General features: G+C 40.1%; 2 protein-coding genes across 6 annotated transcripts; both read left to right on the forward strand.

Moving 5' to 3' along the window:
• Positions 1 to 3,047: 3,047 nt before the first annotated feature.
• Positions 3,048 to 45,283, forward strand: itga7 (integrin, alpha 7). Of its 5 annotated transcripts, XR_005638988.1 has the most exons (26): positions 3,048 to 3,598; positions 23,193 to 23,320; positions 24,823 to 24,902; positions 25,184 to 25,439; positions 27,947 to 28,078; positions 32,629 to 32,836; positions 33,457 to 33,653; positions 33,907 to 33,995; positions 34,115 to 34,242; positions 34,376 to 34,471; positions 34,654 to 34,715; positions 34,998 to 35,167; positions 35,493 to 35,642; positions 35,882 to 35,997; positions 36,235 to 36,421; positions 36,517 to 36,591; positions 36,809 to 36,888; positions 37,025 to 37,102; positions 37,602 to 37,704; positions 37,891 to 38,106; positions 38,867 to 38,983; positions 39,145 to 39,258; positions 41,246 to 41,344; positions 41,608 to 41,733; positions 42,198 to 42,362; positions 44,340 to 44,471. XR_005638988.1 is itself a non-coding variant. In XM_039798182.1 (25 exons), the coding sequence occupies exons 1-25, from the start codon at positions 3,381 to 3,383 to the stop codon at positions 44,493 to 44,495; spliced, it is 3,381 nt and encodes a 1,126-aa protein (XP_039654116.1). In that variant the 5' UTR covers positions 3,048 to 3,380; the 3' UTR covers positions 44,496 to 45,283. The 5 variants fall into 5 exon arrangements, 4 of the variants coding, with proteins under 4 accessions (XP_039654116.1, XP_039654118.1, XP_039654119.1 ...); XM_039798182.1 differs by lacking the exon at positions 42,198 to 42,362 and having other exon boundaries at positions 44,340 to 45,283; XM_039798184.1 differs by lacking the exons at positions 27,947 to 28,078; positions 42,198 to 42,362 and adding an exon at positions 28,791 to 28,898 and having other exon boundaries at positions 44,340 to 45,283.
• A 4,739-nt stretch (positions 45,284 to 50,022) lies between these two features.
• Positions 50,023 to 53,143, forward strand: npffl (neuropeptide FF-amide peptide precursor like). Its single transcript, XM_039798384.1, has 3 exons — positions 50,023 to 50,491; positions 51,281 to 51,396; positions 52,696 to 53,143. Exons 1-3 carry the CDS (start codon positions 50,096 to 50,098, stop codon positions 52,814 to 52,816), a joined length of 633 nt encoding a protein of 210 aa, XP_039654318.1. The 5' UTR covers positions 50,023 to 50,095; the 3' UTR covers positions 52,817 to 53,143.
• Positions 53,144 to 58,967: the final 5,824 nt, after the last annotated feature.

Below are 58,967 nucleotides of genomic sequence, written 5' to 3' on the forward strand. Positions count from 1 at the left end.
CCACTTCCGGGATTGCTCCATTGCAGACGGAAATTCTGCCCGATTTCACTCATTTAGGCTGGATATCCGTTGCCTTGGGCTTTCTTTGTGTTGGCAATTTAAACTCCGGTCAATTTATGGGGAATATGTTAACCTTTTCTCAGATTTTTGCAGGGTAAATCCAAACAGCTAGCTAGACTATCTGTCAAATCTGAGTTTTCTGTTGCATGACTAAAACAAACTTTGAACGTACACGTTCCACCAAAATAAGTTCCTTCCCGAGGCTATTTTGCAGAGGCACAATTGCTCCATATGGCGCTTAGCGCTCCCCAAGACGATTGTGATTGGTTTAAAGAAATGAACCAGAGCACGTTTTTCTCCCATCACGGAATGCTGTGTGGACTAGCCAGACCCTCCTCTGCAGCGCTGTGGAGGTAGGTCTGGCAATGCGAGTCTCAGCTGTACTTTGTGTTTAGTGCATATGTTCGCATGCTAACACGCTAAATCGCTAAAACGCTAAATCATCCAGCTAAATGTTAGCATTGTCATTTTAGCATGCTGACATTAGCATTTAGCTCAAAGTACAGCCTCACAGAGCCACTAGCATGATTATAGACTGTTAGTCTTGTTATAAAAATATGTTCTTTTTCAAGTACACTGACGTTCACCCTCAGAGCCAACAAATAAATAGGCTTATAGTAAAAAAACTAAAATATCTTATTTTGAACTTGTAGATACACTCATGAGCTGCTAGCGTATTATATTAGCTAAAACTAATGCAGTCTAACACAACAGTCCTGCAGTAAGGCTGTAGCTTGTGCTGCTGTTGAACTGTATTTTATTATGCAGAGGTGAGTATCTGATTTAGCCCATTATCAGTGATGTAAATGGGTTGGACAAAATAATAAAAACATCTGTCAGTATAACACAATAAAATTCAGCAGTGCCACAAACTTGCAGCTCCAAAAAAAAAAATCACATATTGCAGGATTTATTGCAAGACTGTTGTATTAGACTACATTAGTTGTTGGTGTACCTGGAGGCAGGTGGAAGCTCATCAGCTCTTTTTTAAATACCACATAAGGGCAGCAGGGGGCAGAGAGTGTTCAACACCAGAAGCTGGTTCATGATGCCAGCTAGATCACATGAGAGGAACTTAGCCTCATCCTTCCAGTGACCTGGTGTGTCAGACATTGATGATAGTGCCCAAAGACACTAATCTTAGGTGAGTTTTAATCCCCCTTAATTAATGTGCAAGTTTTCTTAAGAAGTTTTGCTGCCTCTTTGTCAACGCTCAAAGATATCTTCTGCATTAGATTGTACAGGTGTACCTTATGAAGTGGCCACTGAGTGTTTATTACGAACCAGAAAAGCTCCACAGAATGAACTCTTGTTCTCACTGTCTTTTTTTGTGTTGGCACCGTAAAAAGTAGAAGTGGATTTTCATGCGCTGTGGTCCTACATTGTGTTCCAACCTCTGTAATCTATATAAAAATCTTTGTGTCTTCATTTTGATATTCCAATATCACCTCCGTCCCCTGTAGGATCTACTCTGCACAAGCAAGTCAAACCTGTGGGATAATCTTTTTTAAAAAGAAAAAAATATATACAGTGTGTATATATATACTATACACTACTAGTCAAAAGTTTGGGGTCACTTAGAAATTTCCATTCCACTCCACAGAATACCAGCTGAGATCAGTTGTATTGTTTTTTTAACCAGGGCAGCAGTTTTCAGATTACATTATGTGCTTACATAATTGCAAAAGGGTTCTCCAATGTTTTCTCAGTTAGCCTTTTCAAATTATATCAGATTAGTAAACATAATGTGCTTTTGGAACATGAATGGTTGCTGATAATGGGCAATGTAGATATTGCATTAAAGATCAGCCACTTCTTTCTACAACAGTCGAGAACCCTTTTGCAATCTGAAAACTGCTGCCCTGATTAAAAAAACAATGCAACTGATCTCAGCTGGTATTCTGTCTGTAATGGAGTGACATGGAAATTTCTAAGTGACCCCAAACGTTTGACCGGTAGTATATATATTCATCTAGCATGTTTAGCTGCAAGTAAAACTTCCAACACTATTCATCCTGTAATAGCTCACTGGCTAAATGAAAATCTAAAGTCACTCACATCCCTCTTAACAAATGCTTTTATCCAAATCACATCAACCCATCCAAACTGGGAAGGTGACATACACACACACACACACACACACACACACACACACACACACACACACACACACACACACACACACACACACACAGGTATTTCATTTTCTCACGTCGTTGGTGTGCAACTGTTGTGTGTGTGAGGTTTATTGTGTGAAACAGTTGAGCTGACACACTGACAGCTGCACACAGATTGACTCGAGACAAACAGAAATCAGATGGTTAAAATAGCAGCTGTGGATGAGAGGGCATGACTGAGGAAGACTGCTGTTATGTTGTTTGTTTGAGGTACTTGTATAGAAAAAACACTGGGGTAAAACACTCTACATATTACATATCAATGAATAAATAAAATCACTTGATGTGCTTTGTTGGAGTTCTGCAATTTTCCTGATGTCAGCACAGCACATAAAGGTCTGTAATAAAGTTTCCTGGGTCACTGTACGCAGCACATGTAGGCCTCTTTTGTCTCCCATTCATTGCAGATCAAGTCAGACATCAGGGCTTTCAAACTCAGAGTAAGAAAAAAAAAATCTAAAGGTTTTTCATCTGTCTTGCTTTTTAACTAAGACTGTACCTCAGGTTTTTCCCTCTTTTATGCTCCTCAGAGCCACAAGCACCTGCAGCAAAGAGTGGCCACAGAAAGAGGCACTTTGGACTGTGTGAACTCGAACAGATAAAACAGTCTGCTGTCTTTTCAACCTCTCTCTCTCTCTATCTCTCTCTCTCTCTCTATTCAATAGCCTCCAAGTATCTTGACAACCTTGCCTGGTATTTTGGCAGCAGTCCCTTGAGTGTTGATGTCAGCTGAGAGAGGGGAGGCAGGGAGGGACTGAAAGAGAAAGGGGAGGGGGAGGAGTGAGCGGGCTATTCAAGGCACTTGTCCTCTGTCTCCCTCTGAGCATAGAGGAGGGGGAGGCGCACATGCATTGAGAGAAACTCACAGACACACACACACACACACACACACACACACACACACACACACATACGAGTGGCGGCCACATTTTCACAGCCTGCTCTTCAGACTGACAGCAGCAAACGGAGTTGAGAGGCATCACGAAGAGAAAGACGATTAGAAACAAGGGAGGCATCAACAGAGGAGAGGAGACAACACAGGATTTTGCCCTCTTTTATCTCTCTGGGAGCCATAAAAGGATTCCACCCTGTACTCTTCTTGAACTGAACTTGCTCTGCTGCTAAGAGGACCAGCACCCTGCTATGGCAGCTCTGGTGGGACATGGGAACACTGTCTCCCTCTCATCTTGTTCCTCTCATCGTTGGACTACCCTCATCTGGGCTCTGTTGTTCCTTTTAGGCAAAGTGTGGGGTTTTAACCTGGATACTACTCACACACTGCATAAGTTGGGAGACCATGGCACCTTTTTTGGTTTTTCTCTAGCACTTCACCAGCAGCTTACCCCAGAGCCTCAGAGCTGGTGAGTGGGTGAATGCAGCACTGAGCATGTGCCCTGTGTGTCCTTAGTGACTTTTTGTTTAACCTCACATACTATGTAAATGTGTGGTATATTCTTGCTTATCATGCAAAATGTTCACTATACCATGAATTTAAATTTTTAGGGCAGTTGAAAGCTGAAATTTGAGTTGTGTGGCTGCTACAGTCAGTGTTTCTGTGCTGCACCAGTCCTCAGATTTGCTAAATCATTGTTACACATAACTCTCATAACTCTGTACTGGGTGCAGGAGTTTCAGCATGTTTATGTGCGGCATGTACAGCAAAGCAGCCTGAGCTCTGAGTTAATAGACGATGATTTACAGTAAGTGGAGAGTGGATGAGAGTAGGCTTGTGCTGAATCAGCGGGCAGGCTGTGATTCCTGAAGAAAAAAAGGGTGATTTTTCCTGAGCAGTTCAGGTTAGATGCTGACTTCACACACACAAGAGAAGTAGAGAATGTGTCCTATAGTGTGTTGTGTGTATGTGTTCATAGATGAGATGTGTGTTTGCTTCTCTTGTGTTTATTCTGTGATGTGTTTGCCAACAGCTGTTTGCTGTGACTTTTAGTGTGACTGAACACTGAAGCCCTGTTTCCGTCCTCTTGTAATTATGCATAAAGTATACCTATATACATTTACATATAATGTAAATCTTTGGAAATGTTCACTGCATGATGGCTAATAAGAGACAGCCTTAAATCTCTCCTGCAGCTCTGCGATTAATATTTCATCTGATGAGGTGCCAGAGAGAACAGTTTTGTAAATATATATATATATACTGTATATATATATATTGATATTATTGAACGTCCGTTGCCTTCAAGCCATTGCCAAATGAGTTGCTACAAAGCTAATTAAGACTATCAGCTCCACACAACTCACTCTGTATTTCTAGCTATGTTCAGAAGATTATGTCGTCAGGCGACTTTGACGCACAGAAACTTGAGTGAAGATAATTACCTCTTCTGAAGAATCCATCATCCATTTTTTAATCCTCCGTGTCGTCCTTGGCTACTAGCAACTGCGTGGAGGAGGGGCGGAGGTGGTACGCGATCACGGAAGGCTTGTATCATGTGGATGCGGCAGAATTTTTTGTCATTACTTAGAATTCGAGACAGAAACTATGCACTATAGCTTTAAAGAACTGATACAATATAAACAAAAAGTACTCAAAGTATCAGAAGTATTTGTTAAAAATGAGTGTTAAACTGTACATTACGATGATTGAGTTTGAGTTTATTGAATTCATGCTCACAGTTAAAACAACTGAATAAAAAGCCGAATTTACATCAGTTTAAAAAAAATAGAATGTCTAGCCCTAGAAAAAATAAAATAAATAAATATACATATCAATTACACATGTGCACCCATACATTTATACTCACATACTCACTTAAACAAAACAGCCACCTAAGTGCCTTAAATACAGTAAAATACTAAAATACTACTTTTTATTTTGTTACTTTCAATATACATGACAACGCATCATATTTCATAAAATTAAGCAGTAGGAGTAGGGGTAAAAAGTACAGTATTCCACTATGAAATGAAGTTGGATAGAAGTATGAAATTGTAAAAAAGAAAAGAGGAAATAGAGGTAGCTCAAACACTGCACTTTATTACTTTCCATGTGTGAATATAACATATGCAACACTGATGTAATGTACACCATTTAAAAAGTAATTAAAACACATTTTGAATAAGGGTGTAATTTACTACATGTCCCTGTTTTGAAGTTCCATATATAACCGTTGGCTCCTCAGTTTACTCGGGCTGGAGTCACCCTGTCGCCTGGTAAGACCAGGGGGATGACATCAGCATTCACACAGACACATAGACAGTTGGAAAGTGGAGCGATGTCACCCCTCTGAAACCTGCTCACTGTACAGCAGCATTCCTGGAACTTGTTTTAAAAACTGACTCTGAGCTAAAAGTATTGTATCGCGCGCTGCTGTGGGCTATTTCAAAGTGCAACAGAGGGAAGATTCCTGAGAAAATGCCCATGCTGCACCAGTGGAGTTAGTGCCAGGAGGAGACAATCAATAAACTAATTGATGTGCTGATGTGATGCACCAACTGGAAAAGAGTTGGATGAATAATGCTGTTGCTAGTATGCTGTGACATCACACCCACTGTTTGCAAAAATGACTTTATAATGATTTCATCCTGTCCCAAATCTGTATATGACTTGCAGGGCTGTAACCACGATTTTAGAAATTCTGAGATTATTATTATTTGATTTCCCAACATGAAGATCTTTGTTGAGTGAAAACCATGTATCTCCAAACACGGTAACTTTTTATGAGCTAATGAAAGTAGCCCTGGTTTCATCTTTTTTTCAAATAACCCAATGTATTTTTAAGTGGTTAGAGTAAGAAGTTGGACAATTTTCTTAATCCCTAAACCTGCAACAACAGATTTTGTGGCAATTTAGCAGCAGCAGAACCCTTTTAAGTTTATATGGCGAATTTGTAAACGGTGGCTTGTTTACACATCTAGCTGTTATGGAGATTTATTTGGAGTTGTGTTTCTGGCCATCTGATGAATGTAAATCCAATATATATTTTAAATCTTTTAGCTCTGTTTTTGGTCTCCACCAACTCTTGAGGGAAATATCTGACCCTTTAGCTGATAAATGACCACCAGCTAGTCGCTAACTTTGTCTGTCTGCTGTTTGATGCTGAGCAGGTGTACTGTGGGGTTTTTTGGTCAAGGGAAGCTGCAGATTTGTGTGTTAATTCTCTGTACTGTAGGTTTGTCACTACAAGCAGGTCCTTTCATATTGTCACATTGTTTCACATTGTCATACAATAGTATGTAAATTTACTGGTTCCTAAACCTGAAAATTCCCAGAAAAAATACAAAAATTATGACCTCAGAGTCCTCACTGGTACATCCCCAATGACGTTTTCATCAGCAGTGTGGACTGTATGAGTACTGTATGAAAACATTTTGACTAGATATAATTGCACTCTCAGAGAAATATATTATTCAGATAGCAACAGAGCAATTATCTTTCCTGTCGGAATAGTACATTAGCTTATGATAGTGCCCTCTCTAGGAGTTTAGTTTCCAAGGTGCTCCCATTATCATCTTCTGATATACTGACATGAAACAGTTTGCCTCAAACGTATTGTAATTAGATGCTATTGACTCATTTTCTCTTTATATCATGAAGGTTTGGGTTACTGTCGCCAGTGGCCACACTGTGTTGTCCTCATTGTGTGTTTTGCCACCGGAGTCAATGGTGAAAATAATATTACTGCTTTGATGCTATGTTCTGTGCTTACTCATGGCAGTATGACACAACCCATAACGTTAAAGTGCTAATAGAAATCAGCTTAGTCATACTGTCTCATTTTTAGAGTATCACCTTCTCTGGTTTTGGAGTTGCACTCTTAATTGGAATTTGTTTCCCTAAAGCAGTGATACTCAACTTAGGGCCCGCAGGCCAGATAAGGTGCTGGGTTGCCCGCTGACCATTTTCTAATTCACAATCTAAAATAAATAAATTAATTCACATTGGGATTTGTTTTTGTACTTTGAATGTAAATAAGGTGCCAGATTGCATAAAAAAGTATCAAAATAGAGCATGCTCACCAAGTGCCAGGGGAGGGTGCCTATAGTAAAAACCCTCTGCACACTTGACCTCAGTTAATTTGAAAGTAAAGGATTTTAAAGAAAGATGAGTTATAGGCCTTTTAATGTTTATTTGTTTTTTCTAATAAATATTAGTATTGTGTGTTTATTAACTGGCCCCTGGCCTCCTGTTAGCAAGTTGAGTATCCCTGCCCTAAAGCATCAGAGGAGTTATGAGTATTTCTTCAAAGGAAGGACCATACAATGTTGGGGACAGACATTCAGCTTCAGATACAGCTGGGAGGTTAATGGAATGAATGTGTTTTTGTTCAGTTTTACAGTTTCTCTTCAATGCAGGCTTATGTCTACCCCAAAACGTACAGCTCCTTTTCAGTATGGCAGCAAAGGTCAACCCCATGTGACACAATGATCTCATATCGACCGATCTGCTGTAATGAGATCCTGTTCACATGTTGGGATGAAGTTGAAGTATGCCATACATAAGAGCCTCAGTCTGGCTTCCCGGACTTCTGTAAACTTTATATTATCTCTCTTGGTTGTTTCTGTTGTCCTGAAGGCCCCAAACTGAACTTAGTGGGCTTCTCCTGCTGCTGCTGCCAGACAGAAGATGAGATGAGAGGGTATTTCAGTCTGAGTTATGTGTGTGTCTGCTATTTATACTGCTATGAGAAGTGCTTCCGCTAATAGTTCACTGCCTGGTGAAGACAGGAAGCCCCCTTATCCCTGGTTGTTATCCCACAACTGCCAATCTAATCTCCCCGAAATCAGCTCACTGCTCATACCACTCATTGCCATACCTATAGCGCCATGCAGCATGGCTAATAAAAAAAAACATGCTGCACTGCTGATATTCAGGATTCAGGATTCAGCTGACTCTACATACTGCAAACTTTTAATGTCATACATCAATATCCTTAAAACAAACCCATGACAGGATGATTCTGAATATATAAATGTTTAGCTCACTGCCAAAGGCTTGTAAATCATTCTGTACCCAACATGTATGCTGGAAAGCCTGGAGACTTACAGTTTCTGGTCATTTAGTTATATTGATCTTTGCCTCTTGATTTAATGTAAATGTCTTTTCTGTTTGAGAGTGCTTTGACAAAGGTGGGGGAAGGCAGTTCTGCTTTGGTGCAAATCATCTGTGATGGATCTCTATCTGGCCTTGAAAAACATCTATTGTGCTTACTCTCTATTGACCCAATTGTTGGCCTTCCTTTTGTGTTATTTTTTAATCGTAGCAGTAATCTTCTTTCTGAACTTTTATTGGCAGTTTGTTTTCAGGTGCAGCATAGCCACAATATTATAAGAGTGTGATTTATCAGAATGTCAGGCTGTTGATGTCAGTAGACGTGCTGTTGGCTGTGTTGCATTGTGATCAGAGGGAAAGTAGAAAGTCTCAGGTTGCAGCGAGGTTCATGTTTACCATGTACCTGTTTTGGTGCCTTTCTGAGGAGATTCTCAGTCCCACGGGGGCCACAGGTAGCCAATATAATCCCAATAATCCTAGTCTGGAGTTCAGTTTCACTGGCTGTGTAAGGATATAAAACAGAGCTGAACAAATCCTCTTATTGAACTGGAGGCTTGATTAACACAGCTTAAAAAAACAAGAGTGGCGCGTGGAAGTGATTTTTGGATGACCTCCAAAAAGGTTACAGAGATTGCAAGAGAAGACAAACGCAAAAGATAAGAAACTCAGCAGTGTGCATGTTTAAGACATAGCAGGTATTTGTTTTAAAGCGATAGTTTCACATTTTGGGAAATACATACGTATGCTTATTTGTTTTCTTGTGGAGATTGAGAGTTAGATAAGGAGATTGATATCGCTCTCATGTCTGTGCACTAAGTACTGTATCAAGCTAAAGACAGCATCTGATTATCTTAACAGTTAGCCTGGTTACAGATGAATACTGCGACCGGTCAACAAATAGTTGTGCACATCGTGCGCTTTAGAGGTGCTGGCAGGTGGTTTTTGTTAGATTTGGCTAAGCTAATTGTCTGCTGGCTTTATCTTTATATTTACCATACAGATATGAGAGTGTAATCTAGGCCTATCTTCTCATCTAACTCCCATCAAAAAAGAAATTAAGCATATTTCCCCAAATGTAAAAAAAACTAAACTTCTTTAAGTCTTTAACTTTAAAATCCACACTGTGTTTGCTGTTTGCCCCATGAGTCAAACACAATACCGTCTGTGCCTTCCAGTACCATTTATTTTGTATCATACACATATAAATGTGTCTAAATGGGGCCCAGCATAACTGCCTCACACATTCAAAACACAATGAAGAATTTCTGGGGGTTCATTTGCATTAAAATAGCCAAATAAAAGCTGCTTTTTTGGCCTCAGCTTAAGAGTTGAGAATGAACCTTCCCCCTTTTCCCTCCCTAATTCAATTCATGATTTTTCTCCTGCTCCCTTTCTCTTGTGCTAGACCTTCTAGAGGCCATTCATGTGAAAGCCTCATAAATGTAGGAGCTCACGCTGCTGCAGTGCTTATTTATATGAGAGATCAGAAGAGCAAAGGCTATATAGCATTGGGCTTTACAGTTTGGCATGCACAAACACATACACGCACGCACGCACGCATGCGCGTACACACACACACACACACACACGATTAATGCTCTTTACTAGCTCCCACTTACTCTCTGTCTATTTAACATTCTCCCATTCCTCCACGCTGGGCTGCCTGGACAAAAGCTCGGTGGGAAGCAGCGCTGCTTGGCTGAGAGCTTTCAGGAATATTACTCTGCGGACCACGTGCTAACTGGAGGGAGAGGGACAATCTGCAGACTGAGTCAAAATGGAAACACACAATTTAGATCTGATGGAGGTGCAATTACTTCACTGGAGAAGAAGGAGCTGATTCTGCATCTTCACTTCAGAGATACACGGCAGAAGATTTCTGGCATTTTGTTGCATTATTAGTACACATAATTATCATCTTCGGGGTAATGACTCATGTGTGACTGTGCTATTAGATTTGCTTTCAATGTTATTTGATAAAACATCTCAGCAGTTAAAGCGTGGTAGGTGTAGTATGAGTTGACTACCAATATGGTATGATATGTGGGGGGAGGGGTTGAGGGTCTGATGGGGACGGGAGCTGCAGGGATGAATAAATCATGGAAGGCCACCCCTTTGATTAAATATGTGTGCGTGTGTGTGTGTGTGTCCACACTTATGTGTGTGTGACAATTTGTGTTGTCTCCGGGAAAAGACCCAGTTTAATCAATCAGCTGATTGTGGTTCTAAAGGAACCTGATACAGAATCAGTAAAAAACTGTGAAAAGCTGACAGGAACAGGAAATGACAAGGGATGTGGAGGCTTTCTGTTTGTATTTATTAAATGAGATTTGCTGATTGCTTAGGCAGGAAAGTCTTTGGATAAAAATGGTCTAATTACTTTAACATAAAAAAAAAGATTTATATAGATGCCCTTTGCGTTATCACTGTCACCTGCTTATCTTTTTTTAATTTCCTCACACAGTTGTGGGTTAAAGAGGTCCACTAATGTTAGCATGTGTCATCATTGTTGGTATCGTTTGTATGGTTTAAGTGAATTGCTAAATGACTAATCTGTGGACTTTGTTTAAGATGCAGAAAACCTTTGTAAATTCAGACTCAAATGCTGAATGCTACTCACACTCAGTTATTGTATTATTATCATATTAGATCAGCATATTTTTTTATTTTACACCATACTAAATCTGAAACACATATTTCTCCATGTATGCATATACAGTATAAAATAAAACAAAATAATACCTACTGTACATTTGTAAAGGAGTAGTTTCAGATTGGCCCTACATCATGTTTTTATCTTACTAATATAGAAAGAAAGCCAAGCAGGAGCTGATATGACTAGAATGGCAAAACAGCAATTATTAGCCACTCACTTCAATCTCTGTTTTGTAATTGTGTAGAAAATGAATATCTCTCTCTCTCTCTCTCTTTATTCTCCTCTCTTTGTTCTCTTTGCTTTTCAGATTTTTTTCAGTCGCCTGTTTCCTTCCTTAACTGTCACCTCCATGTATCTCTCTCTTTGCATCTGAGTCTTGCCTTAACACACACACACACACATCCACACACACACACACACACACACACACACACACACACACACACACACACACACACACACACACACACACACACACACACACACACACACACACACACACACACACACACACACACACACTCACTGAACATGATTAGTTTCCTCCAGGACAAGACATGCAGTCAGACCTGGAAACTCTAGATTGATCACAGGTGTGACTTATTGAACGTGTTTGTCTGTCTGTGTGACATACCTGTCCAGAGTGTTTCTCTGCTTTTCACCCATTGCATGCTGCTTGTCTCTGCCCTCCCCAAAAAGGACAGAAAAGGAAAGAAAGAACAATTAAAATACAGGCAAATTATGTGAATCAGACAGAGTGTATCTAGATAGATGGATCAATAGATGGATGAGTGGATAAGGGAGGGGAAGAAAAGGAGGAGATAAAAAGGGAAAGGGGAGGGCTGGTAGAGGTTGTGTCCTCTTTACGCTTTGGACCTGAGGGCCAATCATTACCCCATCTATGCTTGGAAATGACTGTTCACTTATTGATCAGTAATGGGGCAGGTGGTGAGCTTAGGGGTTGTTAAAGATGCATGTGAAGTGAGGATGGGGTTACCATTGTCCTCTGCAAGCATAGTGTTTGTACCCTTCTCCGTCCTGAAATATACTTTCAGGGTTGGATAGAAGTTGTAAGGCTTTTTGCTATTTATTTTATTTATTTTTTTAAATTGATTTAAACTGCGCTTGTCATGTCCAAACAAATCGTATAAGAAGGAAGTTAAGTCACGTCCGTGGGCAGTGAACCACAATATCCCAAAGGGGTTTTTGCATGGCCTGGCAGCTGTTTCTGTCTCTCTTTTTGCCCTTTATTGTGCATTACCCACCCCTTTTCCTCCTCTGCCCACAGTGGGAGAGAGTTGAGATGTTAAAAACATTATGATTCACAGCTCGGTCACCTCATTCTCAGCTGCCATTTTCTCGTCAGCTAAACTGAAAGGAGAAACTGGAGTCAGGTGTGAAAGCGTGCATTTCTTTTGAAAGAGCTCTGTTTTATGAGACATTGTCACAGCCGACATTGTTGGACAGGCTGCAGTCAGTGTGCTGATTCATAGTTTACACAGTTGTTGCACAGCCTTCTGTTGCCTGGTGTGTATCACATGTACGTGTGTGTGTGTGTGTGTGTGTGTGTGTGTTTGTATGTATTGTTCAGATCCATTTGTACACTCATTCCTCTATTAACGTTTGCATGCTTGCACGTTTTCCTTTGCATATATGTATGTATGTATGTATGTATGTATGTATGTATGTATGTATGTATGTGTGTGTCGGTGTGGGTTCCTGAGTGTGTGTGTGTGTGTGTGTGTGTGTGTGTGTCCAGGTCAAAGGTTACAGTCTTGCCTCAGGATAACAGAAGGCCTAAAGAGCCCCTGGCCCCCATGCTGATCCTGTAGAGCCACTGTCTATAGAGCAACAGCCTCGTGCTGCGCTCCGACAGACAGATGTCAAAGGATGTGAGCAGACAGATTAGGAGGGATCAACTGAAATGGTCCTGAAACTAAATATTGGAAATGTTTAGGGTTTATTTGATTTAACATTTTACAAACGTTATTAGCTTTCAAAAGGCCCACGCCTGTAAAATTCCAGGAAAGGGTTGGGTTTAAAAAAAAAACCTTGTATCGGCTGTTAAAAGTTTCAGTTGCTCTTTTAAATGGAAGTGTGAAAAAGCTTCTGCCCCCTTAAGCACATTGTTTGAATGATGTGAAGTCACATTGAGGCCCTTTACTAACTTAGCTTGTATGACCGTCATGTTAACGTCTGAACTGCTTTCCAGTCTTTTTTTTTCTCTCTCTCTCTCTCTCACATCTCTTTCTTTTCAGTGATAGATTTCCACAAACAAACATTATGGAAATTTTATTGAGATTACAAGTCTTGTTTGAATGTGTGTTGGTGTGTTTACATTCAGACATGCTAGTATTGCCAGTTGTTTTCAGTAACAAAGAAAAGGCAGCCTTGTCTTTAGCTAAATATCAGTGGACTTTGGAGTATATAAAATTGATTTGAGTTTTTGACACGAGTTGGGGAATTTTGTCAACCTCAAAAAAAACTATATAATAATTTTTTTAAGGTTGTGAGTCATCATTAAGATGAGATGGACCAACCCGTTTTGGGCGTAGCTGTTTTTCTTATTGCACTGCTGTATTTAGAGATGCTGGTCTGGATAATGGTTACATGTGTGATGTATTGTTGTCTGTCTCTCACACTTAATCTGCCTGTATGGGAAGCTAGCTGAACGCAGGGATGTGACTCCTGAAAGTGGGGGAGGAGTGAAGGAGGATGGGATCGTGTGTGTGGATGGCGTTTGTATGGGGGAGGGTTGGACGGGATCGTGGATAGTGTTGGGGTCACTACACATGCTTCCCTCAATGAACACATGGGTGTGAGTGTAGTGTAATGAGGGCCCTGTGTGTGATTGTCATGCGTCTGTGATAATTAGCTGGAAAAACCGGCATGGTTTTCATTACAATGGAGGGATTTTGACAATGTTGTGTAATAAACTATTATTGTTTTGGTGACAGCAGCTGATAAATTAATCATTGTACTGCATACCATATTCATAATTCCTAGATGCAATTAAACAGTATAAATAGTATACCATGCCTCAAAAATCTTCCGCATGCTTTGTTGGTCCAAAATCTACACTACACAAAGTCACTAAACTATTGTTTTTGACCATCAAGACATAATAATGATATTATATATTAGATACCAGGAAAGAGCTTCGCTGAGACTGAAAATCTCCTTGCCAAGTGTCCTTGCCAAGAAAGCAGCACCACATACCAATATAAACCATAGAGGTTTTTGTGTGGCATATCAAAAGTAGGACTATTAATATAAATAGTAAAAAGGAGCGACACCAGAATTGAACCCTGGGGTACGCCATTGCTCACATTTAGCATGGCTGTAAACTCTAAGCCTTGTTTAATCAGTTTGTCAGGGGGAGTTGCTGATGCAGACAGGGCCCAGGTGCATTATCTAATCTGTATATACAACCTGGCAAAGCAAATTACACATTAAACAATCACAATCACACACACACACACACACACACACACACACACACACATACACACACATACTGGCTCTGGCGTCCCAGTTCATGTGAGTATTTCATTAGACACCATCACTGTTGCGTTCAAGACCCTGATATCTCCCATCCAGGCCCAGTCTACAGCAGCGACAACATACCCACAGCCACTCATGTTGCACACTCACACACACACACTCCATGTCAAATATGGGTTTACTGAAAGATGAGCTTGGCAATGGAGATCATAGTCATGCTCTGACTCAATCCTAAACAATGAAGTGAGCTAAGAAGTGAGTAAAGGGCAAAACAAATGAAAGCATTCAGTCATGACAATCTGTGTTAAATTTGTGCCTGTCAGTATGTTTTATATTATTCAACTCTGATTAACTCAATCACTTAACTTGGTACAAACAGATTCACAAATAAAATATTCAGGGCTGTGACGATGGTTGTAGACACACAGACACCATAACCTTGTTTTCTTAAATCTTTAGATTTTTCAAACAAAGTTGCTTTTCATTTTAGGTAAAGATGAAGGGGAATGAGTAAATACATGTTCTTAAAAAGGGCCACAACCTATTGATTTTTTTTCACATGTTGTTTATTTATTGATCTATTGTTTGGCCTTAAATGGTAGCAAATAATAAAAAATGTCCATCGCAATTTCCGAAAGCTTGAGGAGACATTTTCAAATGTCTTGTTTCGGCCAACCGATAACCCAAAGATATTCAATAACTATTGCATAAGAGTAAGAAAAGCAGCCCATCCTTATAATGAGAAGCTGGAGCTTGTGAATGTTTAGCATCTTTGCTCAAACAATTGATTGAAATGATCAATGAACTTTCAAAATTATTGCCAATTATGTATCTGTTGACTAATTGCATAATTGACTAATCATTTCAGTTTCATTAAAGCGCCCATATTATGCTCATTTTCAGGTTCATAACTGTATTTTAAGGTTGTACCAGAATAGGTTTACATGGTTTAATTTTCAAAAAACACCATATTTTTGTTGTACTGCACAGCTCTCTCTCACTGCTGCAGATCCTCTTTTCACCTGGTTTCTGTTTTAGCTACAGAGTGAGACCTCTTTTCTTCTTCTTCTTCTCTACTATCTTTGATTGCACTTGCACATGCTCAGTAGTTCAGATGTAGATCATGTCAGCTAGCTAACTCTAGAGACAGTAAAAGAAAGCCTGTTTCTCCAACTTTGGTCAGTTACAAGGCAGGATTAGCTGGGAGACTTCTAAATGAGGGCACACATGTAAGTAGTTCTTTTGTAGATTATGGTGAACTTGTGTGTGTTGTATCAGTGCTTTGCTATTGAGAACGACGTAGCATGCTAGCGTTAGCATTAGCGTTAGCATGCTAATGCTAACGATTAGCATGCTCACAAGCTAACGGTTGTGGTTAGCCAGCTCATTTCGGACTGTGACGTCACACTGAAGGCAGGACACATTCAGAAACTGTATCTCACTCAAAACAGCATGGATGGATTTTTTTCAAAGTTTGTATGTGTGTGTAAGCACCAGAGACACAAAAGAACACCCCAAATCCCAGAAAAAGTGATTTTTTCATAATATGGGCACTTTAAAAATATTTTTTCATATTTGAGAAAATTTAGGCATATTGTGCTAGTTAATATAAGTAGTAATTCATATTAAATTAAATGAAAAAATATATAAAGCCAAAATAACAATCTCAATCCTCACTCTCTTCCCCTGTAATTTTTTTTTTTTAAGCTGGTTTGACCCATTATCTTAAATGACAATAAAGTATGTGCTATCTACATTATGTAAGTTAGATAAAGTACCAGTGAGTAGAGATTTATTTCTTAGCCACGCTTCTAATTTATGTGTACCCCTTGACTTGAAAGATGGCCAAGGCCCCTAACCGTTTAGTTTTTTCGCTGCATATACTTTATGTCTTTTGTGTTTTTTTCTCCCCGAAGAATAATTTAAATCTGTCAAAGTTGGTTGAATATAATGTTTAGGCACATGAACAGGTTGGGAGCAATCCAAATCTCAATGGCAGTATAAGAGCTTAACAGACCTCCCACCTTGAACCCTGACACCTGCCAGTGTGTCTGCACATGTTGGGAGAAAGATAGGTATCACCTCAACTCCTAAACATAAACCAGAGCTCCCCAGGAATGTCGAGCTATAAGAGGGATCTTATCAGGTCTTTTTTAGTGATACCTTCTTCCTCTTAAATCCCTTTTGTTTAACACACGTTTGCATTAGCTTAACCCCCGTTTGGTAAAAGTTTTTTATGTAGACCATCAGTGATGTGTAGCAGTTGTTATTTCACATTAGCTTTGTGATCACTTGGCTCTGTGTGGCTGTTTGGGGTTCTCACTCATTAAGGTAAGGGGAATCATCCCAGAGGTAACGCATGGCTGCACCTTAACAGAAGTACTTGTCTGGAAAGTGAAGAAAATAGAAAGTAGAGCTATCTAGCACTCTGGGCAGTATCAGTGGTAGTTGTTGTGTCATTGTGTGTTATGATGGTTTGGATGAGAGTGAGGACAAAGGTTTTTTTCTTACGCTGGACTAAGAAAAGATGTTGAGTCAGTGTGGCAGCCATTGTCATAGTGTAACATAAGTAAGATGTTGGGATGTGCTGCTGCCTGGTCCAACATGTTTTCCATCACCTTGAAACTATTTAAACTGCATCAAGGAACAATCTCAATTATCCAGCACAGGTGTAAATTAGTAATGATGAGTTGCTGCTGTTATGGCCTACTCAGACGTCTACTTCTCTGTCTGTTTCTCTGTGTGTGGTTCATGCAGGTCTATCAACTTGCTACACTGTATTTATAGACAAAATACTTCCCAGCCACAGAGATAACTCTAATTTAACTGTGTACATAACAAGGTAGATATGGAGGGGGGGGCTGGATGGGAACTTTTCTCTCTCTATATATGTAGGCAGCAGGCACACCTTGTAACTGCTATTGTTGTGGCACCCAGTTAAAGGTTGATCCCTCTCACTTTTTTTCACCTTACAGTACAATCTGCTCTCTGTTCTCCCATCTTTCTCCTTAGCCTCTGTTTCCCCACGTCTCGCTTCCATGCATAGGCCATGGCTGACGGTGTTGGGTGGAATGTGGCTCAACATTCAGTTTTTAAATAGCATCCTAGCCTGAATCAGCCGCTCCTAATAAGGCAGAGGGCAGTGACATGGCCCCAAAATATCAGCAACTACCTCACTGAGAGTAAAACTTTTCCTTGCTTTGATAGCGTAGGATGATTGGTGAGGAGCCACAGCATGTTAGTTCAAACAAGATACAGTACTTAAAGACGCCACAGAGCTGTTTTGAATCAACTTAGGCCACATCCACACATACCAAAACAATCTTTTTTTTACCGGTCTTCCCTGGATTCGTTTCAAGAATAGTTAGAATAATCCATTTGTAAATAGGCTCGTTCGAGATGAACTGCGCCTCGCCTGTAAAGTGGACGAGAGCAGGCGGCAGCAGCCGGGGGCGGTGACAAAAATCCGCTCTCAAGTCAGACAGTTTCCAGCCAATTCCAGCAGCCTTGGTGGTCCAATTCCGATTTAATAAAATGTTATCAGACCCATATATCAGCTCCTACACAGTCTCCAGTTGTTTTTATTATGACAGAGTAGCTGTCAAAATGCTCTACATGCGATCTGTTGATGATTTTAATTAACAACACACTGTAGATGATCCATAATCTGAACAGATTTAGTCTCTCTGACTTCTAAACATAACTATTAGCCATTAAATCAGACAAATCACAGTTAAAATCCCTCTGATTCCAAATCAATAAAAAGTTTATATAAAATGTCATCATGTTGAGTCGATTCTGAACCAATCAGCTGTTAGATCAGCTGAGAGGCCGGCTTTTCCCAGCATGCCCCGGGTCCGCCTGGGTCTTGCAGTCGGTGGAGAGTGTCGGTACCAAGGGGGTAAGCTTCGCTTCAGAACTCGAACCTCCTATGGCGCCATTTTGACGCTACAAAGAGATCAGATCACCTCCCGTTAGCATTCCACTGGCTAGCATACATTTTGACATCACTTTGACAGTGAATAACTTTACATCTGAAGCGTTTAAAGACTCTATTTGTCCATTGTTTATTTCTAAAGAAACACGACAATGTATAAAAGGCTCCATTACCTTGTACCTCACGTTATGGCTCCGTAGCAGACGTTTTTATAAAAATAGGCTAACGATTGTGTCATAACCAAGTGACTTACTGTCGCACAGTAGAGGAATTACTGTATAGTACAGGAGAAGCTCGCAGGCAGTTTGGACTTACGCTGTTTAGGTTTAATTAATAATGTTAACTAGCATGTTAGTGATCAATAATTAGCCTGTGCCTATGTTATCTCCTTATATACCTAAGCTCTCCGTCGCTGTAAGATTGGGAATGATTGATATTTCTCTTGGCACAGCTACCAGAAGACTTACAACTTTCAGACACGTTGCTCACGTCACATTTACGTTGTCTCTGTCAGTTGTAGTGATGGGCATTCCGGCTCTTTTTTGTGAGCCGGCTTGTTTGACTCAGCTCACTGAAAAGAGCCGGCTCTTTTGGCTCACAAACGGCTCTTTAAAAGAATTTATGTTTTGACTATGATAGGTGTGAAAAACAATTCTAATTAAATTATTAAATGAAATCATACTCACAATGTCTCACAATTTCTTTAAAAATGCATTGATTTGTTATGAAAAAAAATTTTAATTACAACTTTTTAATGTATAGAAACAACATTCAAAACAAATACAATCTGAACAACATAATAGAACCCATATTAAAGAAAAATAAATAACTGGAAGGATTAAACTGGTCCCTCTTTTTCTCTCTGTTTTGTTTTCAGAGCTGTTTTTCCTCTCCTCTGTCCTCTCCTCCGAGTTTGACAGTGTGTGTGTGTGTGATGGCTCGGCCCCTCCCTCATGCCGTATAATTGGTTGACACCTTGTGTATGATTGACAGGAACAGAATGTGAGGCTGATCAGACAGTCGAAACTAATGTGTGCCTATATAATTATTTTTTTGTTCTTTGAATTAGTCAATTATTTTAAATAAAATAAAATTCACTCATTATTTAATTATTACATAATGATTTAATTTCTATAGGCTATATTTTTAAAAATAGAGTCGGCTCTTCGGATATGCGAGCCAGCTCCCGTCGTTCACCTACAAGAGCTCTTAGAGCCGACTCATTTGCGAACGACCCATCACTAGTCAGTTGGAGGCTGCGCAGTAAAGCAAGTGATCACCGCAAAAGTGCTTCTAATAGCCTTCACTGGTCTCCGTCCAGAGCAAACATCAATGATCCAATGTCTTTTTGATAATCTATACGTTTTTCTTGCAGTAGCCTTTCTACAGTAAGCCATGGTAAAAGTTACTATAATCCGTTCAAGGAGTTGATAAGCAGACAGATTAGCTAGCTAGTTTATAAATTGTCTACTTCCACTTTATAAACAGATAGCCATAGCAGCTAACGTTAATATTACGTCGCTGCTGGAGAATCAGCGACTTCAGCGATTTCAGCGTTTAGTTGTTGTTTAGCTAACAGTTTAGCAGTTGTGTGTGTCAGTGGCCGCGGGTAAGAGAGGGTGTCGGTACACGATCCGTTCTGCCTGCACGATCCGTTCTGCACATGCGCAAAATGTTCGCACATGCGCTGTTGTACGAGGATTCACGACACTGCACGATCTGTTCCACGCTTCCGGTCGACAGCCAAGCTAACGTTAGTTTAGCTAACAGCTAATTCGGATAACCGCTAGCTGAGACAGCATGTAATAACTTTAAAAGACCCTCAAAATAAAACTTGAAAATAAACGTTAACATATAACAGCTGTTACGTCAATTCTACTTTACTTGTGCTCATTTAAAATACAATCACTCAATATTTGTGTTTATTGTTATTACTGTAAAGTCTTAATTTAGCTGTAGCCTGCTTTTCCCATTAAGTTTGACTTTACGTTATTTTAGACTGAATCTAGCTGTCAGCTAGCGGTTAGCCTAATTAGCTGTTATCTAAACTAACGTTAGCTTCCCGGTGAAGGATAGCCATAGGCTAGCGAGGAACAGATCGTGCAGGTCGTATTGGTAAAACAGTATTATCTTGCGCATGCACAGAACGGATCGTGCAGGCAGAACGGATGGTGTACCGACAGAGGGTGTAAAAGAGGGGTGTGGCGATGACATCATTGATACGGACGTATTCGTATTTGCCATCCAAACGAAGCCAAACGAGAGCTGTTTTCGGATTTTTTCACCCTGAGACCAGGTTTCAAAAAAGTGCGTTTTTAGGCAGTGTGATTACAGGATTCGTTTGGACGGTCGGCCCAAACGATGCAAAACATGTGCGTTTGCACAAAAAAACGTTTCCGTGTGGATGGCCCCTTAAAGTCAAGATAACATGTTCAACTGGTTCAACTGTAGGTGGTGTCAGCAGGACTTCAATAGCTTGAACTGCAGGTGTTTGTTCTTCACAGTAATGGTGGCTTAGGTCAGCTAAGGGTAAAGTGTGAAATTAGCCACCGGTCATGTGTGAAATAATAATGTCAATAATAGTGTTTAACCACTACAACTACATTGTAAGTAGAACGAAGACGGCATTTTCTGTCATGAACCTATGACACATAGGCCTACTACTGTAAAATCAGCAATCAATCTTTTTATTATATTAATATTTATCACAATTAAGGGCCGTTACAGAGTCAACGCGAGCAACGCGAACAAGCAACGCGAGCGACGCGCTCCCTTTCATAGTCTAAACAGCGGACGCAAGTAGACCCAAGCGTCACGGGCGATGCATGAAATGCAATACACCGCCCACGCAACAGGGGGTAGCAGAGTGCTCCACGGTGTTCGGTCGGCAGAGCCAGACCCTGTCAGTACCCGATCCGTTCCACCTGCACAATCCGTTCTGCGCATGTGCAAGATGACACGTATGCCATGACGTAGGCGCAGATGATAATGCTGCGTTCATGCCACCTCGAAATAACAGGCACCGCCCCACTGGTTACGTTGTTTCTGCAGCTAGATTCAGTCTAAAATAACGTTAAGTCAAACTTAATGGGAAAAGCAGGCTACAGCTAAATTAAGACATTACAGTAATAACAATAAAGACAAGTATTGAGTGATTGTATTTTAAATGAGCACAAGTAAAGTCGAACTGATGTAACAGCTGTTATATATGTTAACGTTTATTTTCAAGTTTTATTTTGAGGGTCTTTTAAAGTTTACATGCTGTCTCAGCTAGCGGTTAGCCGAATTAGCTGTTAGCCAAACTAACGTTACGCTTCGTTAGGTGGGAGCCACGGCACCGCTATAATCACCTAGCGGTCCGCCCGAATTAACCGTTAGCTAAACTAACGTTAGCTTCCGGGGAGGCTAACGGCCGGCTATAATCACCTAGCGGTCCGCCGTATACCGTTAGCTACCGCTATAATCACCTAGCGGTCCGCCGAATTAGCTATTAGCTAACTAACGTTAGCTGGAGGCTAGCGTGTGAACATCTTGCGCATGCGCAGAACGGATCGTGCAGGTGGAAGCGGTGCCGTTATTCCAAGGTGGTGGTGGAATGAACACAGCATTATCATCTGCGCCTACGTCATGGCATACGTGTCATCTTGCACATGCGCAGAACGGATTGTGCAGGTGGAACGGATCGGGTACTGACAGACCCTGTCACTACCCAAAATGAGTAGAGTGCAGCTTTGAGTTGCGCATGCTCAGATTTAAACGGTTTACGGCATAACGTGTCATACCCGATGTTAGCCGAGTCAGACCGGCTTTGGTCAATGCAAATGTGAGTTGCGTATGGTCAGATTTAAACTGTTTACGGCATAACGTGTCTTACTGAAATTTGTGAAATCTGTAAAATAATAAACTTTTCTCTTTACATACAATAACAGAAGATGGAAATCATTTCTAAAACGTTTTAGCTATCTATGATTGTTTGGTTGCTAACGTTAGCTCAAAACGCCATTTAAGTGACAGTCTTTGTGTCTGATTGCTAACTTGTAGCTAGCAGTCATTTCAAAAACGTTTTAGCTCTCTATGATTGTTTGACTGCTAACGTTAGCTAAAAACGCCATTAGCATCTAGTAGGCTAGCTACTTGATTGCTAACGTTAGCTAAAAAAGCCGTTAGCATCTAGTAGGCTACTTGATTGCTAACGTTAGCTCAAACCGCCGTTAGCATCTTGTAGGCTACTTGTCGCAAAGTGACGCATGCGCAACTCACATCTGCACTCGTCGCAAAGTGACGCATGCGCAACTCAAAGCTGCACTCTACTCATTTTGGGTAGTGACAGACCCTCCCGGAGAGTGGCTCTTGTCAGGGAGCAGCTGGCTGGCTGATTTCTTTTTATCAGATGCTGGCGTGTTTCCCCACCAGTACAGTATGCTACGATTGGGTAGCACTGACCAATACATTGATAAAAGGTCGCTAAAACATGGTTTAGCAGGTTTTAAAAATATATAGATACATTTGGGTCTCTCTCTCGCCTCTTGAGGAGGGCACACAGCATAGACTACACACAACATTGATACATACCGAAAAATGTGACTCAGTAGTCCTATGTTTGATGAAATTGCACAGATATGTTGATTCAATACAATACGTGCAGTGTCGCCCCCACCGACAACGCATAGTATTGTGCGCATCGGCGCATCGGCGCGTCGCGTATCAAAAACTGGGACGACACATTTGGCTACGCATCGACGCATAATGGCGGCCGAAGCGTAGCGATGCGTAGCCTTGCGGACGCGTATGCGTACCGATGCGTTGACTCTGTAACGGCCCTAAATGTTCACTGTGATGTTCCTTCAGGATCCTGGTGGGGGCACCGCAGGCAGCGGGGCAGGGCCTGCTGAGAGGCAGCCGGCCAGGAGCCTTGTTCAGGTGTCCAATCACACCCGAGGAGTACGATTGTGAGAGGGTGGATATTGATGGAGAAGGTGAGTGTAGAGCTGAAACGATTAGTCAGTTAATTGATTAGCAGTGACAATTTGCTGCTCATTGAATGAGCAACAATTGTGATAATGAACTGGTCATTTTATTAGCAAAAAGCCCAAAGAAAGCTCTGTTCTAGCTTTTTTAAATGTACATATTTGCTGTTTTTCTTGTTTCTATTGTTGCTTTTGTTGTTGTTTTTTAAAATACTAAACTGAACCTCTGGGTTTTCAACTGCTGGTCAGATAAAACAACCAGTTGAAACATGTCAATGTATAGGCTATAATATTGATAGGCATTTCAATTAATTCAAAAAATAGGCAGATTGATAAATAATGAATATTATTGGTTGCAGGAGAATATTTTTTAGTATACTGCCTACGCTTTCTTTTCTTTTATTTTCCACAGAGATCATCGACTTTATAATTTCCCGACTTTATCTTTCCTCTCAGACTATATTTAACAGAAATAGCCTTCTAGATTCATTCAGTTGCTGCAAGATGAACTGATTGAATGCCATCATACCTTTTTATTTGAAAGCTTCTAACTAATGTTGCCATTAAAATGTACTTACTCTAAATTTATATGTATACTTAGTAATTTGCAGTGTTGTGCCCATAGACTGTTAATATTAATATACAGTCTATGGTTGTGCCTGAACGCGTTCATTGAACGATAGTTCATAAACTCGTTCATATTTTGGGTGAACGTGAACTGAACGTACCGTATTACTGCCTGATGAACGTTACCGTGAACTCCTTCATTCTGGTGTCTGTGAACAGCACGCTTTCTCAGTTTAACTTCGTTCAATAGGGTGCCAGATTTCTATAGAGCCTTCCAGGCGAAAACCCGGCTAAAACACACCTTAAACAGGCCTTAATATGTAGCAGAAAAAACACCCAATCTGGCAACACCAGCCACCAGTGTCGCACCGTCGCATGCGTCATCAAAAAAAAGCAGCATGGCGGCTTCGTATGATCATTTAAACGAGTTTTATGACAAGGTCGGTGAGGATGGGAAAAATCTTACATTTCTGTGCAAACTTTGCCCGCCGGCTTTCAAAAAGAAAATCCGCACTTCAGTCACATCCACAGCAAACCTGAAACGGCACATTGAACTGATTGGATATGAAGATGAAATCTGACGCATAGTTTCAGTGTTAAAACTGATAAAACAATTGCTGTCTGTGGTTCTATATGGGCTGTGGCAATCATTTTGAAAAATAATAGCTTGTGGCAACATATGGAAAAAAAGAACTATGAACCTTAGTTCAAAATGTTGAAGTATGAACTATGAACTGAACTAGTTCATTTTAAAATTTGTGAACTGAACTTTGAACTAGTTCATGTAGAAAGTGAACTTTCCCAACACTGGTAATTTGCATTGCATTAGAAAAAGTTTACTATAATCTTAATTTGATTACTCAGTTGAATAACAGATCCTAATTGGTTTACAAAATGGAAACAGCTACAGTATGTTTGCAATTTGCTTCTGTGTTTTCCCTCAGTGAGTCTGGACAGAGAGAGCAAAGACAACCAGTGGCTGGGAGTCACTGTCAAGAGTCAGGGGATTGGAGGGAAGGTGGTGGTAAGTCAAGACCACATCCTGTAAATGCATCAGTTCAGGAAGCTCCTTCTTTATTGTGTTTAGAAATAAAAGTGTTGTTCTGCTTCCAATGATTGATCTGCCATTGATTTGTGAACATACAAGGCACATTTTCACATTTGGTTCATCTGTTAAATTGAACTAACTTTTAGACCTTTATGTATGAGGGTAAAGAGTAGACTTTCTGAATGAGTCAATGAATTTCTTATTTTTCAAGGACAGTAAATCCTTACACTCTAATGCAATTTCCTGTCCCTCACTAGACCTGTGCTCACCTGTATGAGCTCAGGCAACGTGTAGGTCAATCTTCAGAGACTCGTGACCCCATTGGACGCTGCTACGTCCTGAGTGAGGATCTGACAGAGCGAGATGACCTGGACGGAGGGGAGTGGAAGTTCTGTGAGGGCCGGCCGCAGGGACATGAGCAGTTTGGCTTCTGTCAGCAGGGAATGTCCGTCAGTTTCACCCCAGACAACAACTTTATTTTGTTTGGAGCTCCGGGAACTTACAACTGGAAAGGTAAGGTGTCTGATTGACCTGCAGAGGGCTAACGGAAACAACGCTGTGAAAAAGCAGACATGCTACTTCCAATGGAGAGATTCGTACCATTGTAGCCTGTTCTCACGAACCATACGTTTGAAAAGCAATGAAAAGATAAGCACTGTAATTCGTATGATTTCCACGTTCCTTTTTTTACTTTGCGCACCACCACGACAATGCATTGACCATTGTGGTGTTGCAGTTTTAAAGCCTCTGAACACTCACACAGGTGTTTTCAGTGGCTGATTAGCGCTCTACTCAGGTTGAAGGCGGGTGTCAGTACCCGATCCGTTCCACCTGCACAATCCGTTCTGCGCATGTGCAAGATGACACGTATGCCATGACGTAGGCGCAGATGATAATGCTGCGTTCATGCCACCTCGAAATAACAGGCACCGCCCCACTGGTTACGTTGTTTCTGCAGCTAGATTCAGTCTAAAATAACGTTAAGTCAAACTTAATGGGGAAAGCAGGCTACAGCTAAATTAAGACATTACAGTAATAACAATAAAGACAAGTATTGAGTGATTGTATTTTAAATGAGCACAAGTAAAGTAGAACTGACGTAACAGCTGTTATATATGTTAACGTTTATTTTCAAGTTTTATTTTGAGGGTCTTTTAAAGTTTACATGCTGTCTCAGCTAGCGGTTAGCCGAATTAGCTGTTAGCTAAACTAACGTTAGCTTAACTGTGGAGGCTAACGGCAGACCGCTGCAATCAGCTAGCGGTTAGCCAAATTAACCGTTAGCTAAACTAACGTTAGCTTCCCGGTGGAGGCTAACGGCAGACCGCTATAATCACCTAGCGGTCCACGAATTAACCGTTAGCTAAACTAACGTTAGCTTCCCGGGAGGCTAACGGCAGACCGCTATAATCACCTAGCGGTCCGCCGAATTAGCTATTAGCTAACTAACGTTAGCTGGAGGCTAGCGTGTGAACATCTTGCGCATGCGCAGAATGGATCGTGCAGGTGGAAGCGGTGCCGTTATTCCAAGGTGGTGGTGGAATGAACGCAGCATTATCATCTGCGCCTACGTCATGGCATACGTGTCATCTTGCACATGCGCAGAACGGATTGTGCAGGTGGAACGGATCGGGTACTAACAGCGGGCCAGAGCTTAGATAGGAATTTATTAGGTCACAAGTCTTTATCTACCAATAAGAATGATACAGGTGTAATTTGTCCCGCCCTAACAGGTGCAACAGAGATAACAGGTGACTCAGGAAGATGTCAATCATTCAGTCTATACGCACCCACACAGTCCCGGGAGCAAAATTACGAATCCCACTATGGCCACGCCAAGACCCGCCCTACAAAGCAGCTTGATTGGTTGGGGTTAGGCATTTCACCTCGAGTGGTTAAGATTAGGATAGCCGATTTGGTCAGGGGATAGGACCTGTACAAATGACGTTACGTTACCTTGCATTCTCATGGACGCCTGGCCAATAAATGCTATTGAAGTGCGGGTCTTGGCGTGGCCATAGTGGGATTCGTAATATCGCGTCCTGGGAAGAGGTCTAATCAGCCACATTAACTAGAAACACTTGTGTGGGTGTTGTGTGTGGCAGCAACAAGAATTCTGAATCTTTGGTGTTTAACACATTTTAACCCAATCTGAGGAACATCTGTGAGCTATATTGTTGCCTTCTAAAGATGTTATACCTAAATTGTCAGCAAACAACTTCAGCATCAGTACACATCCTGTAGACAGGTATGAAGAATAAAGACAGAAAGATTTTTTAGTTAGTTATTCTATCCTTAGTTATTATTACTATTATTATTATATCAATGACCCCACTTTTGCCCTTATTAGTGCTGCACCATTATTGTGTGCCAAATGTTAACCTTTTTGGATTTTAGGTTGATGTTCATTATTGAATACTGTGACAATTTTCATATATAAAAGAAACAACACGTTGCAACTAATGTGAGCGAGATAAGATGGCCAATCCATGTGAACTGTCTAATTTAGACAGGACTATAACCAGGACAATATGTAATATGTAATACACACAAATTGAATTGATTTATAAACCAATCTACTGATTGGACACAGACATTATGCAGGGCAGTGGCATGCACTTAATCAAAGAATGCACTGAGATTTACAGTATCTGGTGCAGCAAGCAGTTACTGGATTGATTTATATTGCCTACCACATGAGATCAATGATCAGGTCTTAATTTATCTTAGTCCATGCAATTGACACAGTGTGTGTGATGGACTCAACTCTCTCACTCCCAATGCTATGCACAAAAGAAATGAGTAGCAGCTTATGACTGACAAAAAAATTAATAAAATTGTGGTGGTGGGACAGCTTCAGGAAAATCTTACAAAACAAATCTTATGAAAAACACTATTTGTGAAATAATATTTTGCATTGTCAATTGCTGCATTTGCAACAAGCAATACTAGCGTTTGTATTCCAATGTCTGCAGTGGTTGCTTGTTGCGTTGCTGTGGCCTCACCTGTTTCCATTCCAGGTGAAATGCGGGTCCAACTCCTAAACCAGACTCTGCTTGACCTTGGTTTCTATGACGACGGGCCCTACGAGGTGGCAGATCAGAAACAACTTAATGCCCAGCTCATCCCTGTGGCTTCCCACAGTTACTTGGGTAGGATTCGCCCTCCCTGCTCACTGCTGCCTGTGCACAGCAGAGAAAGAGAGGGCCGGTGGAGGATGACGCTAGGGCTTGGACTGTACTCCAACATGGCTGCCAAAACCACAGGAGCTAGTAATGGTAGCAGCTGCCAAACTGCCTTAAACTAGTCATTCCCTGTGGATTATTTCTGGATGAGCCTGGATCTGTGTGTGACTTACAGAGCCCTGAATGTGACTCCACCAATGCTTTCCCGTGTGAATGTGGGCAGACATTTGAAAATTGTCCAGAGCTTATTGTGGCCTGACATGAATCTGTGATGCCAGCGTCGTTTGGCCTTTCTCCCTTTCTTGAGCAAACAAGGGAACTATTTACAAATCAACCCAACAACAATGATGTTATCCTTATTCCATCCACCACCCTCTAGCACAAGAAAACATGTCACCACTTTGAATAGGGTGGTGTACAACCAGTCAGGGTGCAGTCTGAGCCTGAAACGTCATCTCTCCGCCAGGTACCCAGTGGTTTTGCACGACCGCTGCGGCACCTCAAAGACAAAACACCAATCAATCACAGCCTGTCTCACCTGCACCTCCCTCTCCCCTTCTTTTTCCACTCTTTTTTTCCCCCACCCTCACCATTTCACCACCCCATCACTCCTCTCCTACACTCGTCCCTCCATCTCTCTTTCTCTCTCTGTCTTTCTTTTTCCTGTCTTGGGCCATAGGGCTCTTGTTCATGGCTAGCCCCATTGAAGATGCTCTGCTGTACAAAACTCTGGAGCCATCCAGCCGGCCCACATCGTTTGAGGATGTAGCTCATAATAGCTACTTAGGTTTGTAGGCGTGAGGTGGTTTTGTTTGGACCGGAGTGGGCTTGTAGTGAAAGTAGTCCCACCCTCCTCCTCTGTCTTCGTCTTAATCCTTTCTGCTAATTCCAGATAGATTTTTAGTGTGTAATCTATGTCCTACGTAGGACCGTATCACCTGTACTGTTATAAAGAGACAGCCATCCAAAACTGGACACTCTGAGTAAAACTTTAATTTAATTTAATTTAATTTAATTTTTGGTATTATTTTTTTTTCTGTCTGCTTTTTGCTGCTGATTTGACATTGGCAGTGAGATGGTTGTCTCTTTGTGTAGCAGCAGGGTGTTTGTCTGTTCTGTCTGTAGATATCTGTCGCCTGTAGTGTGTTGAGTCAGTCTGCATGTGTTTGTCGGTATGAAGCTTTCCAGGTGGTGGTGGTTTTCTTGTTAGTTTTCATAGTTTTACTATTTTATTTTACTGATAAAAAAAGGTTTATCTAACAAGACAAAGCATCTAAAGCCAAGCAAGCAGCTCTGTGAGGCTGTACATAGGCACAAAAGTGCTTTGAGCTAAATGCTAATATGCTCACAATGCTATTATGCTGGTGTTTATCAGGGGACATTTGTACAAGTACAGGTGAGGCTGATAGGAATGTTATTAGTTTAGCAGGTTTGGTCATAAACTAAAGTACTGGACACACAAATATTGACCTGAAGAAGGTGCTATAACATAGCTATATAAAGTTGAGGGATCACCAACGTTATTACAGTTCATCCTGCTGGGATCATAAATGTGGGCACAAAATGTCACGGCAATCCATGTAATAGTTGTTGTTACTTTTTATTCAAAACAACACATGTCAACCTCATGGCAGCAGTACAAGAAATGTCAGAGGATCACCGAAGTTATTAGGGATTCATCATCTGGGAACCATGAATGTCTCTACAGAGTTGTGTCCCAATCCATCTGTAGATGTAGAGATGTTTCACTGGATCTTTGAACACTTTGACCTGCTGGTAGTGCTAGAGGTAAAGCCAGGAGATCACCAAAGTCAATATGATTCATCCTCTGGGGATTGTGAATGTCTGTACAAAATGTCATGGTGATCCATTAAATAATTGTTGAGATATTTCAGTCTGGACCAAAGCGTTGGACTAAAGTTGGTTTTTGTTATGTTATGAATGTCTAGGTATTAAGTATCCACATGTAGCGACTCATCGTCTGCTTAACACAACCTATTTGTTGTTATTGTTCCAGTTATTACGTTTCACTAAGTGTGTGAATCTGCCATAAATCTCTTTATTCACATACCTCCAAGCCTGCTTACCGTCCCTCTCTCCACATTGAGCCGTCTCCTTGACAACACTAATTCCCACATGACCTTTTAGCCTTCATTTATAACTCACATGCTTCCATTGATCTTAACCAGATGATAAGCCACGCATATGCATGCTTACTAAAATGATAGAGATAGTGTTGTAGCTTTTTCTGATTATTTTCTTTCTGAACTATCATTCATCCAAAATGTCAAAGGACTCTAGTTGTTTTCCTATTTTATGTTACCTACATAAATGACATTTCAAAGAGCATTACCTCCGTATGTACATTTTATTGTGTATAAAAGCCCAACCAGGGACTGGAGTTGAAAATTAGCATCTGCTATAAACTTTTTATGCAGCACTTCAGTGACAAGCTTTGTTTTGACACTATGGCTGTCTGCATTGTCCCTGTCAAATAAATAAATAAATGAATGAAAAATCAAGGCCAAATAAAATCCTGTCAGAGAGAATAGAAAGAAGCTCTTTATTGCAGGATGTTCGGTCAAAGCCTGGTTTCTTGAGACTTGTTTCCACATCCTGGTGGAACAACAATGGTTGTTCAGTTTTTCTGTTCTTTCTGTAATTTGTGCTTCTCAGGTCAAAACAACATTTATTCTCAAAGTCTTTAGTCTTGACTTTATCTTGCTTAATTTATCAACAATTAAAAAAGAAAACCCAGTTTTTATTATTTTTGGTTTTGATAGCAGTTTGTAAAATGGAATGTAGTTGATGGGATAAAACAAACAAAGAAGTAAAAAAAGTAGCCTAAATAAAAGTGTAAAGAGTTGCAATATGACTTAACAAAAACATTAATTTCCATTTTACATATTGCCACTGTGGCATAAGGCAATACTTTACAAATAAGAAATAAATGGGAATCTGAGTTCGGAGGACATCCTGAGAATAACATGTAGAATGAAATATATGATAAGGTTAATACTATCACTCATGTGAATAGTTGGAAAGTCAAGTTAATGTATAACTGCACAATGGTTTAGTGAGGATACACCTTACACAGGACAATGGACAAACATGTATTATATGTGTTATAGATTTGAAAAAAAAAATGGCAACTATTTTAAATAATTTCTTCGACCAAATGAAGTGACACCAAACAGTTAGGCTCAAGGTTCAGCTTTATTGTCATTGCAGCACATAATTGCACAATGACATGCAGCTGCAGCCCCCTCCATGCTACTCACACTGAACATGTATAAACAGGTCAAATATTTAAAATTAGAATAGACTAAAACAACAAAATAGGTGACAAAATAGAACAAAATATTAAAAATAGCACTGAAGGATGGAATAATAGTATAACATATACACACAAAAGATATGCACAATATGCGCAGTATCACTGTCATTTGCAAGTTATTGTGCAAATACTTTACCATTGTAGCAGGGCCCCTTTAAAAACCTTTTGCTGCCTTAAGCTTTCATTCCCAATTTATTTTTATAGAGACAACCTTGTAGCGAGCCTGTGTGTTAAAAGCCACCCTGTGTGGAAAAAGTAGCACCTTTGTCTGCGTTCGTTGGTTTTTACAGGACCTGCGAAGCAGACTGTTGCATTCCTCACCTGCCACCCTGGAGCTGCCCACTGTGTGTCTATGTTGTGTCACCCCCTGCATGTTTATTCAGGACCAACAAATGTCCTCCCTCATGTCCTGATGGATTATTTCACACCCTCCCCTCTGCATGCTTTTAAACGAGTGATGCAAATGCATGTGGTTGCTTCTGTTCAGTTGAAATGTTTAATATGATGTTCTATTTTTCACAGCTTGATAAAAAAACATTTCAACGCACATCTTGTCATGAACCAAACACACCGCACACACACACACACACACACACACACACACACACACACACACACACACCTCCCCCTCCCCATTCGCTCCTTTGCTCGACCTGATTTATATGCAAGCACACATTCCTTTACAGACGCACGCACGCACGTACGCACGCACACACACACACATGCAGACGTACACTTCCACACAAAAGAGGGATTGCTCTAGGTTATAAATCTGATTAACGTCCACCCACTATGTTTATATCCGGCCTTCACTTGAGGCGTCTGATACAGAGCAGCAGCATCATGAATCTCATGAGACATTAGGTGAAGTCCCATATATCTCCTTCTGTTAACATCACAAACAGCAATTCTGCTCTTACCAGTGGACACATAACCATTTGCCGGGCCCCCAGCAGTCTTCAAACACATGCACACAGGACATTTACACCCATCATGAGTTTGTCATAAAATCAATAGTCACTCAAGACACGCATTTCATTAGTAAGAAGATGAGCAGAACATGCTACACAGTGAGGAGATGAGCCCCAGAGGCCCACTGTCACTACTAACCCCTGATCCTTTCCTCTTCCTGCCCCACGTCTTCCCTTCCGTCCTGCCTTCCATCTTCTTTTTCTTACAGGGTTTTCTGTGGACTCGGCCATGGACATAATGAGCCTCGGCGAGCTGACCTTTGTGGCGGGTGCACCTAGGGCCAATCACACAGGGGCAGTGGTGCTGCTGAGGAAGGACAATGTGTACCGGCTCGTGCCGCAGCACATCTTCTGGGGGGAGGAGCTGGCATCTTCATTTGGGTACTCGGTAGCTACGACGGATCTGAACAGGGACGGGTAAGGATTCAGTCCAGATGATCATCATTAAATAGATGATGCTAATAATAATAAACACAAGTGTTTTCAGCTAAATCTATTTAAAATCTCAAAAGTAAATGTGCCCGTTTGGCAGAATTGGCCCTGTCAGGGTTATATTTCTATATCACTGGATAATTAACATGGATGACATTAGCATATTACAGTACTTTACTGTAGCTGGTTGAGGTGGAGCTAATTTAACAGCTTTAAATCATTTTGTTTAATCTACAATTATGCATCAACTTTTATATATTGATACACATGTTTTATATGTAAAGTCTTAATCTAAAAAGTAACTAGTAACCATAGCTGTGAAATAAATGTAGTGGAGTGAAAAGCACAATATTTTCCTCTGAAATGTAGAGGAACAGAAGTATAAAGTAGTATGAGATGGAAATCACAGGTAAAGTACAAGTACCTCAAAATTGTAATTAAGTACAGTACCTGCATACATGTACTGAGTTGCATTCTACCATTTGGGGTAAGAGTAGATGAGACAGGTTATGTTTAAAGGAAAAACTTCATAAGAGGTTCTAGGGGCACCCAAAAACTGCTTTATAAAATATTATTCATTTTTAATTCTCTGTTTCTGTTCCTAGCTGGACCGATCTGATTGTTGGAGCTCCTAATTTCTTTGACCGTAAGGCAGAGATTGGTGGAGCTGTGTATGTGTACCTAAACCCCTTCGGTCACTGGGACGACCAGGCCCGACCCATCCGTCTCAATGGGACATACGACTCCATGTTTGGAATGACGGTCAGCAACGTAGGAGATCTGGACCAGGATGGATACGGAGGTGAGAACAATGTTTTTTCACACAGTTCATCATCAGTTTCACTTATGGAAAGGGACTTATTCTGTTCTGTTCAAAATAGATGGGGATGGTTTCAATTCATTCATGAAGTTTTTGAGCAATGTCTTTTGAGCAGTAACTAGTTTGCCACTTGTCCTTGTCCTACTGTTTCTGTTTCAAACTAGTTAGATGCAAATAGTGTAATTTAATGTTTGCACACTTAAAATAGTTTTCAATAATTTCTGTATCTGGTCAGATATTGCTGTGGGGGCACCGTTTGATGGAGATGGCAAAGTTTTCATCTACAGAGGCTCAGATGCTGGAATTGAAACCAAACCTGCTCAGGTGAGTTTCACACAGCAGTTTAGGAATGAGCTAACAGAAGAAAAGAAAGATGACAGGAAGAATAAAAAATGAATAGACCAAAGGAATCAAGATTTCATTAGTGTTTTTTATTCCGTCAGGTGCTGGATGGTCGCAACTTTGATGTGAGACGTTTTGGATACTCCATCTCAGGCAGTTTGGATATTGATAATAACCACTACCCAGATATTGCAGTGGGCTCTCTTAATGACTCAGTGGTCCTCTTCAGGTGAGAAAAGACTTTGAAAAAAAAATTATTGTTGGAAAAAATTCCAAATCTAAGCACAAATCTTGCATGTTCAGTATCTATTTTTATAATTAGTTTCACCTGACCCATCGTTTTGTGTTTTTGTGTCCCCAAGGTCTCGTCCAGTCATCCATGTGATCAGAGAAATATCTATCGACCCTCAGTACATTGATCTGGAGCAGTACAACTGCAAGGGCAGAGAGGGAGTCTGGTACGTACTGATAATATGTAAAATAATCCAGGATAACTGAACTAAATCCATATTTTAAAACGGCTAATGTATTTGTGTCTATGGTTTTCTTTTCAAAATTATGATTAATCTCAATCTATAATACTGTTTAAAATCTGTAACAAAGAAAGTGATTTTCGCTCTGCACTGTGTGCCTTTTTTAGCGTGGAGGTCAAGGCCTGCTTCACCTTCACAGCCCACCCAGAACACTACTCCCCACACATGAGTAAGTCACACCTCGCTTTTTAAGACCATTTCTGTTCTTCTCTCATGTGGGACAGGAGTCATTTCTATATACAGTGGAAAGTAACCTTATCTGTGGAGTAACATTAGACTTTATTTTGATTAAATCACAGCTGTGTAATACTGTATTCCCTCAGATGGGGGTTTCATATATGTTCTACCCCCCGGGGGGCTCTTTAAGTGCTCTCTGTATAGTATGTGTCCTGACATTTTTCAATCCCTCTATCTGTCTTCATGCATCGCTCTCATTTTCACTCCCTTCAAGCCTTGGTGGTGTACTTTGAAGCTGACACAGAGCGCAGGAAGCTGGGCCTCCCGCACCGCGTTAACTTCCTGGGCCGCAGTTCCCTGGAGCCGGAGTTTACTCAGACAGAAGAAGTGGAGCTGCATCGGCAGCGTCACCCTGTGTGCACCACTGCTACCTTCCAGCTCCATGTTAGTAACTTAAAATAATAATAATAATAATAATAATAATAATAATAGGTGGTTCTTGGACTTAGTATTTCTATATTTGTTTTTGGTAGCAAAACAATTATGGAAATAATAATAAAGTAAAGGTATACCATGTTTCTTTTGACAATCTACCTTTTGTACCGAGTTTTGGGGCATTGAACAGTTTACCTTTGATTCAAAATTTTGACGTATACAAGTCAAAATGTTGCAAAAAATCCACACTCTTTTGCAGCATAAACAAACCAAATTTGTTTGACCAAATCTTTTGTTGTCCAAATTAGTATTTTTATAATCTCTGTCCATGCAGGAGAACATCATTGACAAACTGCGTCCCATCTCGTTGGCGATAACCCACACTATCAAGCCTGTGCCACCACGCAGACACTCAGGTGCCAAGAGGCTGGAGAAGCTGGCGCCTGTACTGAGTGTTTCCCCGTCTAACACGCTGCACTCTGAGGTCTGTAACAAAAAGGAAGCTGAAGTATTTAATGGTTGGGATTCATTTTAATGGGCCACATTTATTACGTGATTAATCATTTTAATCTACAAAAGGTAAAAAACTACAACAAGAGAAATAAAGAGAAACATGCCCGTTACGGTTTGACAGAGCTAATCGATTACCTGACAGTAAACGTAGAATGTGCTTTGAGATAAAAAAAAAAACGACTTCATGTCTGCCTCGTTTACACTCCGAAGGTGAACTTCCTGCGAGAAGGATGCGGCAGCGACAAAATCTGCCAGAGCAACCTGAAGCTGAACTCCCAGTTTGGAACACGACCCCTGACCTCCGACCTCTTCACCCCTCTGCCAAAGTTAGTGTCTGCAAAAAACCCACTCTGTGTGAGCTGGTGCAAACTGTTACCTAGCAACCGATACCCCCAACACAAACAACTATCTGTATGCAATAATGTGTATACAGATGTTTACCACAAGAATATAATTCATGTTTTACTGTCACGGTTCCTGTCATGTTCGTTTACTGTCATGTTTGTCAACGTTTATAAGTTGATACTCTATGTATGTGCTTTTCTCCCACTCTCTTCATGTAGAGATGAGGATGATGTGCAGGTGTTCTCCCTGTCAGACCAGCGGCTGGTGGTGCTGGAGATCACCGTCACCAACATGCCCTCTGACCCCCTGCACCCTGAGGAGGACGGAGACGACGCCCACGCTGCTCAGCTGCTAATCTCCCTTCCAAACACTCTGTCGTATGCCGGCTCCAGGATCCCACCACAGGTATGGGCTCTAATAAGAAAAACACTTTTTCTCTCCACGTTAAAACATATGTGTTTGGATTTCAGTTTTTTTGGATTGTATTTGTTTGACTGTAGATGAGGTGCCAAGCGAACCAGAATGGCTCCCAAGTTGAATGTGACCTGGGAAACCCTGTGAAACGAGATGCTAAGGTAAGGAAACAGTGTGAATTCAGTTAAAGCTTGGAAGACTGTCAGGGTTAAAAGATGCAACGTGTTGTAAATATATTTCTTGTTCATCTCATATACTTTCATAACTTTAGATATTTCTTTACTACAGTGTGAAACAAAACCAGCATAATTTCAGCTATAAGTGTAGTTATATTGCCTTTCCACTTATTGTTTTTTTCTGAAATATATTTTTTTTCAGCTGAAATTCTCCATCAACTTGAGCACATCAAACATCACGATTGAGACCACTGAGTTGACAGCAGATCTATTACTGACAACGTAAATCCTCCACATCTTTTTAGATTAGCATCTAATTTAACTCACATCGAGCTTCAGTTATTTAAGTGCAGATATTTGACTTGTTCAGGCAAAATAATCCTTTGATTACAGTGTTTGTTTGTGGGTCTGTCCTCAGTATCAGTGAGCAGCTTGATCTGGTGCCAGTCACAGCTTTTGCTAAAGTTGTGATAGAGCTCCCTCTGTCTGTCAGTGGGTGAGTGAAACCTTTTAAAGCAGCTTCTCCCTCAATGTACTGTATTTGCCACAGAAAGGCTTCCTTATCTTAGGATAGTTTACTTAAACCCATAACATACACATTTCCAATTGTTTTCCCTTAGCTTTAAGCTTGTTAAAATCATGTTATTCTGTATCAGCATGTTCCAACTCTTCGTTGATGCTTTATGATGTTTACACTGAGATATTAAAGATATCGTGAGCATCATTTTTTACACATTTCCACCAAATTTAGCCTCACATTGGTCATATTTGGAATCTTTTTAAGAATTAAAAATAATCTGTGGGATTTAACAATGTACATGCATGAGTTTGACTAAATAAAATTCATCTTGCTCTTTAGCAGTTATGAGAGACATGATATAAGCCCAGGCTAGCTGGGCCAGTACTGTGCCTAGTAAACATATATATGCTATATGAAGCTGTGTGAGTGTGTGTGCAGCTGTCCAACACACTGATGTGATCCTGTTTTACTGTAGGCTTGCTACTCCGCACCAGCTGTTCTTCAGCGGGACAGTGAAGGGAGAGAGTGCCATGACCAGTCTGGAGGACATCGGCAGCCCCGTTGATATCGAGTTTGTGGTGAGGAACGAGTGTGTGTGTGTGTGAGTGTGTTTTTGTGTGTGTGTGTGTGTGTATATTCAGGACCCTGTGTATGTGCGTTCTGATTGCCACATGGACACAGGTGAGCAGCGTCTCATACCGTATATAATGGCTAAAGGAAGACACACATTTAATATAATACGTGTTATATGTTTTCTCCGTCAGGTTGCTAATCCCGGCCAAACTCTGCAGACGCTCGGCTCGGCCTTCCTCAACATCATGTGGCCTTACGAGCTGGCCAATGAGAAATGGCTCTTGTATCCCGTCAGCTTGAAGTTTGAAGGTCACCCAAACACACAGTGCACCCCAACAGGGGCATTGAATCCTCTGAAGCTACACAGCTCCTCACTGGCAGAACTCCCACAGCCTGTCAGTCACAGTGTAAGCAGAGCAGAGCTCATTTTTGACTCTGCTAGGAAATCTTATTCTAACACCACCAATTAAGACAACACTCCGTCTGCATCCACTTTTTTGGCCACAGAAGATGTGGCCGATTAATAATGTTTTTTGACGTGGAAGGCTCCTAAAGTGAGTGAACTGACCCAAAGGTATCTAAGTGGCAGCCATGTTAAATGCTGGCTAAATTCTTTGAATGCCAATGAACACAGCTTCAGTGCTTTTGCCCAGGAATCATAGGTCCATCATTACTCAATTGGGAATTTTTCACTTTAGCAATTAACATTTCGCACTTTATTCTGGCCAACTTCTAGTTCAATCTCAATTTTAATATTAGCTGGGTTTGCTATTAACAAAGGAAGGCTACTTTTTGTAAAAAAAAAAAAGAATAAAATAATAAAGAAATTGCAATAGAAAACATATTTCTTAGATCTACATTCTCCTATCTTATTCACAGTGCTTCTGACTGTAGAAAAATCAAGGATTTGTGCTGGAAATGGAAAACATTTGTTAGATGACAAAAACACAAAGTTTCCTTCTTAAATATATAGTATTTTCCATTTCCATCCAGTTCAAAGAAAAGCAGTTGGAAAATTTTTGTAACAACATTTTCTTGTCAAGACTGCATCATTAACATCATCATCCTGTTCTACCTTTCTACACTGTCTTGTCCACACTGACAACGTACTGACCATTTTTAGAGACTGATCTTTATCTGCCTGTATGAATGTCTCACTTTCACCAGGCTGGGCGAACGCGCCGCTCCCACCCAGAGGAGGACGGTCAAGTGACGACAAAAGGCAGCATGGGACGAACCACCCCTGCTGTGGCAGCTTCAGAGAGACGCAAGTCGCTCAAACTGGTAAGAAGGAAATGAAAATATACAGTAGATGCACAAAAGAAAAGATGCAGCCTTTGTAGGTTTTGCTTTTCACTACTTTTATAGCTACTTATGTATGTCTCCAGTTCATTTGAAAAAAAAACATTAATCCCAGAGCGCTCAACTGTAATTTCTTTCTCCAGGATTGTCTCTTGGGGTCGGCACGCTGTGTCCTGATACAGTGTCCCCTCCACAGCTTCTCTGGTCAAGCTGTCCTGAAGATCCATGCCAGGCTGTGGAACAGCAGCTTCATAGAGGTATAAAAAACCCTGTCATCATTACATCAGCACCCTACTGCACGTTACTCTCCATCTCAGCTTCAGTCCAGCCTTTACAGCCGCTGCCGGCACTCACATTGATCTGATGCGAGTGAAGTGAATAAAGTGCACTTACAGAATAACTATCAAGAGGTGTTTGTCAGCTTGTTAAAGGTGCAATATGTAATACTGACAGCTAGTGTTTAAAATAGTTACTGCAGTACAAATTCAAAATACTGGAGAGAGTCGTCTCCCCCGCCCCCTCCTCCCCAGACTCGAAGTTCAAGGAGGTTGCCAGGCTGAGACCGCAGCATCCATATCAATGTTGCTAGATGCTTGTCTCACATAGCCAGACATTACTTCACAGCACAGCAGAGTAGCTAACGTTAGATGCTGGCTATAATAGACAGTCATAAAAGCCGTGCTCACGCGAAGCTCTGTACCCAACTGACAGGCACACTTTTTCAGCTTAGAATTACAGTAGGCACCGCTAAAAACACAACAACCTCGCTGTCCTCTCCACCCAACGGACAGACACACTTCCTCAGCTTAGAATTACGGTGAGAACCGCTAAAAATAACATTACCTTGCCGTCCTCGCCACCCGACTGAATATTGGCTTAGAATTAAGGGAACAATCGTTAAACACACTGCAAACTCAGTCATATCTGCCCGATTTACAGCCCCCCTCTCTTGGATTAAAATAACTCACCATTGTCGGGTACGGCCGCTGAACAGGCTACACGTTGTAAACAGCTGTGGCCTGCTTGCCTACCAACTCGGGTACTCTAGCTATATAATTCAATGTGAGTACACAAATGTTGAAATTACTTAACATGCCCGTCCCTTGTAGCCGTGATAAATTAGCCGGAAGCTAATGCTTACCTGTTTAGGAGGAAATTAGCCAACTTGCCGTCCTTTTGGGCTCTAAGCTGTCTCCATCTTTCAAATACATCTCCAATATTTACCTGGGGTTTGTTACGTCTCTGGTCATGCAACTGTTAGAAACATGCCATTTTTTTATCGCAATCTATCTCTGGTGATCCTGTTCGTTTGTTTGCTGCTTTCATGGCTGTACTAACATTACAGCTGTAGCGCGCTGGGTTTAAGTTTTTACAGGTATATCTGGCAACCCTGCCTGGATGTCAAACTGGGCAGTTGATAACACCACACAGGTCAAAACAACAGAAATTCCGTCACAGAACAGAAATTTCAAGAGGAGAAAATACTGGCATTAGTATTGTTGTCAGAAAAGATAGTATTTCAACTTAGCATGTTTCCTTAATATCTGATGACGCATTCTGGTCATTTTTGGATTTATTACAGTAAATATATTACATATTGGACCTTTAAGGCAGTTAAGGCAGTCAGTAATGTGAATATAGCTGTCATTTTTTACCATTGGGTCACCTGCGGCTACCTGTTTAATATTCAGTGGGATATCCATGAATAACAAGAAATATACAACCAACTTGGTGTTTGCTTTTTCTTGACATCCAATGAAATGTTCTTTAGATGGCAGTTATCTTCTTTGGTTTGATTTATGTCCACATGAATAAAGATGTCGGCGCAGAATGTATTACTTATTTTATTAACTTATTAAATTACTTATTTATATGGGTCTTTCATAGTTTTAGCCATCCATCCTATTATATAATATGAATGATGGTCCAAACTACAAAAGGAAGACCAGGTTATAGAAGAACAGAATTTCCATTTCCAGGTTTTGTCTGATCTGATGGGTTTGCCCAAAATCTATGATGACATTTTATTGGCTGGAATATTAATATATGTCTCAATTAGCTAAAATTTGAGACTAGGATTTAGATTTGTACAATGTATCTACAAATGTATTGTTTTATTTCACGGTAACTTTAAGAGCTGGATTTGAATGAACAAAGCACAGTATTACTCTGAACAGTTTATGTATATAACTGATAAACTATTAAATACCAAGTTTTCATTGTTCCTCTCTCTCTGTCTGTCAGGAGTTTTCAGCAGTCAGTGCTCTGGAGCTGCTGATCAGAGCCAACATAACTGTGAAGTCCAGTATCAAACATCTGGTCCTCAGGGATGCTGCTGCACAGGTACTCGTCACACTTCAGTTCACAGAGCATGTATCCTCAAAAGAATTGTAATTTAGTTATATAATTAGGCATATAAAATGGCAGCACCTTTTACATATCCCTACCATATTTAGAAAATATAAAATTAATTAATAATCTGAACATTTCTAAATTCCTTTTACAGCACTTATCTTACAAGCAAATGTGACCGAGGCCAAGGAGAAATATCTCTTCTACGTTTCTTTTAATTTAGCATTTCTATTGCATCCTCCTTTCCTCCCCAGGTTCCAGTGATGATCTATCCTGAGCCTGGTCTCGCTGACCAGTACTGGATCCCATGGTGGATCATCCTTATAGCCGTCCTGGCAGGCATCCTGCTACTGACTCTGTTGGTCTGCATACTGTGGAAGGTAACAAACACAGGATACATAAATGTCACTGCATTGTGCAGGCTGCATTGTGTAACACTTCTGCTCTCTATACAGCATATTTTGCTATGTGTCAAAGTCCCAAAACAATGAATAAGGATTCACTTTAATATCAAATATTGATTTATGTAGTCCAATGGCCTATACATAAGAGGTTCTTGCAGTGTAATTGACTTTATCCCTGTCACCTTATTGGCCATTACGCTGGCATTTTCTCATCACTTTCGATGGTAGTCCAATTATTTCTATCTACTTTGTTCTGTATATTCATTTTATTCCCTCTAGCTCACTCTCATCTGTTCCTTTCCTCTTTTGTTTGTCCTCTGTGTGTCATCCTTTTGGTTTTGTCTCCTCTCACTGGGAACTCTCTATCCTAAAATCCCCTTTCTGTTTCATTTTCCAACGTTTCCCCTGTTTTACTTTTCCTGTGGTTATCTGTTGCCCAGTGTGGGTTCTTCAAGCGCAGTGAGCGGCGCCAGCACTATGAGACGGAGTACTACCGCGCCCATTTGGGGGTCCAACCCTCGGAGGCGGAGAAGCAGGCATCAGAACTATGATATAAAAAATATTTCACTCTGGCCTGCTCTCCCCTCCTCGTCTCCCTCCAAGCGGTAAAAATGGTCACCCACAATCGCCTTGTTTCTCAATGCACTGTAGTGTAGCTGGTGGTGTTCATTAAAGTGTGAAATATTACCAGATTTTGGTACAATTAATAACAAAAACACTCAGATGTGGTACTTTATTTTTATTGTAAAAAAATTCAGAGGTACAAACAGATACATAAAAAACAACAAAAAAAGAGAAGATAAGACAAAAAAAAAAAAAAACTTTATTGTGGTTTTATATTTTATTGTAATCCCACAAAACTTAGTTAGCTATCTTATGATATTGGCCTTTGTATACATTACTGCTAAATTAAGCCACGTTTCCATCAAACACTTTCAGTATAGTACATAACACGTACATAAACACTAGATCTGTTCTGTGTTTCCACGGCAGACAGTACTCTTAAATGTTACTGGTTGGTAAGAGTTGCGTCAACCTCGTAAGTAGCATGTTGTTTTTAGTTTTTACATTTCCTCCTGCATTGCTTGGATGTGCAATGAAAGAAATGGACAGCAACGTGCAAAGAAACGAGCAAAAAAAACATTTTTTTCTCTAAGTGGAGCAATTTCTCATTGCTCCACTTAGTTTCTAGCTCAGTCTTTGGTATTGGATCTGTGTGTTAGATACCTCAACAGAGTGGTGAACGATAAACAGGACTGAATGGAGAGGTTCTATTGGTACCATCTTTAACTTTTGAAGCAATGAATGGAAATGGAATGGAAACGCCAAAATAACCTTTCTAATGTATAATGAACTGAACCGAATTGAATTGGACTGCTTGGTGGAAACAAGGCTTTAGGTAACTACAGGTAGAATGTCAGGCATGCTAACGTCAGCAGCTTACAATAGAACAGACACACTCGATTCCTTACACTTTGGCTGTTGTGTTTTTGTTTTGGAAGGGCTAAAATACCATCAACTATAGTCACGTGAAGTGCTTCAACATTATTTGAGTAAATTAACTCAAAACTGATTCCTATTATCAAGCATTATTGTGCCTTTTTAATCTGTGCTTATTGAACACCATCCAGCCATCTCTTTTACATGGACTTTCAGATGCCTGCTGTGTTGTGTGTTGTGCCTTTGATGTTGTTGTCACAGTTTAATAATCTACACTTGTTCTTTCTGGCACCAGTCTATGGACACTATGGTTTTCACGATGTGCTTGTCATGCACTTTTGGATCTATTAACATCCCTATTTGACTTACATCTCATGACCAACTGGCTTTTCAGGTGCCAGAATCAACTTGTTATTAATATCAGCAGGGTTTTTTGTTTGCATTAATATGTGCAATTTTTCTTAATGGCACTTTGGCAGTGTGTTGGTATGTTAATCAAGGACACTTGTGCTGAATTTGAAAATGTAGAGCATGTGGATGTGCTTTTTGGGTAGATGTGTCTTTTTATTAAGTCACTTTGTGGGTCATCAGATAATTACTTTTTCTTGTCATCTGTCAGTGAATAACTAGATCACATTACAGTTCAATGGAATAAATGAGATTACTCTTACTTGGCATGATATTGCAAAGTAGACCAAAGAAATAAGGGCTAACAAATCCAAGGGATTTACAATTGCATTCTTAAAGGTGCTCTAAGTGATGTGACGCGTTTTTTTAGGCTACAACATTTTTCGTCACGTACAGCAACCATCTCCTCACTATCCGCTAGCTGCCCGTCCCCTGAACACACTGTAAAAAAACACGGTCTATGAAGGCAGCTCAGGCTCCACAAACGGCAGGTTGGCACAGTTTGTTTTTGTTGCCGTTTGTGGAGCCTGACAGGCAGCTAGCGGATAGTGAGGAGATGTTTTCTGCATGTGATGAAAAATGTTGTAGCCTAAAAAACACGTCACATCACATAGAGCACCTTTAAATGACATCAGTTAATTCTTTATTTTTTCCTTCCTTCCTGCCTTTCCATCCCTCTCTCCCTTTCTTCCACTATCTGCACTCCTGCCTGCTTTCCTATACTGTGCCAACAGTGTGGCTTCTTCCAACGGGCCCACTACAAAGACAAATTGCCTCAGTACCACGCGGTGAAGATTCCTCGCGAGGACCGGCCACAGTTCCAGACTGAGAAGTCAGGAGTTGTCCATAAAAAGGAATGGGCCACGCACTGGATTGACGGGACCTCGTAACTCCCTTCGAAGCACTGACTGACAAAATTAATTAAAATCACAATGTGTGGCACTCATTTGTCTTTGCATTGGAACTAACGGACTAAAAAAAGTGCACACAGACTGAGATCATGACATCTTTTGCACTCCACTTTGTCAGTACTTGCATATTGGTGGCCTGTTACACTGTGACTGGATCTATACTCTCCCATGCTGTAGCCCGCTGATGGCCGCCCTTGCAGTCTATTTATACTGTGCAGCTATATCAGTGTGTTACAGTACATACTGAAGGCCAACAACAATATTAGAACCAGTCTAGCTGCTCATATGCTTTATAGCCTGCCGCCATGCACTTCACTGTCTGTCATCAGGACAGGAGAAAAAAAATCATGACTCAAAGACATGCATGAATGCACAAACATACAGTACAGTATAATCTTAGATGCATAGACACATTGGACATTGTTGATGAAGAAGCCAATGCCTGTGACAAAGACTTTTTTGCCTTAAAGCTCCATTGTGTAATGTTTTGAGTTGATTCTTAGCAAAAAACCCTTTGTTCTTTCACAAATATGTGCTCATTCATGTGTAATTACTTCCACCAACTAATCAAAGTATTCTCGTAAGCGTAGAATCTGACATTCAGAATCATTCAGAATACATGAGCGAGTCGCTCATATGTATTTTGCCATGTTGTGCCTCCATCTTTAAAATACATTAGCCAAAGAGGGACATACCGCTGTGCTTTTACACTCAGTGGCACCGTGACGAATGCCAGGGGGAGATTACTCGATCTGCCGGCAGATTTGAAAGCCTGTTGAAGATGGAGGATCGCGCTCATACTTTACTAACATTAGCTTGCATTCGTTTGGGAACCTGATAGCTGATGTTAGCAATGAAATGGTACCAAAATAACGAAGATGTAAAACTATTATTACACTTGAAGGAACACTCACGGACAAAGTGGTACTTCTTGGAATAATACGGCCACCGTAGGAGTTAAAACGCGATTGTAACAGGCTAGTGGCTAGTGGGACAGGCTAGAAAATAATATTCAGTTGGTTGTCATATACAATTTCACCGCTAGATGGGAGAAATTCTTACACAATGTAGCTTTAAATACTGTAAGACTGATGACTGATATGGGCAACGAAAAAACATTTTTTTTTAATATAAAAAATGTTTTGGGGTTTTCTTCTAGTTAGCACTGGTAAACATTGGGAAATGTCAGTATGTAAGATATTAGTTAAGTAATGTGTTGCTGAATGTGTTGTCTGGGCTTGCTGATTTTGTATATCCTTATTCAAGGAAAAGAATTGCCTTTTTGTGTCAATTGCCTTTTTAAACTTTTTGTTAATACACCAGTCAAATGTACTGTACATCAATAGTTCATTACCTGAGTGAACTTGAAGAAGAAAACCACAAAACCCCCTATGACAGCCACAGCACTGTAGTCACAGAAAGACCAAATATGTAAGCAAAGCTAAATATAAAAAATTTAAAATATGGTCAGCACATTTGCATTGTAAGCATTTAAATTTTTGAACCAGTGTATTCAAGTATTATGTGTGAAAACATGGCCTCAAATTAAAAACTTTCTGAATTAGATAGGTCATGATTATGAGGTTTTCAACACCACCACCTTTATGTTATCTTTTTACTAATATTTAAAAAATATTTTACCAGGAGACCTTTCTTTAAATAGTTTTAAAACGTTTTAGTTGGACTATATTAACCTGCTTGTCACACTGTTCCTGGTACTGTACTCCAGTCACACCAGCCAGGGTAAGAGAGTGCAGTCATTTCAGTACTGACACTTCTAACTGCATACAAGTGCCTTATGGTAAAAGTGGCAGATTGTGAACTACTGCTAAAGAACACAAGGCGATTTACAAATTGAATCAGGCTGCCCTGAAGCAGTGTAACCTGTGAAACATCCCTCCAACACTTAAACAACCTGAAGAGAGGAGAGAATTCTAGAAGAGCAGAACATGTGAGCAAGGAACCAGACAAACTTTCTTTGGATCTAATTTGGGTCAATGGAGGGGCTGTGAAGCATGAAGAGTCAGTTTGTTTTTAAGGTATTGCTGGACAATCTTGTATTAGCTGCATGAAGCCCCTATTGCTGTTCTAATCTTCCCCTTTTTTGCCATGACTCTGTGTTTTATTTATTTTAAGTTTGGCTTCACTGTTTTAACATTGTATATAAAATAAAAGGAAATAAACCCATCAGATAAGTTGCGTCATTATCAGTGGAATTTTAGCCAGTTGTACATCAGTTACTAGTTAACCTGCAGTTCACTCAGAGAACACAAGATGGTGGCAAAAGTCTGAAAACTGAAATACCGCTTTGGTACTATTTGGGGTTGTTTATAAAAACAGAACTGTTTATGTGATACACATAAGAAATAAAGACTGATATGTAAAGCTTCAATTTTAACAAAAAGAATACAAGATAATAACACTTAAGTGAAACAAGATCCGTTGAATAGGAAACTGATAGCAGTTCTGTCATATATTAATAACAATCATCATCAGGATACGTCACAGGACCTCAGCCTGTGCTCTGGTTCATAAAAGAGCGTACAGGTCAGTCATAAATAGCTTGAGGTCAGACTGACCTGAGCTTTAAACCCTAGGCTCATTTCCTGCTCTAACTGGCTTCCAGCTGGGAGATGATACAGAATCTTTTCCTTTTGGGCCAGTTAAAATCCCTGCAGCTATGCAGCTGAACAAGCGGGAGGTGTCAGAGAGAGATGTTTGACTTTACATGTTGCAGCAGAGTAAAAAAAGATTGGATGTAGATGACCTCCAGATCTGGGGAGGATATAAATGATTATATATTTTGCATTGGAAGAATATCAAACTCTGTACGCCAGGTTTTTTAGCCTCCATCTTTATGTTCGAAGACATAGTTTTAGTTCAATCAGTTGTATATTTATTTAAGACACATGGGCAATATTTAAAAAATCAAATATCAAAGTATATTATATAGTACCATGTGCGAGCTGTTTGTTTGGAGCTGTGTAATGGCACATTGATGTTTCTTAACATCTTCCATGGGGGGTGTCTACAAATGAAGATGAGGATTTAGTTATAGTGACTGAAAATGTTTAATTGACATTTGATCAAACCCAATCAGTATCCATCTGTTATTAGTTCACAGCTAATCACATAAAACTCAAGGTGAACACATTTGTACCATATTACAATCCAGTACAACATCTCTGCCTCTATGACTGTGTCAACGCCAACAAATCATTGTTGCAATCATAAGAGTAGACTTCATGGCAGGGTGGTTGTATTAGATTGCATTTGACTGTACAGCTGTACCTAATGAAGTGCCTACTGAGTGTGTACATACTAAACACACATGTAACTTTTTATTATCACATCAGAGTGAGTGAATTAGATTTTTCTTTAATCCAAAAGCTTATGATGTTATTATAGTAATGAAAACTAAGTCCCCTTACAATCCTTCAGATGTCATCCTGGTTGCCATGGCAGTTAAACAGGGACAGTTAGACGTGTTTGTGTGTGTGTGTGTGTTGCAGTCTAAGCGGATTGTCACCCATTAGGCACTTATGATTATGATGATGACTTACTAATGAGCCAAATCTGTTAATGTCTCATCCAGTATTGGGGAAGTGACTAATTATTACAGGAACACACACACACTGTAAACATACGCACACACAAACGCACACACACACACACACACACACACACACACACACACACACACACACACACACACACACACACACACACACACACACACACACACACACACATTTTATTTAAGTCCACTTGAAAAGAATAATTTACAGGGACATAAATATTTTAAATGCAGTTAAATACATATACAAAATCATGGGCCATTGGCATACAGCAGGTCTTCATAATATTAAGCATACCCCTCCGTTCTAATGGGTATAAGTAACAGCGTCTTCGCCATAAATGGTGGCTGTCTATGCTGGAAGGCACCGTTGGGAGGCACTGGTTATGGTTAGGGTTAAGGTTAAGGTTAAGGTTAGGGTTAGGTGCCTTGAAGGCAGCGGTCGCAGCGCTGCCTGGAAGGAACAGTTAGGGGCAAAAAACACCATCGAGCAAAGCAGACAGAGCACAGTACTTTGCTAGCCATTTAGCCCTCTCTTTGGGCATCCCAAGCTGACAAAGCCCTTTTACAACCAGCCCATGTGTGTGTCCTTAGCTGCCAAATATGAAAACAAAAAGTCAGCACCTATAGACCAGCTCTGAGATGGTGTTTAGGAGTGGTTGATATTAAATTACCTTGGTAAAAAAAGTTTCCTCCATGCTAGGATCAAAGGTGCATGCAACCTCTAAAATGAACACCTGACTGGACTCCTCATTGATCACAACAACATCTGGTGTATTAGCAAGCAGGTGTGAGAAGGTATCAAAGTTACTATTGCAGCGCTGGAACATTGATGGTTGTACACAAGAATTTTTGTACATTCTTACTGAAGGTCAGTCTTAGATCTACTATTTTGTCATGACGTGCACACATAAACACACACACACAAACACACACACACACACACACACACACACACACACACAAACAATGGTCAAAGATAGAGACAAAGTGAACACATATGGCACTAATAAAGCCACTGTCACTCTCACAAATCATAGCAGAAAATAGTGGAAGCTGACATTTTACAAATGGGTTTTTAACCTAAGTCGTTTCCTTTGGGAGAAGCTTCTTTCTGAAATCTCTTCATCAGCATGTTACAGTAAAAAAAACAACTAATTAAACCGCCTCTAGTGTGTAAGCACAAGTTTTGATGACCCGTAACATTATTATCGAACCATGGTGTGCTCTACATTCCTAACAATAACCATTTGGAGAGAGAATGTGTGAAGCCTTTTAAGTGATATTTTTATACGCTCCCAATACTGTAATACAACTAACCATTTATCCTAAAATTAAGTTTATATATGCTATGAACATAATTTGGACAATTCATCATACACTTGTAAAATGTAAACGTAAAATGAAAATAAAGATCAACAATATTAATCTGAGACACCATTGCGTAAGATACAAACTCTGCAGTTGATCCTTCACTGATGAATGAATCAGCAACATTATTGTAAACCCTGAGGTGTGAGATGAAATTGTGGAGATATCCTCTAGTTTTGAGACATTGGGAGCAATATATATATAAAAAAACTAATAAGCGGTATGTGTAAGTAATGTGTCACTCTCTTGTTTGTTTCTTTTAGTATTATTTTGTGTCTGCTTTGTTTTGCTGCTTTCTTAGGTTCATTACATTGTTGCCTAAGATCACTAAAGTTGTCTGGACTAATCTGTTTATTGTTAGCGTGGTTTAATGGGTGATGAGTGTTCTCACATATTGTTGGTCTGTACATGCAGTGCAGACTATTGGACAACTGGGACTGGTGGATCAGAGTCCATTTGCAGGGATTTATCTGTTTAATAACTGGGCGAGTTATGTTGCATTACCCTACGGGCTACATAATAACGCACTCTGGCGCTCAGTCATCACTAATGCCCTGATCCTGCTAAATGGACCTGGTTAAGTCTCATATTAGGGGGCTGGTTCTTCCTCCATCCTGTCCCTTGTTCCCCTATGTACAGGAGCATCCTTCTCCAGCTCTGCTTGGGGGGTTCCAGTGACAATGAGGTGTATATAAGACCCAGTGAGGATGTTACCACCACGGAAGTTAGCCTGGACACTGCAGAAAGAAGACACTTAACCCTGACCAGGACGAGTCTTTCCTTTCTTCCCCAGGAGCCGAGCCTTTTAAAGTCCACAGGTGTAATAAGACAACCAAAATCCTTCCTCAGAATTCATCTGACCTCCCTTCTGTTTGAGATGATGGACACAGCTGCTCTGGTGACTCTTCTGGCTCTGGTTGTGGCAATGGCTGGCGTCAGTCAGGCTCTTCACATCCAAGGCAGTCTGGACAAAAATGACATCCTGCCAGACTCAGAGGAGAACATCGTTGACCACCTGCTGGGGCTGGTGAGACAACAAACCACTCACAGTCTGTAATTTAACCTGCTGTAGCAAGGACATATATAACATTATTTATGTGTGTTTTTCCCATTTAATTCATGTTACATCCGATTTGCAAAAAATAGTTTTGGCATCTGAAAATAAAAATCTAATTTTGAGACATATCTAAGGCACACACGTGTTAAATATTTGTGTGTCTCTAGGCAGGATTTAAAGTCTGTCTGCTGTGCCACACAGACTGAATGAAATAGTCTGTTCACAACCAGAAGTCATGCCAACATTTTCAGAGAAGTCTGTCACTCCATTTGATGAAGTATGTAAATTACATTTGAATCCTTTTATCAAGTGAGACAAGCTAAATCACACGACTCTCATTTAGATTTCCGATGGTGTTCCTCTTCATGCAACGGTGTGAAATACTGTTATATATTCTGGGGTTGACAGTCAGTCAGAGTACGATAGAGCAGGAGGATTCAGATCATGAGGAAAATTATAAGGTTTTCCCACTGTGGTGTGAAGAGACATACAGATTTATTTAGCATAAAGATACGGGTGGATGGATATTTGAGTGGTACATTGTTCTGCCTTTGCACACTAATTTTCACATCTCAAGATCCCTTGCCACAGCAGGACTAAATGACTGGAGTTAGAAACCCTGGAGATTGTGATGCAACCCAAAATTGAAGTTACACTTGATGTTGTCCGGAGATATTTTTGTGGGGTTTTCAAAAACAGAATACAAGCTTTTTGATACATAGCTTTGCATCTGTTTGTTTGTATGCTGCTGTGCTCCAGGAGAGTGAAAACACAGATAACAGCATTGATGATCGTCTGCTGACCGCAGTGCTGAGAGCTCTGCTGCTCGGATCTCAGAGAGAAACCAGGGACTCTGTCCTCCATCAGCCACAGAGGTCAGTGCCATTAAGAGTCTGTATTTGTCACACACGTACATTACAAACAATCATACAGTAACTAAATCTATAAGACTTTTCACATTTCGATTATTAATTGATTATTATTAATGCATGAATATTTTCATTACAGAACACTCTGCTGCATAGTTTCTTGATTAATTATTTGGCCTGTAAAACATAAAAAAACTGAAAAATTCCCATCCCAATGTTCTAGAGTTCAAGGTGATGTCATCAAATGTTTTGTCTTGTTTTAATCTGATCAACAATATAAAAGCCAACGATATTTGATTTACTATAATGTATGACAAGAAAAAGCTGCAAATATTCACATTTTAATAGCTGGGCTAGGGTTATGACATTAAGACATTTTGGCTTCTAAATTGACTTAAAGGTGCTGTAGGTAGGATTGTGAAGATCCAGGACTTAGCCAAAGAATTTGAACATTGACAATTTCTCAGTCCCTCCCCCCCTTTCTGCTGAAGCCCAAACGGTCTCCTAAGCCCCTGCCCCCACATGGGAGAATGAATGCGTGTGCATGAGCAATGATTGACACGCAGTTAGACACCCCCCCTGGCCCTGATTGGAGGATCTGAACAGGGAGCGGTGGATTTTTGCAAATCGCACTACAGGCTGTAGGTGGTGCTAGAGGATCTGGATTTTTTTGTAAATTACCTGCCTAATGTATTTCTACTCAAACATAGGGTCAGTTTCAGCAAATATGACAGAAAGTTAGTTTTATAAGTCTTACCTACCGCATCTTTAAATGAATATCAAAATAGGTTTTCTGTCACCTGACTAATCATCGACTGATCGCTGCAGCTCCACAAGCAGATTTTTAATGTAACCCATTTGCAACTATTTTCTATATCTGAATTTTAAAACACAAAGTACCATTTTTAAATAGCATGCTTGAGATTATTTATATAAATGGTTCAGGAGCCAACCACGTCTCTTTTGGCAAAGACTAGATCATTTTTTGAACTGAAATTGTAGTCTCAGCCTTGAGTGTTTAAACATTGCACACTAAAACTGTTGCCTCTTTAACCCTGGACCTACATCCTATGTAACACTCCATCCTGCTGTGATCAGTTAAACAAAGTTTGACAAACACAAAAACAAAAAAGTGATTTCTTTGTATTTGCATCTTGTGTCATGTGTTATTTCTGTCCATGTTAATCCCTCATCAAAAGCGTATGGTCAACAACATACAGTAAAAATGTGTAAAAGTCTTTCATTTGAACCATATAGTTACTTTAAATTACATCAGTTTCTGCCTCTGTTTCTCCTCCCTTGCAGGTTTGGCCGTGGCTCTAGAGATCAAGTAGTGTCGGATGATCAGATACATTCCCGCGACTGGGAGGCTGCCCCCGGTCAGATCTGGAGTATGGCCGTGCCCCAGAGATTCGGCAAGAAATGATCTGGCAGGCAGATCCACGCATCAACGTCCTGGGATAAGGCCAAGCAGTGGGCAACTGTGAGAGACAAAATTTGAATGGATAAATCTGAATTATATTTTTTTTTCAACATTGTCCCTTGCTTGAGACGTTTAGTTAAATATGACATGAGTTTCTTTTTTCTGATTTCCAACAAAAAAATGTCGAGGGGTGCCTATTAAGGTAATTCTGAGCAGACCTCATTTTTCCTCATAGGAATTATTTAGGATTAAAAGTGTTTGCTGTAAATTGATTGCTAGATTTTTTGTTATTCTTCTGTTTTCTGGTCAAATAAAAGAGCTTTGAATGTATATGTGTGTATGTGTGTGTGTGTGTGTAAAATAATCAATATACAAAGAAAAAATTACAATATTGAGTACTACACATCATCTAATAATAATATATTTGATATCTTGAGATTTACTTTTATACAGTATTGTTAAAAGTCTAATCTTTTAGTTTTCCGATTTATTTGGATTTGGTTGCTGGAAAACCTTTGTGTCGTAACATCAGCTCAGTTGTAATTGTTTAGAATACCCACAAATTATTAGCTGGATGTTTATGGCACAGTTCCATATGTGTTGAGTATGCAGAAACATGAAACTATTGTCACAAGAAATTGTATTATCATTTAAACACTAACAGCTGGAAATTTCTACAGCACGGACATCTGCTAGAGCACATAAACATACACAATAATTTTTCTATCACATTAAATTTGCCTGGCTCGCTCAGACATGGGAGGACACACAGAAAGATATGTATTGCAACGCATATATGAAAGACAATATCTTGCTTGGAAAGCTATCACTGGACTTTTATCTCTATAACCCAGAGACAGCCGTGTGCGGGTTTCATGGGCCATGGAGGGAGAATGTTTTATCCAGCTATCATCTATTTAATGTACATTGATATACAGACCTTTTCTACAGACTAGCTGTGGCTGTTGTGGTTTTGTGTGTGTGGTAAATTTAAAAGCCACCTGGGGAAGCAGCATGCAATAAGCTTCAGCGCTAATTAAAACACAGCAACATGCAATTACTCTACGCTTTCACGGCTTCCGCAGCCAATTACTGGGAAGGAAAGCACGTCAGTCCCTCTTAGGAAGTCTTTTATTAGCCTGACCACTCAAAATGAAGAATAACCAGTGATGATTGGAAACTATTGACAGATTTTTATTTTTACTTCAGTCACTGCTGACCTATCTGTTTGTTGTGGTTTAATCAATGCACATTGTTGCAATATTTACAATCACAGGCATAGCGTATCTTTTTTTTCTAGTTATCTCTCTTACACCATCCATTATAGTTTTTTAATGTAGTTTTCAAAAATTCAACACCTAGAGAAGTTCAAAACTAATGTGCATATTGTATAGGTCTAGTTCTTTTTACTAACCTAGCTTGAACATCATCACCACAAGAAGCAGGATAAGACAATAGGTTCATAAAATGAAAATACATGAAACCAACAGTAAGGTATGTAAACAATGTTCAATATAAATCATGAGTCAGATACGTTGACCATTTTCCATGACCTCTTTGACTCTTCAACCGCTCACATCTTGCTTACGTCTCGCATCCAATGGGGATTCCCAGTTAGTCATCCTCAAGACTGTCCAACATCAAGATGTTGGGTCTGGGAACTCACTATTGGCAGGGCTCAATCTGAGGGGCGGGATAAACGGTTGTCTTTCAAATTCCCTCTGCTCTCATAGCCAACCAGAGCAGCGCTAGTTGATAGACTCAACTTTTGCCGTATCCGGTCGGCAAAACTCTGAACACATCTTCCTTTTTTAAGAATGACTTCAGTGCTTAACTCCAAGTCTTCCAGCGTCGTGACCAAAGCCGATTCGAAAGGCCGCTATTCGCCAGCAGCAGCAGCTACCTTCTTTGTTTTCAAGTAGCAGGGAATTCACACGGAATCGTCGCAACTCTGCTGTCCTTATGTTAAGCCCGCCCACCGAATCTATACACGATGTGATTAGCCTGACCAGAATTTTTTTTTTCCAGCTCGCAAGCCAACAGAGAATTGCTAGACTGACCCTGGTTGCAAATTACATATGCTGCCGCTAGGGTGCGTCTAGATTTCTAGGCTAGGTGTTTACATGTCTGCGACCAGATTTTATCAACACGATAGTGTCACAACCGTGCAAGTTGCAGTCACAAACTTTACATGTGTGTAGTTGAGATCAAAATGAAGGCAGAGTTCGGAAATGGGTGTGGTCTGATTAAGGGCACCTGAAGTTTGATTTGATTTGATTAAGTTTATTTTGAACATGTTAAAAATAACAAATAAAGTAGGGGGTGGGAAGTAGGGAAGGGGCACCCCACTTTTTCGTCTGTCCCGATTTGGCGTCATTTGGTCATCCACTCGCAAGATGGTATCTAGTTCTTAATATTTCTAAGCAATATGACTTATTTTAAGAGACTAACAGTGAGTTGGCAAAGTCGCTAACTGCCATAATGAAGTGGGTTGCTAGTCTGGGCTAGCGATAGGACTGTTATTCACAAATTGTTGATTTATTTAGCTACTGTTTATTTAAATGTGAATTATGTGCATTAAAAGGCTGAGAGGAATATGGATAACCCACCACTCGTTAGTCTAAAACTAAAGGTTGAAAAATACTTCCAATAAAGCATAAATCTGATCTTTGTGTCACTGGTTCAAGTGGCAAATGGGCTCATTGTTGTGACCGACTACAACGCACCATGTTAAGGTAAAGAAGAAGCATCACTAGAAAACTTACTTGGACAAGCAACACAAAGGTGAGATTTATGCTGTATTGGCAGGGTTTTCAAACAGTATTTTTCAGTTACACAGGAGAAAAAAACTTAAAGGGACACTTAAGAAAAGCATATTAGATACAACAACATAGCAATCATTTAGAAAACACAAATAAGTAATACAATATACAAAACATGCACAAAGACAAAACCATCTACCTAACCTGCCTAGGTTACCCAACCTCAGTGAAATAAAGGGAAACTCTAATCATTTGTATAGAGAAATAAATAAACTGTCAACTAAAATATTCAAAGAGGAATCCCCCAGCAGGATGTTTCAGAGTGCAATAGGTGTACACTTGTGCAGCAACAAAGGCAATGACAATGACATAAAAAATAAATATGAGGTAACAAGAAACATGTTGAGGCAAAAATATAAGACAAAGAGAGAGACAGAGAGCAGTGTGTGGGTGCTGTTGATCGCACAGCTGGAGCCTCTGATCTGCACAGCTGAGTTAAAGAAAGATTCAACTTATCTGAATTCCATGAGTCTGCAGGGGGTTTAAACAAAAAGCCTGTGTGCAGCAATTATAACAGACAGAGAAATAAGAAAGACAGAGAGAGACAGAGAGATACCAATTTTTATTGTCACCTACTGTATGCAGTAACTAACAAAAAATATGAACTGCAGTAACCTTTTAGATATCGTGTCCTTCTCTATCTACTGTATGGCTCACTGACCTTTCCTCAATGGTTTTCACTCATGGTCATCATCTTGGAAGGCAGCCATCTTGAACTGTGGAGAGTGAAGTCTCAGCCCTCAGCCATTAGTGGCCAACGCCATGACACAGCACAATTTGTCACACACAACAACCTTTAATGGCTACAGGGTGAGTGAAGGATCTTGTGTATGAAAAAGCAATGTCAGTGTCAAGGGTAAACTGCAGAGGTTTGCTCTCCTGCATATACTAAAAAGCGCAAATAGTCATTTTACTTCACAGCTAAATAATTTGCAAACCATGCTGCTGTGTTTTAAGATTTTTCCTACCATTCCAGGAAGCCTTTGTTTTCCATTCATATATTCATATGAAGGGAATGTCTATTAGCAGACTAAAATTATAAAATGTATTTTTCATTCACTTACTAGAGTGCAGCTCAGTATTGTAACTGGTGACCAGGAGATATAGAAAGGTTTTTAAAAAGCTTCCAGTCATCAGTGGCAGAATTGACTGCACTGCACTCACACAAAAAATTGATCTGGTGCTTCCTTTGATTTTACATGGTCTTTCTTGATTGGAGTAAATCATGAGTAACTAAAATGTCGAGGCTCTGTTAAATGGTAGTCCAGGACTGTGATACATAGTATGATGGTTCTGAATCTGGGTCGAGCAAGTTTCTGTTGATAGACTTTCCAACCATATTTATATGAATGGTACAGTTGGAAAAATACAATCAAAACCACTAGTATGGTCCTTAAAGAGAGCAATGTTTTTAGGAAGCTAACTGACCACGACCTCATATTATGCAGCACACTTCTATCTATTGTAAGAGATAATTTGCTGAATAAATTAAAGCAGTTTGCACTATACAATTTTACCAGTGTTTTCCTTCAGGAAATAGGTTGCATAAGAGAATACGCAGCCAGCTGTTGTCATCTCTCTCTCTCTCTCTCTCTCTCTCTCTCTCTCTCTCTCTCTCTCTCTCTCTCTCTCTCTCTATCTCTCTCTCACACACACACACACACACACACACACACACACACACACACACACACTTCTCTGCTTTGATGGCAATGTTTTATTATCACTCTTACTCTTTCACTCGCAGCTACAAGAAAAAGAGAAAATGTGTCTTTTGTGTGTGTGGACGGTTTGTGCGCAGTTCTATCTAAAAAAATAATTAAGATTCTGATGTTGTTTTTATTTATTCATAAATGAATGTAGAGAGAGGGAGTTCTTCAGGTCAGATGATGGAAATATTCTCTTTATCCAGTTTACTGTAGGTCTTTCCCATCCAGTTACTATTAATGTGGAGTTATAGGCAAAATAAAAACTGCCACTCAACTTACAGTAAAAGACACACATTTAATGGCACCCCTGTGGCTCAGTAGCCTGGGGCTTGTGCCATATGGCCATAGTGTCCCTGGTTTGATTCCAGCTGGGGACCTTTGTTGTTGGGGGACCCCACTCCCCCTCCCTCCCTTGCTCTATTCTCATATTTCCTGTCTGTCTCAACTGTGAACTACCATACAAAGGCAAAATAGCTTATACAATGTTTATTACACTGCTTTGTTGAATATTCAATTCTGATTGGTCAATTACAGCATTCTATGGTCTGTTATTTAACAGGAGACGGTCACTATGATATTTGTGAATAGCAGATCGTTGCTATGAATAACAGACCATTGCTATGGACGTAGCTCTGATCATAGACTCTGAAGGACCATTTTTAAATCACTAAAATAATTTTTAAATAAATATTTTGTCTCAAAATAAAGATTTATTTTAGTAGGCAGGATAATCTAGAGCAAACAGGTGATTTTAGCAAATTAAAATATACATTATCCCTTACATATTGCTTACAGTCATAGTATATAGTGGTCTAAATGGAACTGTCATCCTTTCTAAATAATCTCTAAAGCTAAAGGCAAGGCAAGGCAGCTTAATTTGTATAGCACATTTCAGCAACAGGGCAATTCAAAGTGCTTTACATAAAAACGATTAAAATACAAGAATAAAAGTTACAGTGCAGTATAAGAAATTAAACATTAAAGAGCAGTTAAAAACAGTTAAAAATATAAAAGCAGATACAATACGAGATTTTATAGTGCTAGTATGGGACAATGTATAAGCCGTTGCTCTATACACATAATCCACATAAAGGGATGCTAGTGTAAAAACATCTGTTCATCAGTTTCCAAGATGAGCTTTAAGATTTTGAATTAAATTATATTGAATTAAGGGATTGAATTGTGAGTTAAAACTCTGATATGTTTGCTTACAAAATAATATTTCTGAGGATGCAATTGCCAGGTGTATTTTCCATTTCCCCCCAAAATGTACTGCAAATCTGGAACAACACAGCAGTCATATGCCTTGGCTGGTGTCATGTATCAGGGCCCAGCAAACGTGTGATGTAGGGACACTTAGGCTCAGAGGCGATCAATAAAGATTGTGCTGGCCAGGCTGCAGCAAGGATAAGCTTTGATGATCGTTTAACACCATTCTTATTTATGAAATAGTGATCCGGGTAAAATAGCTGGTATTCATTAAAAAAACAAACATGCTTCTATATTTGTCTGTGACTTACAGTTAAAATCACTGTATGAAATATTGTCAGAGGTATAGGCCTATAAGTGTGAGAGAGATGACTCATTCTGATCAAGCCTCAGATTTGAAATAACATTTTATAC

Source organism: Perca fluviatilis, chromosome 4 (assembly GCF_010015445.1).
Source record: "Perca fluviatilis chromosome 4, GENO_Pfluv_1.0, whole genome shotgun sequence".
Classification (NCBI taxonomy): domain Eukaryota; kingdom Metazoa; phylum Chordata; class Actinopteri; order Perciformes; family Percidae; genus Perca; species Perca fluviatilis.

Bases quoted from the DNA above. Each gene is read 5' to 3' on its own strand.
- itga7 (XM_039798182.1), top strand. From the start codon at position 3,381: ATGGCAGCTCTGGTGGGACATGGGAACACTGTCTCCCTCTCATCTTGT. The intron at 37,705-37,890 runs GTGAGGAACGAG...TTTCTCCGTCAG, and splicing joins CCGTTGATATCGAGTTTGTG to GTTGCTAATCCCGGCCAAAC. The intron at 41,345-41,607 runs GTACTCGTCACA...TTTCCTCCCCAG, and splicing joins TCAGGGATGCTGCTGCACAG to GTTCCAGTGATGATCTATCC.
- npffl (XM_039798384.1), top strand. From the start codon at position 50,096: ATGTACAGGAGCATCCTTCTCCAGCTCTGCTTGGGGGGTTCCAGTGAC. The intron at 50,492-51,280 runs GTGAGACAACAA...GCTGTGCTCCAG, and splicing joins TTGACCACCTGCTGGGGCTG to GAGAGTGAAAACACAGATAA. The intron at 51,397-52,695 runs GTCAGTGCCATT...CCTCCCTTGCAG, and splicing joins GTCCTCCATCAGCCACAGAG to GTTTGGCCGTGGCTCTAGAG.